The sequence below is a fragment of the Curcuma longa genome, chromosome 12 (assembly GCF_044706935.1).
Source record: "Curcuma longa cultivar G26 ecotype Majalengka, Jawa Barat chromosome 12, ITB_CL_G26_1.1, whole genome shotgun sequence".
Classification (NCBI taxonomy): Eukaryota; Viridiplantae; Streptophyta; class Magnoliopsida; order Zingiberales; family Zingiberaceae; genus Curcuma; species Curcuma longa.
Window position 1 is genome coordinate 6,394,727 of NC_133872.1, and position 72,089 is coordinate 6,466,815.

At 39.1% G+C, this 72,089-nt stretch overlaps 2 protein-coding genes, 1 long non-coding RNA gene and 1 pseudogene across 3 annotated transcripts; all 4 read right to left on the reverse strand.

The window, feature by feature from the left end:
* Positions 1–23,719: 23,719 nt before the first annotated feature.
* Positions 23,720–24,784, reverse strand: LOC141843697 (protein DEHYDRATION-INDUCED 19 homolog 2-like; annotated as a pseudogene).
* Positions 24,785–29,115: 4,331 nt separating this feature from the next.
* On the reverse strand, positions 29,116–34,745 carry LOC141843253 (uncharacterized). The gene is made up of 2 exons (XM_074731308.1): positions 34,330–34,745; positions 29,116–30,357 (listed from the first exon to the last, which is right to left on the reverse strand). The coding sequence occupies exons 1-2, from the start codon at positions 34,687–34,689 to the stop codon at positions 29,239–29,241; spliced, it is 1,479 nt and encodes a 492-aa protein (XP_074587409.1). The 5' UTR covers positions 34,690–34,745; the 3' UTR covers positions 29,116–29,238.
* An 883-nt stretch (positions 34,746–35,628) lies between these two features.
* Positions 35,629–37,194, reverse strand: LOC141842628 (1,4-alpha-glucan-branching enzyme 2-2, chloroplastic/amyloplastic-like). Its single transcript, XM_074730676.1, has 4 exons — positions 37,118–37,194; positions 36,278–36,433; positions 35,991–36,065; positions 35,629–35,913 (listed from the first exon to the last, which is right to left on the reverse strand). Exons 1-4 carry the CDS (start codon positions 37,163–37,165, stop codon positions 35,830–35,832), a joined length of 363 nt encoding a protein of 120 aa, XP_074586777.1. The 5' UTR covers positions 37,166–37,194; the 3' UTR covers positions 35,629–35,829.
* Positions 37,195–50,543: 13,349 nt separating this feature from the next.
* LOC141842745 (uncharacterized) lies at positions 50,544–51,186 on the reverse strand. The gene is made up of 3 exons (XR_012602983.1): positions 51,110–51,186; positions 50,712–50,887; positions 50,544–50,614 (listed from the first exon to the last, which is right to left on the reverse strand). It is a non-coding gene; the product is annotated as an uncharacterized LOC141842745 (long non-coding RNA).
* Positions 51,187–72,089: the final 20,903 nt, after the last annotated feature.

The following is a 72,089-nucleotide window of genomic DNA, read 5'->3' on the forward strand; positions in this document are numbered from 1 at the left end:
TATTTCTAGAAGTAATAAATATTATGTATATATGGACATTCAAGTTTCCTTGTTTTATCATCACCATACCATTTCAGAAAGTTGTCATAGGAAGGCGATGTGGTTGGATCTGGTGACAACTGTGAAGTGGAAGCTGAAGTAGCGACAGAACTCTGGACAATCTATGCAGCACGGGGAGGTCGACCATGTAGACTCCAACATTTATTAATTGTGTGTCCTGGTTGGTGGCAATGATCACACTAAAGACATCCTTTTCCATCCTTACGAGGTGGAGGTCTATTATTGTTTCGAGAGATCAAAGTTGATGAGACCAAACCTGTATGGGCCACCATCTTCACAGATCTTCTGCTCACAGATCTGTGATCTGTGACCTTTAAAATTGACGGATTTGTGAGGCCTTTCTCCTGGATGAGATATTTGAGCTTCCTTGTTGTAGAAAATCTGGAGGGTACTAAATTTTTGCCAACTAAGTTTGAATAAACAATAGCTTCTGATAGCAGAAATTCTTTCTTCAGAGAAAGATGTGCAGGAGGAAAAATCCCTTCTACGCAGCAGAACGCGTAACGATAGCACTGAGAGCGCCTTCAGCCAAGAGCGCCTTCGTGGACGACGATGAGGAGGAGTGGTAGCACTGAGAGCACCTTACGCTCAAAGCCCTATACGCTTCGAGCAAGCAACTTCGAGAGATCCCCTGGCAGTGGATCCCGACGACTGATGATGGGAAGGACAAATCGCCAATTCCTTCGGGTCTGGTCCCGACGCGCACGAGGTCTCCTCTCGCAGCAAGAGCCTTCTACCGGCAGATGGCGGAGAAGAGGTAGGTATCGCGAGGGAAGCAAAAGCTTCAGAAGTAAGCGGAAAGAGAGAGATACACCTGGAGTCGAAGGTGGCCCTGATCATGTCGCCAGAGACTGAACTAGAACTCAGGAACGGTCGTCGCACTCATGAGAAGAGAGGCTGCGTCGTGCCGTCGAAAGCTAGGGACGGCCAACGGCGGCCTGCTTGCTCTACTGCAGGGAGAAGATGGTCGCAAAGAAGGGATCTCTCGTGTCGAGAGGAAGAAGCAGCTTGCGGTCGAGGAAGGAGATGCGCGGAAGGTGCTTGGAGGTGGCAATTTGGAGTTTCGGTGACGGCGTTGCTGTTGGGAGAAGCCGCAATTTGTAGTTCACCGCGAGTAGCAAGAAGAGAGGAAAACTCTTCTGAATGGTGTGGAGCGGCGAACAGGGATGCACACGAGAATACGCGAGGAAGGCGCGTGGCGGCGGCGAACAAAGAGAAGGAAGAGGATTGGTTTGGGCGGATAACCCTAGACCTAACCTCGCTCTGATACCATGTAAAATAATATGGAATCTTATTTTATTACAAAAGATAAACCCCTATTTATACACGAATATAGGGACCTATTTTAGGAGAATTATTCTATAAAAAAGAAAAATAGAATATTCATCCCTAAATATTCTAACACCCTCCGTGACTCAATCCACCAAGGTATTTTTTTCACCATCCGCAGCCTACCGGAGCTTCAGCCACCATCATCCATCAAGGTAAAGGGATTTTCCTTCTTGTCTATCCGATGTCGCTTACCATCGGAGAAGTTTAGGAGATTCCCTACTTCGACAGCACGCCAACATAGAAGCTCCGCCGATCTCTTCTTCTACACTTCATCTACCGGTAACGCCATTAGTCTATCTCATCAGGGTTAAGGGGTTTTCCTTCTTTATCAATCAGCGACCATCTTCTACCATAGATCTAGCCATCTTCTTCCATGCATTTACCATCAATTCATTCCCATATCTGAGTTCGCCGCCGATCAAGTATCAATTATCACTGTCGGGGTTCAAGTCTTGGGAATTCTCATGCATCGACGAAACCCTAATTCACCTCTCCACAGCTTGGATCAATCCCAATTGGTTGTCAAAACATATTCATCCCCGATCAACTACCTCAGCTAAGCCTTCTTCTCCCATTCACAGTTGATCCAATTTAATGCAAGCTTTGGTTTGATTTGTGAGCTTTGTTTTGGTTGTTGAATCTCCTTTTTATCATGATGTGTAGATTATTTCCATGTGATTGAATTTGTGAAAGAATGTTTGGTTTAATTCCTTGCATCTGAATTTGATTAATTTGAGTGGTAGTTTAGTTGATTTGATTCTAAGTTTGATCTTAATGTCACTGTTCATCTTAATTTCATTTAATTCAGTAGATTATATTAGGTCAATTGCTTGCTTTTCCATGAGTTAAGTTGCATTCGTAGTTTAGTTTTTCTATTTTCTATTTGATGCAAGTAGGATAAATTCGGCTAGGTTCCATTAAATGTTTAAGTTTCATTAAATGTTTTGCGCTCTTGAATTTGTTGCAATTGTACTTTAAGTTAGATTAGGTTGTCTTTTATTACATCTTTGACATTTACAACTTAAAACTCAAAATCCCAATCCAATAATAATTTGATCATAAGATTCATTGTATATTGACTACATTCCTTGCGAGAGACGATCTGAGTCATCCCTATACTATATTAACGTAGAGGAGTTCGATAATATTATTTGATATTGTAGTGCAACAAAAAATGAGTTTATCAAATTTGGCATCATTAGCGGGGATTATTAGCGGTGTTTGATAATTTTAAGATTGTTTTTCTATTTATCATAAAAATTAAAAAAAATGTGTTGTCTAGTGCTTTAACGTTCATATATCCATGTGTTTGATCTTATATGTTTCCTGTCTCTTTTGATCTTGTTTGCTAGTGTTTCAGTGTGAGAATAGGAAATTTCTTTGATCATGGATCTATATACTCAGCATTTTAGAGGTAGAATAGAGAGAATATATCAACCTAAGCAACCTTAGTATTATCGAACCTCACTATTATCAGGCTCAATATTATCAGCTTGACCAACAATACTACCAACCCAATCAATAGCAAAATAGATACGAGTCATTTTCAAATACTTATAAGTCTAATTGGGTGGATCATTCCTGTTTCAGGTATAAGGATATACAAGATCAATTTATTGAGTCATATCTAGCATATCAAAACTCACAGGGATTTTAGGATAATCTTATGTCTACTTGGTTACATCCAGTCTAATAGATTAAGCTAGCTCCTTCGGGGATATTTCAAGAGTTCAGTGAAGAAGTTCCTGCCCCTAGTCAACTAGAATTATCAGTATAGAAACTTAAGGAGATTATTCAGCAAATGATAAACAGCAGCAACAATTCTCATTGCAATTGGCAGCTTATACTTTTCGGTCTGAACAAAAAGTTGCTAAGTCAAGTCAGAAATTGCAAATGAGGGTCAACTTAAGCAATTGACGCCCATTAACAAGCATAATACTTCAATAAGGAGATGCATCGTAGAGTTTGACAACCCTGATCCTGTTTCTAGTGCTCTATAGGACTCCTCTGATTTTGTGTGTTGTGATGATGTACTTGTAGTTGATTCTAAGTTTGATGATATTGTTGTCGCATACATTTATTTTTATAGTTTATTTTGACTTTAATACTTGATGTTTTGATCCTCTCGTTGTGTAACTATTGAGTATTAATACATGTTATGAGTAGAAATTTATTTTGGATTATGTTGATTATTTCTACAGATTTTTAGGTTGAATCTAATATTTTTAATGTGTCTTTATAGGATACCTAAAGGGTCATGAAATTAGGCCAAGTTCAAGATGGTCATGTGGACAGCTTGGGCTATTTTTGAGGAGAAAAGAGCTTGGCAACCGGAGGGGAGTATTCGCTCTAGGATCTGAGCTAGGAGCCACTACCCTCATCGACCTTCGTCCATCTCCATTTTTCACCACCATCTTCCACATCATCTATGGGGGATTGCCTTGCTTAGAGGAGAAGAGGGATTTCTTTTTCCACCCACATCATCTACAGGGGATTGCATCGAAGCTGGGGATTCCTTCGTTCGCTGCGCCTTCCATTGCACTTCGCTTCACTTCACATCCATCTCTGACCAAGGACAGAGGGAGATTCACTTTATCTTCCATTTCTGAGCATAAATTCAATTTTGCATATTAACTGTTTATTTAATTCCTTCTTATAGTATTTTGGATGTTGATTGTCATTAGTTTTCACTTGATTGGTTGTTGATGCCCTTGATTATTTTGTTGATGCAATTTGTTCATAATACTTTCGTATTTGAGACTTTGTTTTGATGTTTTGACGGTTGTTTTTGATTTTTGCCTTGGTGATATGGGATGTGGTCTTGATGTTTCTTTGTTTATGTGATGTTTTGTTTGGTGATTGGTTGATTGTTTGGCCAGCTTTGAAAGATGTAGATGTTGGAAATTGTGTAGGGCTGATTAGTATGATCCTAACCTCTTGCGTGGGGTGGTGAAGTGATTGGATGAGTATGTGATGTTATGGTGTGATGTTATAGTGTGATTAAGACCTTGTCCTCAATTATGAGGACAGGTCATGAGTCCTGTATTGTGATATGTGGATTAGGGTATTTTCCTCATGAAGCGCTTTTATACATATGTACCATTTTCCAAAAAAAATCTAAATCTCCAATTGCCTAATAACCCCTAGGATTACTGCATACCGATTACAATCATTGAGAGACGACTTGAGTACCCTATACTACTTTAATTTAGAGGATTCGATATTAACTAAATTGACGTGCTCATTTTAGACAACAAATCTGAGCAAATCAGATAGCCCCCGGGACACAATTGAGTTGTTTACTATGGGATAGACTTGTTGCAGTGGGCAAGAGTCAAATCTTGGTGAAGCCGAGGCAATGCCCTCCCCCATAGTGGCCAACTGCAACTTTCTGATTTACCTCCTTACAGATGGCCGTGGGACCGACCGTGCGGGGCTGCTGGTGTGGTGGATTCCACCTTTTGCTGCAATGATAACTATGAGATAGACCTATCACAATTATTGTCTCAATTAACAATCCTCTCTTTCATAAGAAAGATGAAGCCTTTTGGAGGGTGACATCCCTTCATGGAGTATGCAAGTCAAATGTCTAGGAAGAAATTAATTTGCTAAGGTTTGAATGGGTTAAGAATCCAAATGTCTATTAATCTAAACAAACATGTCTTACGTAAAAGGTATTGAACTTGTGATGGAGATATATACAATAACTCTAACCATGATTTGAAATTTTAGGTTATGCCAAGTGGCTTGACCAAAATTAAGGGCGCAAGGTAAACTCACTTGGACATTTGATCTAGAATAGTATTGCCCATGTTGAGTTTAGTGAAGTAGTACCAAAGGTATTTTGGTAAACCCTTCTTGCACATCCCTCTCTCTCACACAAACCACAAGCCATATTCAACAAACGACATATAGCCTTGGCAGCTCTGGTGCATCACATATGGAGAGCCCGTAACCACAACATGCATGACGGGAGGAGACTTGACGAAGAGGCACTAATTCGGCGAGTCCAGACACATGTCTACCGTACGATGGGGATTTATACAGACCGGGAGCTACGGCAGGACCAAGCCATGGAGATGCGGGATGTTTTGGGGTAGGATCCATGTCACAGTCATCATTATTTTGCATCATGGTTCTCATTCGCATCATATGGTTTTCACTCATTGCATACACACATACCATTAGCTACATTAGTGCATAGTCTAGCGCGTGGTGGCAGTGTACATTATTACTTGCATTCACACATGCATGCATACATCCTTATCGTGTAGGTAGACTAGCGGGCATATTAGAGCAGGATTGTCATTGTACAATTGCACATGTATTATTTCATTTCTGCATTTACATCCAAAAAAAAAATCACACGAGGCTACATTTGGGTGCATGGATCCACCCCACTAGATCCATCTAGTCCGCAGCAAACGGCTCGCGGTAAAGACATCCCAAATTCGTTGATGGCTGAGGCTTTGCCAAAAAGCCTATGAGGGTGAATAGGTCCACCGATATAGGCCTATCTAGTCCGTAGGAACGGCTACGGTAAAAACACGTCAAATCCGTTGATAGCTGGCCACTTGCTAAAAGTGTGCATTCCCCTTGGACCTGAGAGCTGGAGTGATGGTGCTTGGAGGATGTGATTGGATCTTCTGGTGGTTGGAGACGGCAGAGAGCTGACTCTTGGGGTCGATGCAGATGGTGAGTTGGAGGAGGAGGCCCTGAGCTGATGGGGTCCTGCGGCACTCACAGTTGGAGGTAGCGATCGTGGAGTCTTCAGGAGTGGTTGTGGATGATGGCATGGATGCTGACGGAGTTAGGACATGATTGATGGCGGCGCCGGCTGGAGGATGACACTTCACGATGATGGCTATTGCTTCTCTCGATGCTGGTAGTCGATCTGCATTCTTCATGAGCGGATGATGATGACACTTCACGATGAGGACTGCTGCTTCTCTAGATGCTGGCAGTCGATGTGCGCTCCTCACGAGTGGGAGATGACATGGATGATGACGGCGCTACGACATGCTGATGGTGGCGCTGGCTGGTGGATGGCAGTTCACGATGAGATGGGGGGAGGGCTACTCCCATCTTCTATCATGTGGCGCTGGTTGATGGATGATACTTCACGAGATACTACAGGCGGGGGAGGGCTACCCTCACCCTCATGAGGGTGGCCCGACTACCTGAGGAGGATATCAGAGATAGCTTTAGTTATCTCTACACATGAGTAGAGTCTGAGGCAGATGAGCATTGTATTCAGGAGAGCACATGTACAGCTTACCTGTGGCACCTGCTCAGATCTGACAGTTCGTCAGACATGATATAAGCCGACGCTACAGGAGCTCCTGTATGGTTGTGCAGTTCCTTTGATGATTTATATATTTACCTTTCATCAAAAAAAAAACAACCACCAAGATGTGTCCACTATTTCTATACCTCTACCATACCATACACCTACTATTCATCCAATAACCCTTACTCCTATTAGTAGCGCCCTTAGTCCTATTAGTAGCATTGTGGTATCATACAAAACCCTAGATGCTACCCTAAAGGGAAATCTACTTGCAACTCACCTACACAAACCATCCTCACAAGAGAGAAGGATTTGACCTTCTCAGTTAGCAGATAAGATCGACTTAAGTAAATCTTTGTCTTTATCTTTCAAATCTTCTTGCTTGCTTCTTGTGCACAATTCCTATATTGTTATCACAGTGCATTGTTGGCTCGTCTATACATTAGCTAAATGGCTTGCAACCCGATAAAAATGTCATCGACCATCTAGATCTAACAACCATCTCTTATAACACCATCACTAGATCAGAGGATGATGCAATCTTCTCATCAATCCCCTCTCTACTTGTAGTAAGACTAATCCACCACTATCTCTCACTAGTGCGTTTGCTCTTTCCCATGCAAAGTTGATTCGTGTGTTTTCTTTCTCTCCAATCACCAACCTTGTTGGTGACTTTAGAGTCAAGAACTTGTCAATCCCTTCCCCCTCACTCTAATTCCTATTCACAGTGGAGGTAACCCTTTTGTCTATTGTCCACCACAAAATTGGCACTTAACCTTGTCCACTAACATTTATCTACTTGGATGTTAAGTACCAGCCACCTTGATCACGAGGGAAGTGTCTTCAATCCTATCAAACTTAAGAGAGGAGTAAGCCTACTTGTAGATGGCCTAATATGTGTGTGATTCATATATAATTTTTTAAATATTATTTTGCATGCATTCACATCATATCATGAGCATATCTCATATACTTACGTATCCTTTGCATCGTTTTCATTCTTATAGTTCAAAGAACTGTTCTTTGTGCTTTCTGATTGACAAGATGTAAAACCAAAACATTATTGGAGTAAAAAGACCTTGGAATGAGAATCCACAGCAAGGAACATGCTCTGGCCATGCCCTATGATACGGGTTCCTCCAGTCGAAGTTAAACACGAAACGGAGCAGCAACAAAGTTTACAGAGCTTGACACGGTCTAGCCATGCCCACAAGGAGCCCGTGTGGCCCCTTTTGTCGGCAATCAACTTTGTTCAGCTTCCAACACACCTAGGTCGTGCCCCTAGGCACAACCATATCCATTGATCCAATGCCTGACATGCTCTGGTCGTGCCATCGAGCACGACCATGTCAGGTCCTCTCTTCTACCGTTAGGATTCAACACGGCCAAACTGTGCCATCTGTCACAGTAGTACTTTGGTGGTGGCACCTTGACATATTTAAAAGTTTCTAATGGATTTGATCAGTTTTGAAGGTTATAGAAAACCCTAAAAGTCTCATGATCATGAGAGAAGGTGTTTTTGTAACACCCCACAAAAGCCTTTCAATATTTTCTAAATATTGAACATAGTCAAGGATAATAGCTTGGTCATGAGGGAAATTTGGCAGAAATGCTAAATAGACCTTAAATTGAAGGGATAGGACCCTAAATAGACCAAATGTAGGGTATGTCCTAAATGGGTCTAAGGGTTAATGTTTTCATAATGGGCCTAATTTTTATGTGGGCTAAAGAGAATGAAAATGGGCTCTCCTGTGTGGGCTTTGCCAAAAGAAAAAGAAAGAAAAAGAAATGGAAGAACCAAGGTTTGAACCTTGGACCTCATGCAAAGTGGCAAGCCTTGATGCACATGAGTTAGCCACTAGTTCTAGCAAGCAATTGCTATGAAAAGGAAAAGGGGAATGCTAGTTAAACCTAAGGTTCCATGAAGAAGGGTTTAACAAGAAAAGAGACAATTGTTCTCTTTTACTAGTGAGTTAATGGGAGTTAAAGATGGAGTGGTCAATTTGTGTTTAAACACTTGCCTCACTAAACTCTATATAAGACTCCCTAGACCCCCCTTTCCCTCATTTCACTCCTCCCCTTGCCGTGAACCTCTCTTCCCCTCTCCTTTCCTCACTTTGGCCGGGAGCTTGCTCTCCTCTTTTGGTGAGTTTGTGGCCGAAAGGTTTGAGAAGCCTCCACCTTTTCTTCCATTGCTCCTTGGCCGAGAGCTTTGAGAGCTCTCCTCTTCTTCTTTTGTTGGCCGAGAGGTGTAAGGGAGCTTCCATCCTTCTTCAAGTTTCCAAAGGCAAGGGAGTAGGCAAGGATTAAGAGGCTAAAAGAAAGGTTAAAGTAGGGTAAAGGATTCTCTAAGGAAATCATTTGTAAGTTCCCTCACCTGCGATATAATTGCTACGTATGATTCCATGTTTTGGTTGCTTGAGTTTATGGCTTTGTTGTGCAAAAACCATATGGAATCCATGCTAGAGTTTAGGTTAAGAACAACTAGGTTTAAATAATAAAGATTGAACTTGATACATGTTTTTCATGCCATGTGATGTTATGTATAAAACCTAGTGTTCTTGTGGTTAAGATAAAGCCAACCATATGTGAACCCTAATGAGTTTTGGCTATGAATGGTTAAGGAACTTAAGTGATGTCTTTCAACCTCAACCCATGAATTGATATGCTCTAAAAAGGTGTTATTAACATGCTCTAGGGTTTTTATGGTTAGTTGTGAAGTTAACCAAGGGAAAAACCTCACCTTGAGGTTTCGGCCATGATGAGATTAGGGCTTAGGTGATGATTCTATACCCTAACAATGGCTTGATGCATGATTTAATGAACATGTAGGAGGTTTTAAAGGGTTTGATCTAATCTAAACCATGGGATGCTTCCCTTTAGGTTTCGGCCATGAAGGGAAGAAGGGCATCAAATGATGCTCTAGCTAAGGAAAAAGGGTGACCTAGGACAAGTGATGGTTTACCATGCTTTAGGGTTTAATGGAATAAGTTCTAACCCATGTTCCATCACCTTGAAGTTTCGGCCAACCCTAGACCTAGGGTTTAAACCATGCTTTAACCTAACTAAGGTTGTAGGAAAGGAACCATGATGGTTAGAAGTTATGTGGTTAAACCTTAACCTAGGCCTTGCCTATGGTAGGGTTCGGCCAAGTAAGGATAACCAAAGAAGAGTTGGGTTTATTCTCAACTATGATTATCAACCTTAGTTAGGGATGTATCATGATACGGTAATGTATGAAGGGCTAACCCTAAAGAGTGTGGGTTTAGCTATTAAGACTATGATGTGATGTGGCATGCCATATGAATGAAAGGAAAGGAATGCATGAATGTTCATATGCTATGTTAAAGAAAGAAAGGAACATTCATGATATGAAATGAAAAGAAAGCATGTAACATGCTAGGTTGAAGGATAGTAGACCTAGCTAGGTTGAAGGATAGTAGACCTAGTAACATGCTACATGAGAAAGAAACAAAAATGATACTTGAATGTTCACCATGCAATGATAAGGAAATGCAAAGGAATATTCATGATGAAAATGAAAGGAAAGCATGTACATCATTATTTTACTTTAATGCATGGCTTGTACCGGATCCTGGAAGGGATCCAAAGGGATGGGCACCTAATGTAATACCCGAAATTTCCTTCGATAATTTCTGGATATTTATGCATAAAATGTTAGATTGATTATGATAAAAAGAATGAATACTTATGTTTTAAGAATGACCTAAGATGTTAGGTTGAATCCATGGAGGCTTTGCAAAGGAAGGAAAAGAAAAAAAAATATGGAGGTGCCAGGGATTGACCCTTGGACCCCCAATATGTAGGGAGCCTCAAGTAACCATAGGAGATAGTGATTTGTTCTTGTAAAAGGTATAAGGGAAATGCTTGTTAAACTTAAGGGTTCATGAAATTTCATTAAACCTAACGGAGAGGCAGTAGTGGGGTTGCACCGTGGGATGATGGGTTCGTAACTGCCGACCCTTTTCCCTTTATAAACCCCTCTCCTCGAGCCTTTTTCCTTTTCGCTTCCCTAGTTCTTTCTCTCCTTTGCCTTCCCTGTTGCTTTCTAGCCGAGAGGTGTTCCCAGGAGATTGACAGCAAGAGCTTGGAGGAAGGGCTAGCGAAGAAGAATTGGGCTTTTGGTTGGGTAGAATCTTTAGGAACTTCGAAGCAAAGTAAGTTCCTTCTCACCTGCAATATAATCGCTAAGGTTTACGTGTTTGGTTGTAGGATAAACTATGTCTGGTTTTACATGCTTAAGGTTTACAGCAATACTGATAAACTATGCCTTGTTTTAGATGTTTAAATGAATAAATATTGATTCTGATAAACTAGGTTCTTTAAGCATGTTGTTCTAGGATTTCATATGTTCATGATAACCAAACCCTAAGGATCATTTGTTGGATTTAATCGTGTCGAACTATCTGTGTTAATTAGTCGGCGTAAGAACAGAAGGACTGGTAATCGACCAACCGATCGATTACCAGAGAGGGTAATCGATCGGTTGATCGATTACTCGGCTTAATGAGAAACCCATTTGCGACTCTTAATCGATCGGCTGATCGATTAAGAGCCCGTAATCGATCGGCTGATCGATTACGGAGCCCTCTGTGCGCGGGGAGCCGTAATCGATCGGCAGATCGATTACGAGGTTGTAATCGATCGGTTGATCGATTACAGAACCTACTGTGCACACTGTAACCAGGAAATCGATCGTTCGATCGATTACTGTGAACCTAACTTGATTACTGTGAACCTAACTTGACCAATGGACTGATTAAACCATCTAGGATGGTTGGGTCATGCTATAGGATTCGGCCACAGTTAAAAGCTGTTATAACGCAATCAAACCTAGAATAGGGCTTAATTGACCTGTTGTATGTGACGAAAGATATGTATTAGGATTTCAGAACCCAATGAATGTTGATCACTTAAAAAGAAAGATTAAGGTGGATCGAGTTGGGTTCGATGTCACTAGACATAGGATTATATGATATCTTATGTCAAATGTATTGAATATGTATGACGTGAATGTTCACTATGAATGAAAGAAAGATGTTATGGAACATTCATGTTATGATGGAAAAGGAAAAGTATAAAAAGTATTTTACTTTAAATGAATGGCTTGTACCGGAACCCGAAAGGGATCCAAGGGATGGGTACCTAAGAACGCCCCTAGGTTGAAGGACATTTGAGAAGACCTAGTATGCAGGTAGGTCGAGACTAGCTACCTCGTACCTACTTGAATGAATGCGCGCAAAAGAAATGAATGGGTACAAGCCAGGGATCCCCAAAATGATGATGATTATGTTTATCTATTAAGTTAAATATTTTCAAAAGGAAATGATTTTCATGTTTATGATACGATGTGAATAACCAATGATTGAATATGCATGTTTAGGAAATGTTGATATGCTTTTATGCTTTAATGTTATGACGTTATGTAACGATTGGATTTTGTGAGTAGGAAAGGAACTTACTAAGCTTTATGCTTATAGATGCTTTCCTTATATTGCAGATCCAGCCAACAGGTATTAAGAAATGGGAAGCAGCGGGACAGGACTGAGAAGATGTGTGTGGTGGTGACTTGACCAAGCCTCGGCCATGCAAATATTTATATGCATGAAAAAAAAATGTTTTAATTTCCATGTTTTATTAATGACTCGAAAAACTTTATAATCTAGAATTTGCCATGCAACCTAGGTTAGTTTTATTATTCTGTTATCATATATGAACTCTGTTTGTAAAAAGTAGTTATGTTTCCGCTGCAAAGTTTAGTTTTAAATTTCTCATATATGATAGAAGATGAAAAAGAAATGAATGGATAGTAGAACTGTAGCGTCCGTCAAGGGCCCACGTAAGGGCGGGCGTTACACCTAAGAACGCCCCTAGGCCGAAAGATAGTAGGTCTAGTAGGTCGAAGGATAGTAGACCTAACTAGGTTGAAATAGGTACAAGCCAGGGATCCCATGATGATATGTTTATCTATATGATAATATGTTTTCAAAAGCATCTGCATCATGTTTGTATGCATATGAATGAAATGTTAAGATAGAAGAATGTATGTGCTTTATGCAAATTCCATGTGCTTCTATGTTGATGCTTATGTCTGCTTATGCTATATGAATGTGATGTGACGAATGATTTTGTGAGTAGGAAAGGAACTTACTAAGCCTTGTGCTTATAGATTTCTTTCTTATATTGCAGATCCAAATAGTAGTCACTGAACAAAGGGAAACAGCAGAGAAGAGGCTGATAAAAGATGTGTGTGGTGGTGACATGGCATAGGTCCTGACAACTTATGGAAAATGACTTTTATATCTGCATGATTGAACGTCTAGACTTCTTTTATTTTGAATGTGTGGACTATATTTAATATTGATAACTAGACAATGCATGCACCTTTAGTTCCATTTGTAAATAACATATGAATTCCTTGCCATGATTGTATGTTTTATGTTCCGCTGCAAAGTTTTAAGGAGTTTCGTATGTGTACTTTTATGAATGGAAATAAGAATGAGTAACTGTAGCGTCCGTCATGGGCCCTATGTAAGGGCGGGCGTTACAGTTTTCCCATGACAAGAACCCTAAGAGGGTCATTCCAAGGAGTCGTCGAAATTTATATCCATTATCGAGCTTGGAGTTTTTTTGAATATGACGATACATAACTAAGCTTTCTCCTCTCCTTTTCTCTTTAATTTCGAGTTGTAGAATGCCTTCCTTCTCGTCTTTTGGTTACAATTTCATCTTTATGGAGTAGTACGTTAAATTCAAGAATGAGGTAGTAGCCTGCCCAATTGACTTGTTGACGTTACTTTTATATATATTCATCTTTCGTCTATCATGTGATGTGTTGATTCATGATCTGGTATTATTACACATACATGATTATGACACTAACCGTACATCTTCATATCTCACAAGATGCGGGGAAAGATCGAAAGATGAACCAAATTCTCTGACCCATAAAGACTGAAACGTGAAGAGTAATTCATGAAAGTAGTCCAAAACCTCATGATGACACCATTGACTATCACAGAGTTTAATGAATTTATCCCGATTCGACATCACGAAGTAGGGGATAGCACCCAGAGGACTTTGGAGCATTGTGACAGGAGCCTCTTTGAAAAAACAATCTCTTTGATAAGGTTACCTTGAAAATAGATGTTGTGTTTGGGTCTACACATACCAATATAATTCTAAAAGTCTATATCAGTTACCTCGAGATAATCCACCTACATGCATATCAACGTTAAGGTAGGAAAGTGAATAATATTTAGAGTGTTAACGATCATTGCGGCAAAATTAAAATTCTAAAATTACTCTTCAAAATTGATTTCTTCCTAAGACTCTTCTTACTTTCCCTCATGATTCTCGTGATTTCGATTGTTCTAGATAGTTTGTTTCGTGATCTGACTGGTACTGATTTATAATCCTTATAGGATAGATATTTTATTATTTAATAACAATCATGCACTTGCGGATTTTACACATCAAGTTTTTGACGTCGTTGCCAAAGATTGTGTGAAAATCAATTAGTTCGATTGCGATTTGACTAATATAGATTTCTTTCTTTTCTTGCTATTTCTCTTTTTCTTTCTTTTTCTTTCCTCCTTACTGCTTTTTCTGACCTTTCTTTTTTTTTCAAGTGATCTATTTCTTTTTATGCTAAGATCTGACAAATCGAGAGATCTTTTGCCTGTTGATTCTGAAATTGATAGGACCTTGCATAAAAGGCGAAACCTACAAAAACAACTAAAGGCGGAACAAACATAAACAACATCAGCCATGGTAGACAACGAATACAAACCGTTGAAGGACTACGCCACTCCTAATGCTAAAGGACGTAGGTCTAGCATCACAAGACCTTCGATCGATGCCAACAACTTTGATCTGAAGTCATCGTTGATACACATGGTCCAGCAGAATCAATTTGGAGGTTTTTTACACCCACAAAAGACTCTAATGTGCATTTGGAGGTATTTTTTAGAAATTTATACAACTTTAAAATATAACGGTATTTCTACAAATGTAATTAGGTTGCTCATATTCCCTTTCTCCTAAGGGATAAGGTGAAAACTTGATTCCATTCACTTCGATCAGGCAACACGTCCACATGGGATCAATGGGAACAGCGGTTTCTCGACAAGTATTTTCCTTTGAGCAACATAACACATTTAAGAAATCTCATCATGATGCAAAAAGATGGAGAATCCTTATTCGAGATGTGAGACTGATTCAAGGAACTTTTGCAACAATGTTCATATCATAAACTAGAGAAGTGGTTGATCATCCTTACATTTTATAACGGAATCTCTTATGCGAAAAAGGTATCCTTAGACTCCGTAGCTAGTGGAGCATTGATGAATAAGATATTGGATAAACCGAAGAGATTATAGAAAGCATAGCGCTCAACCACCACCAATAGACAACTGAATGTGGTAACCCCACGAAGGCTACGAGGTAAATATAACTTGAATACCCTCAATCTGATTGCAATGAAAATGGATGCATTCATCAAAAAGTTTAATTCTTTTAATGTGAATGCAGTGAACGTAACTAATGTATTTTAATAGGTTTGTGATTTGACAAGATATGTAGCGAATAGTTGTTAACTTGAAGCCATTTTTGTACAAGTGACTCAGATTGAATAAGTGGGCGCAATAACTTCAACCAAAGACAAAATAACCCCTATTCGAACATATACAATCCCGATTAGAGGAATTACCTAAACTTATCTTACAAGAGCAATTAAGATCAGAGAGGACAAGGCAAGTATAGGCATTCAACGGGAGTTCAACAAGGACCACCGAAGTCTAGATTGGAAAACATGATTGAAGGCTTCATTGCCTCATAAGCTTAGGCGAACGAAGAGTTTCAACAGTGACACACAACCACTAACGAGGGCATCAAATGATTGAAAAATACGGTTGACAATGTCACGACCCGAGAGACGGCCGTCTGAAAAATTTCGACAGCATCTCCCCAATCACAATTCAACTTTCCTTGAATATATAGTAAGACAGAGGCCCACACGGCCATTCTACAATACAACATATGTATAAAAATACTAAACTATAGGATAATGGGCCCACACGGCCACAAACCACATATACACACATGCATCAACTATAACAACCATCACTACATCCAATCCACATACATCGACAAAAATACCAAAGCACAACGATAGTGCTCACAATAGAAATCCAACGACAATTCCACCAACCACACATCAGAAACAATACAGAACCACACAACCAAATAAAATCTGAAAACCATACTAAGTACCCAACAATCCAAAAACGCACGAAGGAAAATTAACTTCTTCCTGCTGTCAGATGGGGGCAGCCCGGCAGAACTCTAAGCTTCAATATCCTTATCTACTACTTGAGGAGACAGAAAAACTCCAATGTCTGGGTGGTGAGTATAAAATACTCAGTGGATACTAGAATAAAAGTGCACAACATAACAAGGTATCAAAGGAAAATAAGCATGGATATCAAAGGTACAGTCTCAACAAATGATACATAATGAAAACAAAGTCAATATACAACGAACAACTAACAGGTAACAGGAATTATGCAAATATAAACAATGCATGTAATGTCACACCATGTAATAACCATATATCAAACAAGTGCAACAATCATAAATGTAGTAACTACCAACAAATACATGTACACATGCAACACGCGGCAATATGCATGGTCACTATCGACTCACCACCCCAGACACCCACACAATAAACGACGCGCGATAGGACAACTGCACACTCCAACAACAAACCACTACATGTGAGTGGGGAGCAGGGAAAATGTCACTCTCTGCACTCAACATCCCCAGACACCCACACAATGAACTAGGGCACACGACAGGAGTCATCCACTCCAACAGCAGACTGACTACACGCGAGGGGGAGGGGTAGTTAATCAATAGATTAACCTTAACATAGCCAATTAATCAATAGATTAAATGTTAATTAATCATATTAACTAACTTGTTAATTAAGTAACTAAATCAATTAATAACTTAGTCATTAATTCTTTACCTAAAACAACCCTAACCACAATTTAATTAAAACTATAATTCAATTGGATTATAAATCCAATTGTTACATCTATATCCCACCAACCTAATCCAATCCAACCCATCCAAACCCATGCTAATTAACAAGAGTTAATATCATTCTAATTGACTTTCAACCGAATCAAAACCAACTGATCACGTTAAATTGATACAAGATAGTTTAGACTCAAGCTATGGGTCAAATAAACCTAATCAAACTAATTGGGTTCATGTCAACACTTGCAACAATGTAAACTTTAGATCCATTAACCTTAATCGAATTTAAAGGGACAACAACCTCTAATCGGCAAAACCAATCCACCACAGCCCTAAACAAATCCTACTGCATTAAATACACTAATCACCAAGAACTTCACCGGCACTCGATCATCCAAAACCAATATAACAGTAACATTAATCCAATCAAAACCTAACTCCAACAATCAAAATACACTAAACAAAATTCATTACTGATCATAAACTAATCGAATCAAGAACCCTTACCTCAGAGAAAACCTTAGAGATTGAGCTCTGATTCGGTTCCTCCTCCTCTACTGAAACCAAAATTTTTTGATCAAATAGTAACCCTACAGTTTGCAAGAAATTCACACCCAATCGGACGAACTCAAGATAGGGAACTTACCTTAGATAGACGAGACCCCATTGCCCTAAAAATGAGCTTCGATTGGCGGTGGCAACAGCTAAGCGATAGGAAGGGAATCACGGTGAGCTTGACCTTCTTCTTCTTGTGCTTATTGGCGCTGCAGCGAAGGCGGAGCCGAGGTGGAGACTTGACTCCTTCTGGATAGCGTAATCGGTGAGGGCTCAACCATCCTCAAGCTTCTTCCCGGCGAAGATAAGGCGCTGCTTGGGTAGGGTAATTCAGTTTGGAGGTGGCGAAGCCGATGGCATGGGTGAGGGCGAGGGCGAGGAGACGTTGGAAACTAGAGTAGGCGGCGGTGTCGGACAGAGGATGGTCACGGAATGGGGGAGGCAAATCGCGGGCCCTTAGGGTTTCTCACTGCGGCCCCCTTTAAAGCCCCTCATCCCGTGTTCTCCACCGACGGAAGCAGGCTACGCGCGAGGGAAGGGAAGTCACGGGCGTTGCGGGTTGCGGGGGGAGGAGTCACGGTCGAGCGGAACAGAGAAAAAAAATAGGGTTGCAATTTTCAATTTTAACGAGGAGTAACAGTAATTCTCAAACTGGATTTTGGATTTGGGTTAAATTGGTCTTTAAAATTTAGGGTTACTATAACAATTAATTCGCTTAGTTCACTAACCAAACGACCTCCGATTTGATCCAAACTAGTTTTGTTCGTTTCGTCTTCTTAAGACGAAATTTCTAATCTATTCTGTTTTACCAAAACTCTCTTCCATCATGAACCAAACCAAGTTGATTTAATTTGGTTCAAAACTAATCCACTAAAATTTTTCAATAACCTAATGGGTTTTGGGCTTATTTTGGGTTTCAACCCATTTAATCTAGCTCAATTTTAATTCGTTAATTCTAACCCTAAAAGTTTTAGGATCTTATATTCTCCCCTACTAATAAAAATTTGGTCTCTAAATTTCCTATCTATGTACTATAGTGCAGACATACCATAGTAATTCAGATTATGACCAATCTCTCGGTTCGCTGTGCCTCCACTCTGGTCATAGCATCATCATGTCCAAATTTCACACTGGCTGGCTGGGTATCTCAAGGGGATATGGTTTGTCTCTGCTCTTAATGAAGCTAACATTGATATGCTGCTATCGACTGACGAACATACTGATGTACAGTTGCTATAATACTATTACCTAATAACATAACTACTAAAAACTTCTAGGAAATGAATAAGGTATACTAGTTATCTTACTTACAATGCTTGGAGAGATCATGCCGCTGTTTGTCTCATCTCACAATCTGGATTGAACAAACCAACATACAATGAAAAATTCAAAAGAAACGACGACAAAAATGCAACGACAAATCTAGAAAACTACATATGGACTGTAAAACTAAGCTCTGATATCATAAATTTGTCGCGACTCTAGAGATGGTCATCCAAAAAATTTCGGCAGCATCTTCCATATCACAATTCAACTTTCCCTGAATATATAATAAGACAGAGGTCCACACGGTCATTCTACAATATAACATATGTATAAAAGTACTAAACTACAGGATAATAGGCCCACACGGCCACAAACCACATATACACATGCAACTATAGCAACCACCACTACATCCAATCCACATACGTCGATGAAAATACCGAAGCACAACGATAGTGCGCACAATAGAAATCCAACGACCATTCCACCAACCACACATCGGAAACAATACAAAACCACACAACCAAATAAAATCTGAAAACCATACTAAGTACCCAACAATCCAAAAATGCACGAAGGAAAATTAACTTCTTCATGCTGTGAGATGGGGGCAGTCTGGTAGAACTCCAAGCTTCAATATCCTTATCTACTACCTGAGGAGACAGAAAAATCTTAGAGTCTGGGTGGTGAGTATAAAATACTCAGTGGGTACTAGAATAAAAATGCACAACATAATAAGGTATCAAAGGAATATAAACATGGATATCAAAGGTACAGTCTCAACAAATGATACATAATGAAAACAAAGTCAATATACAACGAACAACTAACAGGTAACAGAAATTATGTAAATATAAACAATGCATGTCATGTCACACCATACAATAACCATATATCAAACAAGTGCAACAATCATAAATCTAGTAACTACCAACAACTACATGCACACATGCAACACGCGGCAATATGCATGGTCACTATCGGTTCGCCACCCCCAGACCCCACACAATGAACTAGGGTGCACGACAGGACAACTGCACACACTCCAACAATAGACACTACACGTGAGTGGGGAGCGGGAAAAATATTACTGTCTGCACTCAACATCCCCAGACACCCACACAATGAATTGAGGCTCACGACAGGAGTCACCCACTCCAACGACAGACCGACTACACGTGAGGGGGAGGCGCAGTATCCTAGGAGAGCTATCTAGCTAGTCCTGGTTGCACCCACACAGTGGTATAATGCTCTCACTGTACCACTATCAACAATGGTCTAATGAGAGCCAACAACAATAACTTGTTATGATGCATGCTCAGTTCAATAGATAACTACTATATCAAAAAGATATATTCAACATTAATCATAATAAGTTATCATAGATTAACAATAATTAATGAGACTGTAATAATGATAAACAAATCATATCAAAGTCAATAGTATGTATTAAGCAACGAATGTAATGATGATAACAATATAATAATTAACAAAGGATAATAAATCATGCACTATGAATAAGACCTGTGTTGACCTAGCACAGGAGTACTCACCTGGTAAGACGCATGTCAAAAGTAGAACCTTTCCGTATAATACAGGATCCACAAATCACGGTCATGCAGATTATATAACACCCACTAAGTACAACAATATATAAATATCTATGCCAAAGTAAACCCCAACCAAATCTCACATCTCAACTGAATTTAACCTAACCAAGTCCAATTAACACAACTCGATTGGATTAACCCAACCAAGTCCAATTAACTCAAGTTAACCTTAACAGAGCCAATTAATCAATAGATTAAATGTAATTAATCATATTAACTAGCTTGTTAATTAAGTAACTAAATCAATTAATAACTTAGTCATTAATTCTTTACCTAAAACAACCCTAACCACAATTTAATTAAAACTATAATTCAATTGGATTTAAAATCCAATTGTTACATCCAAATCCCACCAACCTAATCCAATCCAACCCATCCAATTAACCCATGCTAATTAACAAGAGTTAATATCATTCTAATTGACTTTCAACCGAATCAAAACCAACTGATCACGTTAAATTGATACAAGATAGTTTAGACTCAAGCTACGGGTCAAATAAACTTAATCAAACTAATTGGGTTCATGTCAACACTTGCAACAAAGTAAACCTTAGATCCATTAACCTTAATTGAATTAGCTCTAGCTCTATCCCCGCTCCAAGTCTTATCTTTCTTTTGAAATGTGCGGGTAAAAGTCTTAATAAAAAGTGGCTCCTTCCCCATTTCCTTAGCCTAAAAATGCATTGTTAGAAATAATGTAATTGTTTAAATTTAATTAGTAACGTAGTGTTTGTTGGGACCGATACGTTTGCTAGAGGGGGTTCATAAGGAAAGAACTATAATAATAATAATAATGATCACAAATGGCATATCCAGAATAGAAGCACAGTCAGGAATACTAATCCAAGGTCAATGGAAATAAGGTCAAGCATGATATGAACATGATTAATAAAAGAAGTAGGCAAATAACAGCATAATTAGAGTCAAGGTATCAAAACTATAAGTACCAAAAATGGAATCATGCACTGAAAAGAGAGTAGATCTGTATTGACCAAATACAGAGATTACCCCCCTGATTTGAGAATTCGTTGCAATAATCCTTAATAAAATCCTCTGTGTCTCGCAGGATTGCTAGATCCAGGTCCTGCAATTAACAATAAACATCCTCTAAATATGATATTAACTTTTCATCCAAGTAAAACCTAATCGATTCTAAGATAAATTTAACCCCCATTTAACTCATCCTTTATTAATCCCTCTTTAATTGCATCTCAATCACATTAACTAACGTGGTAATTAACTGAATTACAATCAATCCAATTTAACCAATTAATAACTTAATCATGGATCATTTACCTAATTAAATTAATCTCTTTGTTAACTAGGCATAAATCCTAATTAATTAAATCTTATATCAATTAATTAAACCAGAACCATAATCTAATAAATTCCTAATCTTATGAAACCCTAATACATTTCCATCCTAAACTCAAGTTAGGTTTCATTCGATTAACCTATCCATAATTAAATTTCATTTAAATTCATACCAGTTACGATTACGCTAATTCCTTTCCATGACAACTTAACTAGAATCTAATTGAATTAGGGCTAACAACAATCTATTTGATCTTAATTACTAGCATTCAAAACACATCTACCACCCTTAAACGACTATGAACAAATCCAAAAATTCCCCTAAGATAGAAATCTCTACATAATAGGACTTACATTCAAGTAAATCAAATTCCCAATACTCACCGAAACCTAGTTCAAGCTCCGGCTCCATTTTTCTGACGAAACCAGCTTCAAGAAGGCTGGTCAGCAGGGGATGGCGGTGGCCGGCGGCGGCTGAGAGCAGCAGGGGCAGCGATGTCTGGCGACGAGGGGGTTTGCGAGAGGAAGGGCGGCATCGGCTCTGGTCGGCGTCGGCGGCGGCAGCAGGAGCGGCGTCGGGCTTCACTAGCGGCAGAGGGCGGCTGCAGCAAGGAGGAAGAGGAAGACCGACGTTCCGCGTGGCAGGGGAGAAGGAGAAGGAGAAGAGGTGTTTGCTTCGGGCGGTGGCGAAGGCGGCTTCCGGCAGAGAGGCGGCTGGCCGGGCGATGATGAAGAGGCGGAGGCAACGAAGAGGAAGAGAGGAGTTGCGGCGCAGAGGGAAAAGGCTGGGTTTCGGGATCAAACACGCGATTAGAAATTAGGTTAACCGGTTTAACCGATTAAATCTAACTAACACCATTAAATTAAGTTTTTTATTGGCTAAACCCAATTAAAAACCTAAGAATTATTAAAACTATTGAACCAGTTACTGTAGCGAACCAGGTTCAACTTTGGTTCGCTTGGTTCACCAACCGAACGACCTCCGATTCGACTCAAATAGTCTTGTTGGATTCATCTTCGCGAGACGAACCTTTTTATCCGGTTTATGTTGTCAAAACCTCTCCTAGCATGAACCAAACCAACTTGGTTCAATTTGGTTCAATCTCAGTTCATTTGGTTCACTAACCAAACGACCTCCGATTCGACTCAAACTAGTCTTGTTGGATTCGTCTTCGGGAGACGAACCTTCTCATCGCGTTTGTTTTTAACAGAACTCTCTTCCATCATGAATCCACTTAGCCAAACTCATTAAAGCTTACCCTTTTATTGTTTAATTCTAACCCTAAAATTTCTAGGATATTACACTTCTCTTGGTGGTGGAGGAGCACTACTAAAAAATCATGATTTTGCGGCGGTTATTTAGCGGCGGTTCTTAAAACCGCCGCTATTATCCGTTTTCCCGGCGATTTCAATTAACCGCCGCAAAAACAAATTTTTTAGCGGCGGTTTTAAAAACTGCCGCTATTACCTGTTTTCCCGGCGGTTTCAATTAACCGCCGCAAAAACAAATTTTTTAGTGTCGGTTTAAATTTGATTTGCGGCGGTTTAGTAATTCGCGGTGATTTAAAATTTAATTTACGGCGGTTTAAAATTTAACCGCCACTATATTCTATTTTTTTCGATGATTTAAAAATAATTTTTTATTTAATCAAAATAACACTAATTAGCATGGACGTGGATCTCTTAGATACCAAGGAAAGCCCCCTTAGATTTAATCGGACGACCCTCACTGCTGCCCTAACTCTCTCCTTCTACTCCCGCACTCTCTTCCGCATCCACTCGCCGCTCTCTTCCCCATCACCGTCTCCACGCATCGGCTCAGCTCCCGCTACCACCCCATTACCGTCACCCCTGTCCCACACCCCATCACCGTCACCCCTGTCCTACACACGTATCGGCTCAGCTCCGACGGCCACCGGACGCCAACTCCCGATCGCCTTCTTCCTCGCGCACTCCAAACCCTAGCCCACACCCGATCGCCCTCTTTCTCGCGCACGCCGACACCGCCACTCTCACTCCGCCGGCCACCGGACGACAACTCCCCTAGCACTCCGTTTCCCCCCTCTTTAGGGCCAGGAGAGGTATGCATTCTCCCACTTTTCCCTCTTGTTTTTGCAAGATCTCCTATCTTGATTTATACGAAAATTTGATTTGGATCTGTTATTTCCAAATGATCCACTTTTCCCTCTTGTTTTTGCAAGATCTCCTATCTTGATTTATAACAAGAATTTTCTGTCTCCTAACATGCTTGTCTATTTTTATCAAGCATTCTGAATACTGTCACCCGTGAAATTTATGCCTCACAATGTGTCGTCGAATATGGTAGACAGAACAAGCTCTTGCACAAAGTCGCACCTTCGAGCTCTCTCTTTCTGATCCTTGTCAGTTAGGGATGGTTCAACCCTGAGGTTTGAAGCACATCAATCAAACAAGTAAAAAAAACATTTAGAGAATAGAAACATAAAAGCATTTAGAGAACAACTTAATTCTGTTTCCTAATTTCATTGGTAGCATTTCACTATACATGGCTGACTCATTAATATCAACCCCCGAAGCAAGTTTTAGCTTCCCAAAGCACAACTTCTTCCAACTATAGATGACCTGACCGACTATAGTACATAAGAAATGATAACTTCCCGATCATATAGTATTTGAAACTACTTATCCATGTTAACTATATTGTACCAATAAAATTGTTAGAGCTTGTATCATATCTTCTGAATATTAATAAGAAAGAACAATTTGGTACCATTATTCCGCATTGTATATATGTATGTATTGTTAACTTACAAAGCTAAAATATTTCCAACACTAGGCATAATTTGCATGAACTTATAACCAAAGTATCTTACTTCAGACGGTCTCCCATCTCAAATGGTCTGAACTTCATATGGCTAAAAGGAAAAAAAAAATGATGACAAAACAAGCATGAACCACAAAAAAGTTGATAGCTTTCCAGGAATTGCACACACATCTATACCATGAAATAGAAATTTAATAATAGAAATACAAATACCTCTCAACCAATTTTTCATCTGAATTGTTGCCGGTAAGGCTCCCTTCATTAAAGGAGTTTGCATGTGCATCTTTTGGTGATTCATTCAATGGCAACGACGATTCATCCAAAGGCAAGGTGTACATGAGGGATGATATAAATGGATCAGGTACTGCTGCTGGAGGAGCCATATAGAAGATCATGTAAATTGCCTTCTCTCAGATCCTTTCGTAATAGGGAAAGCATGGTATGAGAAGCTGATGATCCTCTACGGTATCTTCTCCTACGCTGCATGTACTAGCAAATTAAGGAATTCTAATATGTCCATGTGTCGCTCTTAATTTTCACATTACTTCTTCTGATGTACTTAAAGAATTTAGCATGCTAGGGAACCTAAGAGGTTGCACACAAAAGTATGTGGCTTTAATATCTGCAACTTGTAGTTAACTTGCATGCTAGGGAACCTAATAAGTGCCTCATCTCTGGAACTTGTAGTTAACTTGCTATGCCCCCTTTTTTATGTCTTATTTAATGGTCTTTTTTAACAACTACTATAGCGTGCTTTTAATTTAATTATCTATTATTGAATTAGATATGGACAAAAGTTGGATTTTGAAGCCACGAGATACTCCCGAATATATAGATGGATTATTGAAATTTTTGGACTTTGCATTTGCTAATGCATCATCCGATAATAGGATAAAGTGTCCTTGTTCTCGTTGTGGATTCAGACTATTTCAGACTAGAGAAGAGGTGTACGATCACTTGTTGTTAAGGCCCTTTCCACCGGGTTATACAGTTTGGCTATTACATGGTGAGAGAGGTGAAGGGGAGACTTCTAGTTATGTGCATGAAACACAACATACTAAATATTCTGAAGATCCAATCCGTGATATGATTCAAGATGCTTTCATACTCCCTATACCAAATGTCAGTCAAGATTCAACAATGCATGATCCATTAAATGAATGTGAAGGAAGAATGCCACATTTACAAGAGGGTCCGAGTGGTAAAGCTAAAGAGTTTTATGATTTATAAGAGGGCATGGAAAAGATTTGACTCTAAATTTTTTGAATTTTCTTCGGATGCACGTAATGTTATTATGAAACGTATTGGGAAAGCATGGAAAGACACTAGGTCTATCTTGTTTCATGAATTCTATGATAGCACTTTGAGCAAGGAGGAAAATGTTGCAAACCGACCTCCTGGAATTGATGAAAACCATTGGAGATGGTTCATTGACTATCGGTTGAGTGAGAAAACCCAGGTGACATTTCCTAATTCACTCTTGCTCATGAGATCCATTTCAATTGAGATTCAAATTATGGTTAATTTCATTTATTGAACTTCTCTTAATGTTTGGATGTTACATGTTTTTTTTATCTATTCATAATAATTCACATGCATTTACTGTCATCTTCTAATAGGTGAAAATCGGAAGAAGCAATTATACACCCACACGGGTGGTTCAAAAACCAACCATAGCTTCTCAGGTCTTTGGTCAAACATCATGTTCAAATGCTCCTGTTGATTTTGGACTCCAAACATATATGACTGAGATAAAATCTGAATTAGAAGCTTCTCGAGTAAAAGTACAGAATTTGGAATCAATAATTGAAACAGAAAGATCAAGAAGACAAGCATTTGAGGGAGCTGTTAAATATATTCTGCAAATGCAAGGAAGCAATTTGCTACCTGAATTTGCCACTTTGATTGGTGTGATGGTATGTATGTTAACACCTTTAAAATTACTTTTAATTTTTTATATTCAATCAGTATTTTTAATTTTAGGCCCCAGATGAAGGGAGTGCACCTGCACTCTCACAAGGTGCAAGACCATCTTCCTCGGCTAGTCATGATGCTCAACAACTTGCTGATCATTCCAACCGTAGTCCAAATTAAATTAGTAGCTAGATTGCATCATAGCTTAGGTATGTTTTATTATTTACCTTTGCTTATGAGAAGTGTTTTATGTAGATACTGTTTTTTTTTAAAATATATAATCTATTGTTTATGTGCCTTTAGGTCTTGTCTACTGCATGGATTACTTGGAGAAGAACATTGATTGGTTAGAGTCCAAGCTGAAACCTTTTCTTGAGGGTGAGCACAAAAATTCCCAAATTTGTCTATGAAGTTATCAATTATTCTATCCATGCTCATTCCATATAATGAACTTCTATTGTTTATTTTTAAAGAGGGCACTATTTAATAAGAAATTTTAGAAACAAAGCTGTTTATTTTTAAAGGGGGGTGATTCCCAACTACTAGTGCACCTGCTGATTAGTGTGATTACTCCGTTTGTCTGCTAAGAAAAATTAGTATAGAAACAAAGCTGAATGTAAGATTATAAATCCTTTCTTTGCTTCTCACAACACTATTTAATATGTAATGTCTTGCTAAATAATATGATGTGGTTTATAATATGTAATGTCTTTCATTTCTTCATTGGGTAATGTCTTGCTTTATAATATGATGTGGTTTAAGAAATTTTGCTGGATCAGATTGGGTAATTAGGATCAATTAAGGAAAAACTGATTGTTTTTTCGTGGAATGATACTGTTGTTAAAAAATCGAAGTAGATTTACCTGCTAGTATGAAATTAATGTTGTTAAAAATTGAAGTAGATTTCCTTGAATGATACTGTTGAAATTTTTTTCCTTGAATGATACTGTTGAAAATTTTTTCCTTGAATGATACTGTTGTTAAAAATTCTTTAGGTTATAGTTTGTCTCTTCTAATCTTTTTTTTTTGTACTTGTGCAGGCATGACTACTTTACAAGTTGAAGAGCTCTCCAAGGATGACTACTTTTCAAAAAACAACGAATTTGCAACCTAGTTGAAGGAAAGCGAGGGATCTATTTCTAGGATTTTTGACATTTGAGAAAGAGATTTCTCAGTTTTTTTGTAACCAAGCAAACTTTCAGTTTTTTTGTAACCTAAATTCACTGTTTGTGATTTGACATCTGACAACTTTTGTAAGAAATTAATGCAAGTAAAATTTTCTATTTATTACAATTTTTGGTTTATTTTTCTATTTATTTGTAAAAATCATCGCATGCTGGAATTTTTGTAATTGCACACTCAAAGCTAAAACTGCCGGGAAATTATTTTGCGGCAGTTTTAGCAAACCGCCGTAAAGGAAACCATTTCGCGGCGGTTTGAACAAACTGCCGGTAAAGTATTTCGAACCGCCGGTAAAAGAACCGCCGGGAAATTATTTGGAACCGCCGCAAAAAACAACCGCCGGGAAATCATTTCTAACCGCCGTTAAAAGAACCGCCGGGAAATTATCTCAAACCGCCGCAAATACAACCGCCGGAAAATCATTTCTAACCGCCACTAAACAAACCGCCGGGAAATATTTCGAACCGCCGCAAAAACAACCGCCGGAAAATCTACTTTAGCGGCGGTTATTCCAGCGGTTCTCTAGAACCGCCGCTAAATGGTTTAACGACACCGGTATCAGCGGCGGTTTGGTAAACCGCCGGGAAATGATTTTGCGGCGGTTCCAAACCGCCGCTAAACGATTTTTAAACCGCCGCTGCCGAAATCCTTTTTTTCAAGTGTATGTATTTGGTGGTGATAGCTAACAGGTGGTTTTTTCACGAGGGATCGAAAGAAATCTCCCTCTAGCAACCCCTGAGTGAAAGCATTTGTCAAAACATCTGAGGGAGTGGATGGCACTTCTCATGCTTCTTGGTTGAAACGACGAAGATATTCTCGTAGAATTTCTCGGGGCTTCTGCTTCATTGTGAAGAGGTTCAATGGGGTCTTCTGGTGCTTCCAACTGTTGGCAAACTGATGCAAGAAGGCCTCTTTGAAGTCCTTGAAGGACCGTATGGTAGAGCCGTGTGCCCCGAGCTCTTTATGTACGTCATAGCTGAGGGAAATAGAGTCTGGACCAGGTCATGAGATCGGCATACGATGCCGGGGTCAGGTCATGAGGTCAGCCTGTGATGCCAAGACCAGGTCATGAGGTCGGCCTGTGATGCCGGGACCAGGTCATGAGATCAGCATATGATGTCGGGACCAGGTCATGAGGTTGGCAAGCGAGGCCTATGCTTTATTGAGCTCGTCGCAAAAGGACGGAGTGTATATGCTATTGTTCCAAGTATTATGGCCTACGATGACTTTATAATGAGGTCGGTCTACGATTGCATGAGATCGGATCCACTGAACATCGTGGTTAGGACGGGATCATTTTAAATCCTAATCCTGCGCCGACCTTTCGATGAGGTCGGTGATGAATTATTACGTAAGATCGGGCTTTGTAGGGGGAATGAGGAAGGTATCCGACCTGATAACGAGGTCGGGCGATAGGGTATGCATTCTATCATTATGGGGAATTGTGGCCTAAGCTGTGAGGAGCCCTTCTGGTATACCAAGATACACATCGACCTCATAATGAGGTCGGTACTTAGCTAGTTCGTTAGTTTGTTTGGGGCGAGAGTGTTGGAAGATTATACTGAAATTTTTTATTCTCCAATTTTAAATCGGCAAGCCAAACAATGATATCACAATCACTTCCAAACAAACATCAGCAAAATTGTAAAAGCAAGTCAAGAATCATCAATTCTCAACATTCAAATCACGTTCGGATCCGTCAGCAAATCTTTCTCCCTATATATATGATAAAGAATCAATCAATTACACAAAAAAATGGAGAAAAAATAATCACTTGTTTAATCAACAATGAAAATTACATGACCATCCGTCACCGTAATCATATAGTGAAACAATAAGGGTCATCAAAGTGCCGTATTCCTACGGCTCTCTATCTTTTCTGGATCATCTTCTGAAGCTGTAGGCGAGGCTAAACAGACAATGTTTCCCTCATAAAACACCTGATCTGAAATTTGTAAATCAAGATCCCAGGGTGCATCAAATCTCGCAGCTGCACCAAGAAAGTTGGAATCTCGAGCAGTGTCATACCACGTAACCGCTTTCCACACTTCTTCTTGGTCAAAACTGGCATCCAGCAATGCTTCATCTGCAGTCATTTTGTCCTCCAGAGGATCTTCCGAAGGAAATGATATCAGATAATCAGAAGCACCGGAGGCGGTATCGGAACTTGAACTGGTGACGCTCTTTCCCTTGAAGGCAAGGCATTTTGCATCTGGCATTCTACTCTCACTTGAAAGGCCTTGACTATCAGGATTCTTTTCCACCAATGATACTGTGTTGGCATCAAGAAAAAGTGGGGGCAATGCGTTGCTTTGGATTTGATCCAAGCCTTCAGTAAAAGTTTTTTCATTTACTTGAAGTCCAAGTTTCTCGATCAAATCAGACAAAATATTGTCGGGAATTTCTTTGTTCACCAGTTGCTCAGTACCTTCCAATGTATGAGATGATGAAGCATCGGCAGCGCTGTGTCTGTTGCTCACACCTGAATCCATTGATCCAATTGAATCGCCTGCGCTGGAATTGCTGCTGGAGAGAGTGTGCTTAAGGAACTTTCTTCTCACCCTTGAAGAAGTTATACTGCTCTGTTCCTTTTGCTGTCTGAGACGGTCCAAGAATTTTGGGTTTCGAAATACCTTTGCCAAGAAAGAAACCATCTGCTTCTGCTTCATCTCGGCGGACTGCATTCTCTGATTCAGTGAATCCATCAGTTGAAGTGTGGTTCGGTTTTCCTGCTGCAAACTCACAATCTCTTGCAGCAATTCTCTCTTATCACTCCTAAGCATGTCAATTTCACCGACCAATCCAGATTTCACCATTTCACTTGATGAACCTATCTGATTGCCTAATTGGTGTGCCTGATATGATGACCTACGCCTGTTTATGTTTCTTAATATATATTTGTTTCCTTTTAAGAAGGATTCATTTGCAAACTCCCATCTATCGGTGTCAATCTTGTGGAAACCCTGAAGAAAAACATTAAACAAAAAAAGCTATAGCCTTTTGGTTGCTTTCTGGAGTGAATAATAAATTGGATATAAAAGAATCAATTAACATCAGGTTCATGATACAAGCATTAACCCTCTTCGACTCGAGGAATGAGTCCTTCACAAAACAAAGGAGCCAAGTTGAGAAGCAGAATTGTGAGATGGGTGCGTACAGCAAATGCACCTTAATCACATGAGCGAACAAAACTTTTTGAGGAAACAACCAGGCCAGAAAACAGCCTTCCCTATAGTGGCATATTGGCCTTAGTAATTCAAACTCTTTCTATTATTCATCAAAATTAGGTTTTCCAATCCATTTCGATTTTTGATAGTAGTAGAGCTCTTTTTTTGAAATACTGGTTAGCAAAACCAATACTGTCAGGTATTTAGTAATATGTAAAGGAGTAGTTGGTTGACGAACACTCCAATTAAGAAAAGAAAATACAAAGCTTGGAATACTCAAAGATGAAGAACATGGAAACACTGTGCAAGTCGTCGCAGTTCACAAAAAAATTTGACTGATGTCATAGTGTAGGTTTATAGGAATAAGGAAGTTTTGTCAAACACTATATCTATAATACCTCTCCACTGTTCCACGTTGAACTTCAGATTGTAAGTGGTACTAATCTCAATAAAAGATCCATCACGCACCATTCTCCAAACATCAACAGCAAAATCCATCATTTACTTAATAATTCTGCCTCCCTTCTCACGAGACCAATGCTATTTACTTTCACAGGTTTATGGTTGGACGCATCAGTTAGACTTACGTTTTTAGTACAATCATATAGATTTTGATATTGGTGTCTTCATCTACCCCCTCCATGTCACACTGACATTAACACTGTGTACTAAGCCACACTCTCATTGATCACGTGTGAAAAAATTTCAAAGTGGTTGTATCAGACACTTAAATACATATACTCGTCAAAACTTTTGTCCCTAATCTAAGTTACATACCAATAGAATCTTAAACTTTATGTTTCCCATAACCAAAGATTAGGAATATACATATATGTAAGCATTGTTAGAGAACGTTGTCTTGTCACAAGACTATGAAGAGTTTACTCATAAATGTTCTAGAACTAATATAATATACTCTGTGCATGCACATTCATGTGGTTGTGTATGATAAAAGAGAGTGAAAATTGTTCAACGATGAAAAAGAGGAGCTTGCAGATACTGGACAGAAGAGTAGTCAAGATTTCAAGGTACAACAGGCCTTGACCATTAAGCAAATAATTCTCCGTACAAGTTCCAGAAGTATTAAATTCTAATTCATTAGAATCAAGTACTTCATACCAGAATCGTTAAAGTTGTGTTAGTATAATTTAAGAAACCTGCCTTTTCACTTTTTGGAACTTACACTTAGAACTAAGGACATCCCTTTTTCATTATTTATATCTACCGTTAATCATTAATTCTTGGAAACTGCATATGGTACTGCCGCAACAACTGATGAAATAAGAACTGGGACTTATGTAAAGATCTTGAAATCCCGTATTGCATACAGATCTTAATTTCAACCACCAACAGCAGTCCCATGCAATTACATCACATTGCCATCATGGACAACTTTTCCAATTGCTATATCAAAACACTATGCCTAGTGTCATTTTAGAGAATTAAATCTTCAGATTCTCACGACACATTTCTTTTATACTCTCATTCATGTTTGTAATCTCCTCCAACATAGAAAGCTAGATTATATGATTCCTGTGGCTATAGAAAATACTAAGAAATCTAAAAATCAATGTTCTCATATATGCCTTGCAGTGCTTTCTTAGGTATTTCCACTGCCAACCATTCCAAAAATATTTTAAATGTAGTTTGCTTAGTCTTCAACATTTCAAGGTACATTTGTAGGGGTGCCAATCAGACAGGGCCGCTTGCAAAAGAATACAACAACATAATATGGTAGTCGGTATGGCCTGATAAACAACAAGTTGCTATGCCAAGCTAAATCTTCGAGTATGGGCTTGGTGGTAGCCTCAAGTCAAGCCCGACATGGGCTTTTTCTTTTCTTTTTTCAAAATTTTATTTTATTTTTCTAATTTTTGTGTATTTTTTATTTTCCCTTTTTTCTGATTTCTTTTTTTTTTTTTTTATTTTAACTATTTTTTAATAAAAATTAATTAAAATATTAATACAACCCACAAGCTTTGGTCTGGGTTAGCATGGGCATGAATGATCTGGTCCCAAGTCAAGAGGGAAGGTAGTGCTCTCATGGGTCACACCTAACATGATGAGTTTGGAGTCATGCCTAACACAATACATATGTAGATGTGTTAATCAAGTTAATCAAGTAGGACCGCTTGCAAAAAAATACAACAACACAGTATGGATCATCAGTATGACCCAATAAACAGCAAGTTGCTATGCCCAACTAAATCTTCGAGTTTGGGCTAGGTGGTAGACTCGGGTCAAATCTGACATTGAGCTTTTTCTTTATTTTTTTCTATTTTTCTAATTTTTGTGTATTTTTATTTCCTCCCTTTTTCTGATTTTTTTCCTTTTACAAAATTTATAACTATTTTTTATAAAAATTAATTAAATATTAATACAACCCACAAGCTTTGGTCTAATCAACATGGGCATGAATGATCCGGTCCCAAGTCAAGCAGGCGGTAGAGCTCTCATGGGCCACGCCTAACATGATGTGTTTGGAGTCCTGCCTAACCCAGAACAACACAACAATCTTGCGGATCCAAGGGCCCATGCCATGTTGGTTCAAAGGATATATTAATCATATCTCTTCAAACTATTCCCAAGCCTAGATTGAAGAATATGGTAGAATTACTTTTCAAAGAGATCATCACCTCTCAGCACAATCATGACAAGTGATAGGTAATTTTTTCAGAAGAAAACCTATAACATCTATAAAAAAACCTCTATTTCTCTCGTGTTGTTCTATGATAAAGCACTTTGAAATGAACTACCGTCTGTTTCACCTCACAGTCACTGCCTAGATATATCTAGTAACTTGTTTACTTTCTCTCCGGACAAGTTTTCATACTATGGGACCGTCATAAATCCTATTACAGGATCACCTTAATTAAATCCTTCCTTTGTTTTTTTTTTTTTTTTTGCCTAATTCCATCCATACAAAAGATGAGCCGATAACAGCAACTTATACATGAAGACTAAATCAAAGAGACAATCTTTCACAGACTAGGCGACAAGAACCTGAAGAAGCTGAGTTCTAAATGCCTACCAAAGTAGCTAGAGAAGTGTTAGATTGATAATCTTGGTTTAAAAGAACCCACATTGAATGAAGAAAAATTTTGCAGAATCAGCCCCATGTCTGTAAGAAGAATGAACATTTTTTTCCTCGAAAAACATACAAGAATACTAGTAGATGATAGCACCAACTACCAATAAACAGTTCATCCAATCATCTATTGCAAATATTGAAGCTTACCTCATGAGAAGATAAGCCACACTCCAAAATTCATTGCATTTTGACCACATCTCTTCGGCACCATAACAGATGACATTTCTGATTGTTTGTCTTGTTAAGTACCAAATAGGACTTAAAGGAAGCGGAGAACACACTCTTTGTTTATTGACATTTTGCACAATATAATCTAATTCAAGATGTCACTAAAGTTCCCACCAACCGGGTGCTAAAAGAACCAAGTTTGTTGTGCTGATTCAACCAATCATTATTTAGAGAAAAAAAACTGCAAAGAATAATTGTTGTATGACACAATGAATCAGCAACGCATGCCAAAGCTAATGAAGGATACAATGTCATCTTATTAGCCCTCTATCAAATTATCCCTCTGCAATAAGCAATCTACATCGCAACAATCATCGTTCAAAACTCAGCACCAATAAACATCAAAAAGAATACAGAGGAACCACATTTTCGGGAGAATTACAACAATAAAGGAGGAGCAAAGGAGAAGAAAAGAATAACTCAAAAAGGAAAAAAAAAAAGATACGCACATAAGTGTTGAGCTGGCGAACGAAGCTAGAGAAGTTGTTGTGCTTGAAGTGCCGGGGGAGTACTGTGCGGGCGAACTCCAGGGGATCCCACACCACGAAGCTCCGGCCGGTAGGGGCCCAGGAAAGAATGGAATCGAGGTCGGGGTCATCGACAAGTTCATAAGTCTTGGATAGGAACGGAGGAATAGGGGCAACCCGAAGAGCCTCCAGTGGCTGAGGGTTTTTTTCCCCGTCGTCGCCACCTCCGCCCGATTGGAAGGAGGAAGCAGCCAAGGGCAAAGGGGAGAGCGGATCCTCTCCAGGAGGCTCCTTCTTTGGCAGAGGGCGGGGTGGCTGGGAAGAGGAGCTCCTGGAATCCATCGACCGAAGGGAGAAGTGGGCGATTGAATTGAAATGGGAAGTGGGAATGGAGTGAGCCCCGTGGTCGCCCCTTCTTCTATATGTACTCCTCGTCGGAAGAAAACATCGCGTATACCACTCAGCGCACGGCACGTCATAAGGACCAATGGAGAAAAGACACGTAGGCTATATTACAGTGGGATCCAGCGGATCATCCGATGTGGTCGGCAGATATTTTTTTTGTGTCTTGGCGACGAAGGAAGGGAGCGCTCGCCAGCCAACGATGGATGACGACGGGAGTGACGGTCGAGGGTGGACCGTTGAATACCGGTTATAACGGACGTTACGTGACGGCTTTATTGGCTAATTTCGGCACTGGTTGATCAATAACCGTAACCGTTATGACGGTGACTTTAACGTGGTATCTTTCTAGGCTGATCTCTATCGGGCAGTAATTCAATATGATATTTTCCGCAGTAATTCAATACAATTCAATTGCCATCGCTCTATATAACTGGAGTGTGCGATAACATAATATTGATAATTCTATCATTATTTCCTATTGCATTAAATACTATAAAAAAATAAAAAATATTTTCTATAGAATAAAAGGAGCCTGTATTGGTGTAACATGCCTCACTTAATTCATTCTTTATTTGTCAATTTTTTTTGTTGATAATTACGATTTCCAAATATTAAAAACAAAATTGGCATCGATAATCGAAATACGGTGACTTGTAAATATATTTGAAATAGAGTCCCACTGCCTGTGATTGTAAAAGCACTGGATTTTAAAAAAGGCCAAAGGGAGTGGAGTGGTATGTAGTTAAAGGGGATATGACTAGGTATTCATCCTAATGATAGTTGTGAAAATCTTGACCTCGTTTTAGTTTCGTGGCTATGTTCTTTTTTACATGCAAATATAAAGGAGAAAAAGTATCGAATGAATGCCAATACGAGCAACTAGCTATGATGACCATTGAGAACAAAGAGGATATGCATGGATATGGATGGATTCTATATTATCAAACGTAGCATGCCCTTTTAGCTGTAGAAGGAGATGCAACTACCGAAGGACTTTTCCCCATAGCCAGTATGGTCTTTATAACTGAAACAAATTTTAGTCTTAGGGAAGTAACAGCATTTCATGACACTCTTCAATCAGTCAGCAAGAGCATAAACAACTGCGGTTCTACTTGGGGCATACACTGAGAGCGAGCAATGCCTGTTGTCATAAGTACCTTCCTGCATGTTTACAAAGATAGTGAAGGTTATTTCTATGATATTAGAATCTAAAAGATATCAAATAAGTGAAGTCTTACATTAGTAAAGTATTCTGTTGTACGATCAATTCTGTTGAATCCACCAAATAGTTTATCATCAGAATCCAAAACTACCTGAAAAGAACGTTTATCAACACCCATCTCACATTGAATGGAAGGGAAGGAAGAACACTAGTGCCAGTCACTATATGAGTAAAAGTTCAAGACTTCCAACGGCTTATGCTACTGGGGCTTCAAGAGCGCATACAACATATGGTGTAACTAACAAAACCAATAATAATCTTGGAGTTAACAACTAGCCATTAATCTTGTGAAAGTATATTTACCTTGTATTTTCCAGGTTTTAAGCAACCAATGCGGTAGTCGAAATAGCTATTGGCCCAATGAAAATTGAAAACAAATACCAAGTCTCCTCGTTCAAAAACAAGCATCTTATTGCCCTCATTTTTTCGGGAAATATATTGGTGCTCTGATGTCATGAACTGCAAAATACATCCAAATCAAACAACATTCCCTTGTAAAAGGCCTTGCAACACAAGAAAGAGAAAGATCTTATGCGACAATTTGCTAGTTAAACAATGCTTACTCATGAAGCATTTGGTCCATGTAATTTTTCTATTTCAGTTTTTATTTTCCATAAAAAATCATTTACAAACTGAAAAGAAAAATATCAATCATAACTTTTTGACACCATTCATCTCTAATAAATTCAAAGGCGCCGACAAAACTAATGATAAATTTGTTTTTATTATTTCTTTTCAATTTTCAAATTTTATTTTCTTGAAAAAAAACAGTAAACAGAAACTTTTCAGAAAATTTGAGACAAGAAAGAAACACAATAATTGAGAATGCAGTCACTGCCAGCAGTACATAAATTTTTTATAATGTTTTTAGATTTTATATACCAAAGAAATATGTATCTAGAATTATTGATCCCTTATTTTGCCAATCACATTCTGGAAACATACACTGCTCTATCTTGATAAGATCTTAGTAGACTCTGAGTCCTTGTGCTATTTGCAACATTTTTGCATGTTAAGTAGCACAAACTTAAAAAAGTTGCATGCTCAATTATTTTTTAAAAAAATAAGTAGACATGATTTTATGTAATTGTTATCCAAACAATATCTAAAACTTGCTATGCTGCTAAGCAGAATAGTACGTACCTCATATTCCTCCTCGAGATGTTGCATTGCTTGATCAAATTCTTGCATTCCACGATACCTAAGATAATCTGCATCACCCTGATATCACAAAAAGATGGTTGCTAAGTATTTGTACAAAAATGACAAGATAACCTGAATGAGTAGTTTGACAGTAAAGTGAAATTAGATATAAGTAAGCACCATCTAGACATCCTTGACCACACACAAGAAACCAACCCTAAGAATCCATATCTATAAAATCTTCATTAATGGTAACAAGTTAAAATCTGTGTATACATAGATATTGTTAGAGATCTTAGATTTCATAGAGTTATTGGTGTACTCAATTTTGTTCCATATTAGTAGTTCTATATTTAGGGTATTATCATGCAATATTCTATTTTTCCCTAAACTCTTCATGATATCTAAAACCCCTTTTCTAAGGTCAGGGTTTTCCAAATGAGATTTTCCACTCAGGAGGAGGAAGAAGACTCCCCCTATGATTTTTTAAATTCTTCTTCTCCTCTGTCTTTCCTTTATGCACAGAAATTAATCTTTGCAGAAGTCCCTCTTCTGCATGCTGCTCTCCTGCACATCGGTATAAAAAAACTGTCCTCTAAGTCACACAAAGGCAACATCTAACAAGAAGTCACATAATGCCATCATTCATCGCATGAATCCTAGATGAGAAGTCACACAATAACCCTGATTTGATGAACACAAGGGATTGTCCATGTCAACACCCGTTGAGCACCCTATATGAGCTGCCTCTCTGTGGTTGCCAAGCTCTCCATTTAAGCTTCTTTGCTCAATCTCACCACCTTCGATCAAGGTGGCAACAACCGAAGCAAGTCTTACAAATCAAGAGGAGGCACTGCCCATCTTCCGCAATAAATAAACCACAACATTCAGCTACCATCTTCTTCAGCAGATCCACTCCTTCGCTCCCAGGTAATGAAACCTCTCTTCCAGAAGTCCTCTTCCATCATTTTTGTTCATGAATGTTTCTAGATCTTTGCTGATATGAGCTCAATGGGAAGGTTGGTTGCATGCTCCATTAACTCCTAAGTTATGTTAACCTGTATGTGAGTATTATGCTCTCCTTTGTTTATTGTCATGTCTAGTTTATCTTTTTCTTATGAGAGGTTCCCTAGTTATGTTGAACAAATATTATTTATATTCCTTGAGGGATATTAGAATATAAGGCTATTGATCTAATTAGTTTAGTCACAAATTGGTAGTCAGATTTTATCATGAGTCCATATATACTCATGTAATGACCATCTCACTATAAATAGCAATACAATAATGTCTCTTCCCCAACTTCCACAGGTATTAAGGTAAACTTCTTTACATCAAGGAGGAACATACATAGTTCACTGGGCATGTTTTTTTTATTTCCTTGAACATGCCAGATTATCATTAGCTTCTTGCATAAACTACAAAATTATCAGAAAAAGAAGAATTTGTCCTAGAAATGCAAAAGTTGACACTTCCAGCACACACTTGAACCTAATCAATGACAGTGGAAAGACAGAGTCAACAGATGTGGAAAGATGCCAATTTTTGTGTATGAATGAAATTTCATAGGGAAAAAAGTGAATGATTTAGCAAATGGAGCATTTCCAATTCTGAGCAAACCAACCTGATATTAATTATCCCTTTATGAAGATGAACTCTGCTTTTATTTTTTACTTCACTTTCTTTTTTTAGTCAATTTACGGTTTCAGGTGTCATCTTATAGTAAAATGCAATACTATCACACCATGTATATTTCAAGAAAGTACAATCAAGGTTCTCAACGTACTCAATCATTTTAAGTACATGAGTTCCTACGAGACTTTGTTCTTGCATCTTGCATTGAAATAGAGCTTTAAATATCTCAAATCTATCGTGTCTTGCCTGCCCCTGATATAGTTGTCTAAGATGTTCAACCATATCCTGAGCATCTATGCTCTCATGTTATTCTGAAGCTCAAAGTTCATGGTGGCAAGTGTAAGGCATGACACATCTAATGCATCATTTTGATGCAACTTATAAGCATCCTTATCAGCATGAGTAGCAGTAGTGGCGGGTGTTTTAAGAATAGGTTTATCTAGGACATACAATTTTCATTTTTACTTGAGAACAATTCTCAAGTTTCTGTACTAGTCTAGGAACTTAGCTCCATTGAGATTATCTTTATCATGGACAGATTGTAGAGAGAGAGTATTAGACGTATTTGATGACATGGTGACTACAATAAGAAATGCAGAAATGAGTATTATATTTAAATCATTTAATGAGGTCTTTAATTAAATGATTCTTCCACTGAATTGTAAAGCTTGGTAGGAGCAAGTCATGGATGTGACCAACCGGAGTTTATCCACACTACTAGCTCCAAACCTAATAGCACTGACGTTTAAGTAGGATAAGATCCATATTATACCTTATCTTGAGTTAGCTTTGGCTAATCACTTAAGACTCGTATAATTTAGGTAGGCAATGTGTACCAATTACATCGTATATAACTCTTGTATAGTTATGTGAATAAGACTATTTGTTCAATTGCCCAATGTAAGGGATAAGTTCTCAATCCAATTGAGGTAACTTCGTTAAGTCTCACCTAAAGTTCAATTTTTGGACATCATAATTGTTCTGTCATACTCTACCAAAAAAAATTGAGTCACTTTACTTTGACAAACATGCCTACAATTGATCAAGATAAAAATGAGTACCAAACTTTTGTAGGCATATAAAAATGACTTAATTATCATAATACTACTAATTAAACATGCATCACATACAAACATAGCACACATTAACATATATGCATAATTAGAAACGTGATATGGTTATGACCCGTCTACTACAATCTTCTCAAGCCAATGAGAAGATCGAAAGGTTAACCAAGGAAATTACATCTTCTCCAAGTGCTTCCTTGGTTGTCGCGTGTTGCTGGTTTCCTCCTTTTTCATTGTCATCTAATAAACTAGTACTATTCTTAATTGTATATTACAAATTTAAAGAAACCTCGAGTTACATTCAAGGAGAGTCTAATTTATAACTGGAATTATATAGGTAAAAGGCATGCCACGTAGGCCGTATTATGAATTACAACATGTACACACATACATAATCCAATCACATTAGGTAAAAGGGGCCATAACCTTATACCATGGTATACATAATTCATAATAGATCTTAACTATGCACTATAGCATACTTTTATTATGATTGTAAAAAACCATTTATGAGCCATAACTTTACAGTAGTCCTGCTCATAAGGTCATAAAAGATTTGTTGAACGAAATCGGACTATAACATGTTTTCATATTATGTATGAAGATGCTACAATCCTTTAGTTTGATCAACACAAACTGTTTGCTCGACAAAGCCACTCATACAATCATGCAAATTATAATAAACACATGCTCGTTATCTATGTTGGTGCAAGATGCAATAAGATCTTGCCTAGAGTTTCGATGTTTGACAATACACCTAAGTTTGGTCAGTTTGACCAAGGGTTGACCCAAACATTATCTGATATTTGGATGTGTGGAAGTGAGTGAAGTCTAGTCAGACGACTAGCGAAAAGTCCTAGTTGGTTAGACTAGGCAGTGGAAGTCCTGATCTGGAAGATTGGGCAAGGGAAGTCTTGGTGAGTAAAGATGGGCAAGGGAAAGTCCTAGTTGTAGGCTAGGCAAAGGGAAGTCCTGATTTGGAGGATCTGGCGGAAGTCTTGGCAGAGTCAAGTGCACCAGGTGAAGTCTGGGCTGGTCAGGAGGACCACGCCGCAGCAGAAGTCTGGGCTTGGTCAGGAGAACCAAGTTGCAGCAAAAGTCTAGGCTTGGTCAGGAGGACCAAGTTGCAGCAGAAGACTGGACTGATCAGGAGGATCAGTTGCAGCACAAATCCTGGGGGGCGAGGACAGAGCCGAGCACAAGTCCAACGAGTCAGGAGGACTCGGTTGGCAATCACATAAATTCTCCAGAATGGAGTGGGTTAGACTAACCCAAGATTTCAGTAGAAATCTAAAGTTAGACCCACAAATAAGGCTTTAGGTTGTTTTATTTGCTTGCTTGTATGCTGGTCTTGCAGGAACCAGGAGCTGGAAGCAAGAGGGAAAAGCAGAGGTGAAGCAAGCAAAGTCAACTCAAAGTCAAGCTGGGAGTCAACTCAAGTCAAACCTGAGTTGAGTCGACTCAACCAGAGACTTGAGTCGACTCAACAGTGGAGTCGACTCAGATAAGGTTTTGAGTCGACTCAGGCTGACTCAGAGTCAAGACTTATCGCAATTGACGCCATATCAATATTTTACTTGTCTTTACATTCTATTTTTTATTAGATTTATTCTTTACGAGGACTGATAAGCTCAGGACTTCCGGGGTTTCTACTTGACTATTTTTTTATTAGATTTATTCTTTACGGAACTGTAAGACGGGTGACTCTCCGAACGACGGAAAAGACCACTAGTGGACGGGCGCCTCCCGAATTAGGCCTTGGATGTACTAACTCTTGGGGGTTAGAAACCAAGTAAATCCCACGTGTCCCTTGCATTTTATTTTAATTTACTGCTTAGTTTTTGATAGTTAACGAAAGATTTCGAAAAGCCACACGCGCTATTCACCCCCCCTCTAGCGCATATAAGATCCTACAATCTATATCAAATATGAAACATAACTAAAATGATGTATACACTTTTACAAGTGGCTCTGATACCATTGTAGGGATCTTTTGTAAAAAATAATAAATAAACACAGTGGAACAAAATCAATCCCTCTAGAGATCCATGCGAATGTAGTATACATGTTTGATCGAGTTGTCACATTTATTGAGTGAACGAAATAATCCCGACAACAACTTGATTTGGTAGATCTTAGCACAATCAAAATGGCCACGCTTCTTTGGTATCCACATGAGCATGTCCTTCATTCGTCGCATGAACTTAGCCTTCGGAGAAGAACCACCTTCGTTGTGGTAGCAACTTGGATGATTTTGCCAAGAGTAAAAGAAGAGGAGACTAGAAGTGATCATTCACCAAATGTATAAAATTGGCCTTTTGTACTCATCAAATGAATACAAAGGTCACCCAATGAATACAAAGGGTCATCCAATGAATACCAATGAATACAAAGAGTCATCCAATGAATACAAAAAGTTTTTGCCTTTTGCTCTCATTTTCATCAATACTCTATTAATCTCTATTAATCCTCTTTAATAGTTGAGTCTAACTCAATGAGTCTAATTCGGATTAGACTCAAACCAATAATCCAATAGTTGAATTCATTTGAGTCTAACTCGGATTAGACTTAACCCTATAATCTTTAGGGTCCATTATATTTTAGTTAAACTAAAATATATCCATCTCCAAGCCAACATGTTCTTTGTGTGTGACCCAATAAGTTTTCATAACATTGATAATGTATCTAAAATAACATTTTAGATTCATAAGCAATGAGCGACATCTATCAATGCATCATTGCTACCCAAGTGATGAGAATGTCGAGATTCAACCTAACCTTTCTGTGTCTATTATCTTGTGTAACTTGGTCTTTCTATCCTTGATATCTAGATTGATCCATGAGATATAGACCATGTCATCCCCTTATCAATCTTTGTGTTTATTGATCTCTAAGTAGACTTACTTAACCAAATGAGTTTAATATCTTATATTGACTTACTTGAGCATGACCATTTATTTTAGTAGTCCTACTTAATCAAGGGGCCCACAGATATCACTTCCATCATATGGAAGGGATAGATCTCATCTACATCATTCATATCCATTCGCATAATTTATTACAGCGTAGTTAAGTTAATATTTAACTTAGAATATTTTTGTTAATTTTATTTCCATTGCATACTTTTATTGTTTTTTGTTTGAATAGCTAAACTATCAAGTCATAAGAAATTTGCATACGCTATTCACCCCCTCTCTAGTATAGATACCATTATATAAATTGATATTAAAGCAGGTTGAGTGTCTTTAATTGTGTATTATAGGGAATCCTATGTGATAATCAAAAAATTCACAGTGGAAAAAGGACCCCTTGAGCGATCCATGTCAAAGAAAATTCATACAAGTTAGATCTACAAAATCCTATCTACTAAGGTATACCTTTGTTGCATGCCCTTCGCTTATCCTGCTCGTCCAAAGTTTGTCGGATCTCTTGCATGTTCAAGTGTCCGTGCCTCTATGTGTATCCACACTAATGCTCACTTTTGGAGAAAATTTGAGTTGTGCTAGTAACCCCTTTAGTGAGTCTCTAACAAGAAGAAGAGAAAGGCAAGAGGATGAAAAAACTTATGAATTTTTGGATGAAAAACTCTTTTATACTCATGCCATGAATACTAAAGGTTTTTAGACTTTTGGTATTCTTTCATCAATTAATCCTATTAATCATGCATGATAACTTCCCCTTCTTCAATGCATGATTAATCCACATTAATCATGCATAATGAATCAACCTTCATTCATCAACTTGATTTAATTTTAGTCTAACTCAAATTCAACCAACTTGAGTCTAGCTCAAGTTTTGACCATCCAATGAGCTTCATTGTTCCATTAGTCAAACTAAAATGAACCCATCCCCAAAATAGAATGTTATTTGTGTGTGACCCAACAGGTTCTTGTAACATTGTTAATGTCTCTAAAACATATTTTAGAGACATAAAAAATAAGCAGTATCTAGCAATGCATCATTGCTACCCAAGTGACAAAAATGCCGAGATCCAACATAACCTTCGTGACTATGATAATGTATGACCATGTCCTTCTATCCTCGATATCTAGATTGATCAATGAGACATAGATTGTGTCATCCTTTTATCAATCCTTATATTTTTTGATCCCCAAGTAGACTCACTCAAGCAAATAAGTTCAATATCCTATATTGACTCATTTGAGCATGACTATACATTTCATGGTCCTACTCTATCAAAAGGCCTCAAGATATCACTCCTGTCATATGGGAGGGATACATCCCATCTACATCACTCACATCCCTCCGTATAATTTGTTACATACCTAGTGATCGCCTTTATAGTCCCCCTATTACGGGTGATGTTTGACGACATCAAAGTACATAACTCCTTATGTAGGCAACCGTAGTGATTTCAGGTTAAAGGACTATTCATACTAATAGTCACATGAGAAAGTTTATGACACTCATATTATTAGGATCGATGCGTTCGCTAGAGGGGGTGAATAGCGATTTCTAGAACATTCCTACGAAATCGTTAGCGGAAGCAAAAGAAAGATCAATCGCTAACCCGGTTTGTTTATTTGGTATCAACCTCTACGAGGTGACTAATCCAAGGATCCACACACACAGACGACCTTTTCACTATGAAAATCCTCCTTTTCGAAGCACGCTTCGAAGGTGGAAAAAACCCTCATAAACTAATCTCTTCCTTTCACAAGAATGAATAGTGAAGTATGGAGGAAGAGGAAAGCTATTACAAAGTCAGAGTCTTGCCAAAAAGATAAGAGAATGTATTATTATTTTCTTCGGTGTCATTTTCTACTTTTAGGTATTTTCATACATCAGTCGACTGCTCCAAGGGCCAGTCGACTGATGAGCTCCAATGGCTCTTTAATTTGCATTTAATCAGTTAGCTATCGCTCCAACGGTCATCTAGCAGTCGGTTGCACCATTACTAATTGACTGCTCCAGTCGACTGCTCCACTTCGATTGATTTCTCTGTAAACTCTGTGTGTGCTTCTGATCAACCACCAGTCGACTGCACCAATAGTGTCAGTTGACTGATTAAGCTGAAACTCCCTTTTCAGCTTCTTTTTCAGCCCTTAGCCTTAACGCAAACCTTCAAACATCTTCCACAAGCCTTGTTCCCTTCCTTGCACTAGCTTGAGACGTTTCCTTCAGCTTCGTCGTGCTAAGTCTTTCTTTGCCAAGAGGTCGCGCCTCTGGAACTTCATCCTTTGCCAAGAGGCCACACCTCCAGGACTTCATCATTTGCCAAATCTTCCAACCTAGACTTTCCTGTAGACTCAAACCACACAAGTTAGATCACCAACATTGCCTAACTTAAACTCATTTTAGCCAACATTAAAATCCAAATCACTTGGGGCAAGATTGCACCAACAATCTCCCCCTTTTTAATATTTGGCAAAAATTCAATTAAGTTAGGTCTTTAAAACAGCATGTATTAAAGAACAACAATTTATTCCAATGATAATGAATCAATAACCATTCATAAGCATAATGAAACAATAAGTATCAATAAGCATGTTCAGCATGAATAACATTAAATCCTAACTTTAACCAATTCATTCTCCCCCTTTTTGATAATTATCAAAAATATGGGAATTCAAGAAGGTAGAATTAAAAACATATAGAATAAAAATCCAAGAAGAGAGCATAACTTATCAAAATGACCAACTTTTGGCACAAACTCCCCCTAAAACCTTACTCTCCAATGCACCAACAATTTATTGTGGACATCGAAGTTGTAGATTGATGTGAATCGCAAGTATACGGTTGTCGTCAAGTAATAAAAAGATATCGAACCATAGAAACTGTGTATTAGCTATAATGATGTTACTAAGATAGTTATCTAGACTCCAAAGGAAACGGAATGGTTGAGGAATTTGGTTGTGTGTTTGTATGGTAGGAAGAGAGAGATTGACTTAGGGTTTATGGATGAGATGGATAAGTCTAGGATTTCAGATTCATATCAATGCTAGGTGAAGTTCCTAATTCATGTTTGTTCCCTTATTCTCAATGTCTACCACCTTGTAAAAATTCTAACCAAAATACCAATTCGACATCGTCAGGCTTTGTTGGCATTTGACCTTAAAGTCCTATGTGGTGGCCCTCTAGTAAAGGTGACGCCAGAAAGTCCAGTTAAAGGCATTCCTCCTGTCACGAGGCGCCCCGATCATACGATCCAATGTCATACCCTCTGTTACCAAGTACCCTGTTAAGGACCTTATCCTAGTAGCCATCAACCATTAGATATCCCTTATGAGGATTTACCACTATGTATGAATCACTTCGGAAAGTCCAGTTAAAGGCATTCCACCTGTCACAAGGCGCCCCGGTCATACGATCCTAGGATCTCCTTATACAGTAATCCACCGCTCATAATCATGTATATGCACTCACACAAACATTTCATTAAACATATTCAAGGCACACAATACATGAAACAAGTGTAAACACTTCATTGAAAAGGAAAAATGACATAAACTAGTTTATACATCACCATCATTACATAGATGTTCATCCTACATCCTATACTCAAGGATCTACTCAATTACAAGAAGATTATATGAAAATAGTCATCCACAAGGAAGGGGAAGACTTATCTTTGAAGCGTGGGCATCCTCTTGAAGTTCTTCTCGCTCTGGTGTAGGATGGATCGGTGGAGATGAACTGTTTAGAGCCTCCCCAAGAGTGGGGAGGCACCTTCCCCCTAGCCAACACTTAGGGTTTTGAAGAATGACCCAAGATAGCCTCCAAAAGGTGCATAAGGATGTATTTATAGGGTCCAAGCACACCTCAGCACGTCCCCGTCACACGGTCGTGCCTAGGAGGCACGACCATGTGAAGCCGCTTCACTGATAGGGAGGCATGGCCGTGTCTGGGAGACACGGCCATGTGCAGGTGTGATTCTGAGGAAGGGGCATGACCGTGTCTATGAGACACGGCCATGTCCTGGCGTGGCACTGGAAATGAGACACGGCCGTGTTTGGGAGACACGACCATGTGCTGTTGAAGCTTAGAATCTGGCACGACCGTGCCTGTGAGGCACAACCATGTGCAATTGTCTTGCTAGACAGAGGCATGCCCCTGCCTCGTAGACACGCCCCTGCCTTACTCCTGGCACGCCCCTTCCTCTTAGGCACGCCCCTGCCTGGACTGCTTTTGGAAGGTGGGCATATTCCTACGATTTAGCACATCCTAGAGTTGGAACCAATCAAAACACCTTGAATGAAAGTTGTAGATCTTTGCTCCCCCTTAATCCAACAACAAGCATAAACATATAAACATAAAAAAACATAAAAAAAAACATGACAACAAATAGAAAATAGTCATCATCCATACAAGGTATTCATAGTACTTAAACACCCACACCCAAGCATAAGTATCAAGCACAAAAAATCAATGTTTTGACACATTTAACCAACAAAGTCATCCAGCAAATCATCAAACTACATCTCATCATCATCAGGTGGTGGAGGAGGTGGAAGAGCCTGATAAGACATGTGCATCCTCTGCATCATGTCGTATATCTACTGCTGCTGCTGATACATCTGCTGCTACTATACATATGCTTTATTTTACCTTTGAGCAGCCGATGCCCAATCCTGACGAAGACCTCGAACCTCCTCAAAGTAACCCTGAAGTTCATGATGGTAAGTCTGAATTCCCTGGTAATAATCATGAACCTCCTGGTGGTAGGTCTGCACATGCTCATAGTATCCCTGCATGCGCTCGCCAAGATCATGAAAGCCCTGGTCCACCCTCCCCTCAAGATGCGTATACGCTCATCCAGGCCATGTGTGGAGGGTGCACCAGTCGCAGGAGGAGGGGGCAGTAGCAGGTGCATCCTCTTCCTCCTTTGACTCAGAAGACTCGTTCGTAGGTCCTCCCTCAATATCACGTCTCCAAACTATAGTGCCACGATGGTATGTGATTTTCGCCAACTTCAAATGGCGCAAGGCAATCTGGTCGTAATCCTTGGATAAATGATGAATTGTGCCTACAGAAACATCGATGCCTCTAGATGCAAGAAACTAGGTGATGATGTGGCAAAATGACATATATATCTTGCCATTTGTGGAACTCGAGTAATAAAGAATGGAAGAGTAGACATGTTGGGCAATGTCAATGTCAAGATGTTGCTCTAAAACATACATCATGATCATGTGGGGTATACGTATCAATGCCCGACCCCAAGTCACAATAGGAAGAACATAGTCTAGGATGATTCTGTACCAGACATAATTAATGGCAGACATCTCAGTGGCATGAAAAATATTTTTGAATGGATTTCTGCGGGTACCAAAATAATGTTCATGAATTTGATCCATGGTGATATGAGCAAAAGAACCAGTGATAGGACCAGTAAAATCAGAAAAATACATGAAAGGGTTCTATGAGGGACGGAGACCTAAAAAAGATCGAACAGTTTCAGTGTTGAACTGAATTGAAACACCTGCTACAGTTGACACGTATCGGTGTTCATTAATTCCAACCGGATGAAGATTTACATAAAATTCTTTACAAAGGTTAAGATTTATGTGATTAGTGCAGGTAAATAACTTCTCTAATTGGTGAAAGATGATGTGCTCATACAATTGAGGAGCTTTTGTTTGAAAGAATTGTAGGATCGAAAACACGCTAGAGGGGGGTGAATAGCGTGTTACATGTTTTTTGATTTCGTAAATCTCGAGTTCGTACGGAAGCGAAAATAATACTAAGTAAAATTATGGATAATTTTGTTTACTTGGTTCACAGCCCTAGACTGCTACTCCAAGACCCACGGTCCTTGACCATTTTCTTTGGGCAATTCCACTAAGGCACTTGCCCCCTTTTGGCAACAAGTGTATCAAAAATACAAATACGAATTCTTTACAAAAGCTCGGTACAATAGAAATAATGAAAATGAACTTTTACCAACTTTTGATCGCGCAGTAGCTCCCCAGAAGTTGATCTCAGCGTTGAGGTGTGATTCGAAGTGACTTGGATCACGTACAGCACCAACATCGAAGAATAAGAGCTTGGGAGTCGCAAGAACGGAGTTTCGAGATGGAAAGCAGTTATTTTCGGCTGCTGCTCGCGGGTCTCTTTTATACTGCACCTGAGTCGACTCAAATGTCTATTTGAGTCGACTCCAACTGACGTGGCAGATGAAGTTTTATCGCTTATGCCCGTTATCTTCTATGAGTCGACTCCAATTGCCTCCTGAGTCGACTCCAGTCGCTATGGCGTCAACTACGATAAGCTTGTAGGATCGGAAAACACGCTAGAGGGGGGGGGGGGGTGAATAGCGTGTTTGCACGCTTTTCGATTTTTTCGATAAAACTGTTCGAGTGCGGAAACGGAAGCGATTAATTAAATGCACAAAAGTAAATGACTCGGTTTGTTTTTACTTGGTTCACAGCGCAACGCTGCTACTCCAAGGCCCACGGTCCTTGACCGTTTACTTTGGGCAATCCACTAAGATACTTGCTCCTTACGGTAGCAAGTATATCGAAAAATAGTTACACAAAACTCGATTACAACGCAAATTATCGGAATGTAAATACAGTCTTTTGTTACCGACTTTTTGCGCTCCCCGGAGTGTGAATTCGGCGTCTCGGTGTTTGTTGAAGTAGCTTGAAGCAGGCTCGGCACCGACGTCGAAGTTTGGAAGCTTAACGGTCGCGGGGAAGGCGTTTGATTGCGAGAGAAAGTTGTGTCTCGGCTGCTGCTCGCGACTGCCTTATATAGTCGACCTGAGTCGACTCAGATCGCCATCTGGGTCGACTCCAGCCGACGTGGCAGATAAAACTTCATCCGCTTCGTCGCTTATCCCTCCTGAGTCGACTCTAGTCCGGTCCTGGGTCGACTCCAGTCGCGGTGGCGGCGATGGCAATAACTTTTTGACCTGGGTCGACTCAGAAGGCCGTCTGAGTCGACTCCAGTCCCGTTGGCGACGACTTTGACGCGCAGACTTTCGGATTTAGGCTGATTAGGCTGGAGTCGACTCCACACTACAACAAAAACAGTCATAGACATCGGTGGAAAACCGATGTCTATGAGAAAATCGACTGATGTCTATGAAGGTGTTGTAAAAGGTCTGACATTTTAGACATCGGTTTGTAACCGATGTAATACAACTCAACGACATCGGTTTGTAATCGATGTAAAACCGATGTAATATCACTCAACGACATCGGTTTCGCAACGGTGTAAAACCGATGTAATATCTGTTTAACATCAATTTTAACAACGGTTTTCGACCGATGTAATATCACAACGACATCGGTTTTGCAACGGTGTAAAACCGATGTAATATATGTTTAACATCAATTTTAACAACGGTTTTCGACCGATGTAATATCACTCAACGACATTAGTTCTGCAACGGTGTAAAACCGATGTAATATCTGTTTAACATCAATTTTAGCAACGATTTTCGACCGATGTAATATCACTTAACGACAACGCTTCCAAACCGATGTCATTGAATTTAAAACTGTTGTAATAACACTTATTTTTTTTATGTTGTTTGTAAATTATGATCGAGCAAGATGACAAAATTATCATAATATTATAAATTCACCAAACAAATCACAAATAGAAAAGCACCGATATATTTAATCACCTCAATATTTATAAATAACCAAAAGTAACTAACACAAATATTCTTCTTGCAACATATTACACATTCCCTCAACGTTTTCATCCTCAGAAGGATCACCTTCAGCCCCATCGTCCTCTTCCTAGTCTTTGCCATCTTGTTCATCATCATCCTCTTCGTCCTCATCTGAATCATCATCATCCTCTTCGTCCTCATCTGTTCCTAAAAGGCAAGAGACTTTTTCAGCAAACGGATGTAGATGCAAAAAAGTGAACTAACATAGTTTTGTACATATAAATACATATAAAAACTAAGATACCTGCAATTTTGCTTCTTTTGTTTCAGCATGAGCATTGAATTTCTAAAAAGAAGCTACCATGTTACTTATGTCGTTTTACCATTTGACCCTATCTTGAGTGTCATTATGATGGTGTCTTCGCAGTACATTGACCACCCATAGAAAAGCAGTTCCAAGATAACAACATATTCCAAAAGCTACACAGACAAGCAGAATATAGTATTATTTTCTTAAACGGCAGAAGCAAGACCATATATTTCATTCAAAACAAACCGTATATTTTTTTTTAACAAAACAGAGATAGCCTATAGGGGAAACTATATTTTAAAAGGCGATTTCAGGAGGCAAAGGGAAGTGATTCATTTTCCATGATCCATTGGGAATAAACAAAAGAAATCAGTAAGAATAATTGTGAATACCTTCTTGCTTCTTCATCTCTCAGTTTAGCATCCATCTCCTTGCTTGGTGGATACTTTGGGAGGCTTGATGGTTCACATGCGTATGGTGGAGTGTTAAAGAACTGCACAAATCAAAACAGGTAATGATTACAGTATAAAAATATATACTCCCTGTGATAGGCATAAAGAAAATAAACATTCCAGGGTTGTAGGCAAAACTAGAGCAAAGAAGATGATCGCAGCGAAAACTAAATTGAACTACTCAGAATTATTCCATGAGAAAATAAACATTGTAGCATCTCAGGTTCTTCCATTTGGGAGGGGATTAGTTCTTATTTTTCCCAACTGAAGGTAGGGATTGAACGCTTCATACAAGTAAGTATCCTCCAAAAGCTGATAGGAGAATAAGCTCATCAGGTGTGCTCTGGAACTTACTGCATGCAAAAGAAAATAAGATTAACTAACTCAGATAAGAGCAAACAAAGACATAAATGTATTATAATTGTGGATCTAAGGCCCAAAGTGTAAGGGGGCAAAAATTGTTTGACATAATTGTTCACGTAATACAAAACTTTTAACAATTCTGAAAATGATGTTGTTAATTAGATAATTTGAAGTGCATTGTACTAGCATTCTTTATTTTCTTTTTTATTGCAGAAGAAACAGGTGGTTGGACTTTAGAATAGCAGCACTGCATACTAGTAATATGATAAGCAAATTAAGATATAGCTGTCCATATCGAGTAGCAAATCAAGATATAGCTGAATACTCATTTATGAGCTAAGTTATCATAGATACAACTAAATCTTCAATTGATAAGGGTCATGCAAAACCTAAAGAGAAGTGGCAATAATCAGATTCCCTTTTTTCTTTAAAGAGAACTCAAAGCAGTCTCGGCCATTTGCAGCTACTGAAGAATATAGTGAGACTCACAGCTAGAGGGAGGAAGTCAACTCGATAAAAGAACTTAATTCACATGGTAAAAGGATGGCTGCAGTATGAAATTAATGCTAGGTTAATACGATATTATGTATTTATTTGATATATTAATGATGCATTAGTGAGTTTCTTTGGGATCAGAAGGAAGTCTTCTAGTAGAAGGGATGTTTAAAAACCATTGATAGTACAGGCACAGATGCATATTAGATTCCAAAAATTCAACCCAGTGAACCCTCAACTCAGATATAACAACAACAACAACCAAGCCTTTGTCCCACTTAGTGATACATTTCAATTCAGATATACGAATAAAATTTCAAGGATTAGCAAGTACTCCAATAAACTTTGTTTTACAGCAATATACTTCCTCACTATATTAAATTTTGAATAGTAGCAAGCAGATCAACACTGGCAGTATCTAAGGTCTAAGGATATCAATACCTATCATACTCTATCATACATAAAATTAAACAAGCATAGTGTTCAATCAATAGCCATAGCATGATCTCACCCTGCAAACAATGAAAAAAAGACGGTTCAAAAGCTGCCAACAATTGTAAAGCAAGAAATCAGTAATTGATGTAAAATATGAGCACCATGTATCAGCAATACAGCAAATTCATACCGCAGAGGACGATGCAGCAGAGTCAATTAACCCCATATTAGTCCTTGCTAAAGAACTGCAAAATCAGAAACTGGACACACTAAATTGATTCACTGAAGCAGATATATATGCTATGGTCTTCATGGATCTTAGTGCTGCAGCAGGCTGCATTCTTAACAGAGCCGAGAGAATCAATAATATGTTACTTAGGTAGAATAGTAACAGTAGAAATTACAATAGCTCACTTGGACCAAGTTGATAATAACAATTACAAACCAAATTGACTGATAAAAACAAGCAATAACCACTGGTAGATTCAGAGAGAAATCGTCTGATCGGAGAAGAAGGGAAGAAAGGGGGTTGGCTTCGGGCGGTGACTCAGCTCCAGGGAGAACGGCGACGGCGGTGGCGAAGGGCGAGCAACCGGCGAAGGAAAGCGGCTAACGACGAATGGCGAAGGGCGAAGGGCAGAGGCGAATCGCGAGGGATTAGCGGCGGAGGCGGTAAGGAGGTTTTAGAGAATCGGCACGAATAGGTTGGGGGACGGGATAGGGTATAAGGAAATAATGAAAAATTTATCATTATTATAAACAGATTAATATAATATTTTAATTAAAAATTTAATCTTTTTTTAATAATATACCCGTTCTATACAAAACGATGAATAGATTTTGATATTAATAAATATCATTAAACATTATTTATAATTATATTTTAAATTAAATATCATTAAAAAATATGATAAATCATATTTCTAATATCAAAATAAATTGATAAAAGTAAAAGATACAAAAGGGATTTTATATAAATATCAAAATAAAATTTAAATATATCAATAATTAAAATAGATTGCACTTAATATTTTTATATTATGATTTAATTTTTCATTAATATAATTCATTATCATAAATAATTTAATATGCTATTTTAATATTTAAAAGGGCAAGCGCGCAGTGGTTAAGTCGGCCGGGTGTAGGGAATTGGAAGCGCGGGTCTAGGGGTTTTAGAAGCGCGTAGTGGAAGAAATATTTGGAGGGAGCTTCCAAAACCGTTGTTATAGCTTCCAAAACCGTTGTTGAAAGCGCAAATAGACAACGATTTTAAATTGTTGTTATAGCTTCCAAAATCGTTGTTGAAAGCGCACATAGACAACGGTTTTCAAACCGTTGTCGTAGTCTTCAAAAACCGTTGTTAAAAGCGCACATAGACAACGGTTTTAAAACCGTTGTTGTATCCTCCAAAAACTGTTGTCGTAGTCTCCAATCAACCTCTCAAAGACAACGAAAATATACAACGGTTTTAAATTGTTGTTATAGCTTCCAAAACCGTTGTTGAAAGCGCAAATAGACATCGGTTTTAAAATGTTGTTATAGCTTCCAAAACCGTTGTTGAAAGCGCAAATAGACAACGGTTTTCAAACCGTTGTCGTAGTCTTCAAAAACCGTTGTTGAAAGCGCACATAGACATCGGTTTTAAAACCGTTGTTGTAGCCTCCAAAAATCGTTGTCGTAGGCTCCAACCGATGTCTCAAAGACATCGGTTTTTGTTAAAACCGTTGTTAAAAAGTAAAAGACATCGGTTTTAACATAAAACCGATGACCAGAACACTTACCTCAGATCCAATCCAAATCAAACCCTAGACCCAAGCTTAGGTCACTTGATTTACTCTACCGCCCAGGCGATCCTAATAAAAAATCTGTGAGTTCAATCAAACCAAAAATCAACACCCAAAACCTGATAAACCATAAATCTAGGCTCAAGAATCAAGCTCAAAACAAAGAACCTAACCAATCGATACTTACTGATCTTCCTCCACTCGATCGCCGTCACAGCTTCAATCGGGTTTGGCAAATCAAGCTGTGAAGAGCTAAGCTTCAGGATTCGAAGAGATCTAAAAGAAACCTTAAAAGAAAGCCAACAAATCCTCGGAAATCCACTCGAAATCATCCACTTGCCCGATTCACTGCCGATTTCTCTCTCTTCCACCACGTCGCCGCTCGCCGTTGAAACACGCTTCTCCCGGCAACGAACCGAGCCCACGGTGGAAGATCCAACCCTCCGGTCGTTCCCTTGTCATTGGCTAGGGCAGTGGCTTCTCCGTTAGGCGCGATCGGGATGAAGAAGGGGAAGAACAGAGGCGTCTCGGTTGAGAACAGGGGAAAGAATTGCACGATTTGGGAATGAGATCGCGGTTAAAGCCTTGAAATCAGGTTTTCTTATCGGGCGGTGAAGTTTAACAGGTTTGGATCCATCAAGCCTAAAAACCTTTAACCCATTAACCCATGATTAGCTAAGTGGGCCTTCTAATTGGGCTGGTTAACTTGGGCTATTGGGCTTCTAAATTGGGTTCTAATTTAGCTTTATTTAATTAGCTTAATTTAGTTTCATTTAACCGGTTTAAGACTTAATTATAATTAGGGTAAATTTTACAAATTACCCCTAAAGGTTCGGTATTTTACATTTATTTTCTGTCGCTAAGGTCGCGATTTTTAGGGTTTTCACCCCGATTCTTTCTCCTCACGCAATCCTAAATCATGAATTTTCCACTCTCAATCAACCTTCCGGCTCTAACTCACTCCGGCATTCCCTCCGGCATTCCCGACTCTAGCAAGTCTCTCCAGCATTTAAGGTTTTAGGGTTTGGCGGCCTCGGGACAAGCAGCTGACCTCGCCGGTGTCGACCCCAACCTTGGCGAGCTCGCCAGCGTCAGGCGTGACCTTGGCGAGCTCGCCGACGTTGGGCCCGGCCTAGCTGAGCTCGACAGGTTCGGGCCCGGCCAGCTGAGGTCGACCTTGACCTGGCTGAGTTCGTTAACGTCTATTCAGGCCTGACTGAGATTGCTGATGTCGAGCTAAGCTTGGTCGAGCTCACTAGCATCTGTGCAGGCCTAGTTGAGCTCAGCGACGTCAGGCTAGGCTTGGGCGAGCTCGCCATGGTCGGACCTAGCTTGAATATGTCATTTGTGCTTGTTGAATAGGATTGTAAGGTTTAGAGTTTTTAAGACGTGATCTATTTGTGTTTGTTTCAATATGCAATTCCTCTGTTCACAGTTGTCCGAGAGATGCCATTCCAGATACTCTGACCTTATTCTTCTATTAGTATTGTAAGTGATATTTTTTCTGTCATTTATATTATATATTTCTTTTTTGTTTGTATTGATATTTAAGATTATTATATCAACACCAGATGTTTTTTCCTGCTTTTTTATTGACACTAGAATAATGATGTTATAGAGTTTATTTTTAATTTTGAATTATATGATTGATGTATGATTCTGAGTGCACGATACTAAAATAGAATATATGTTTAAAATAACTTGTCGACCACGAGGTCGTCCTCCCCATACAACCTAATCAATCCTTTCACCATTAAATTTTATAGAATAATAGAATCCTTTCATTATTATAATGCAACCAACATTATAATAAGTATTATTATAAATTTATTTGATATACAAATTTATTGGACTTATAAATTTAGAGGACTTACAAATTTAAAAATGTTAATATTAGCTATTATTTGGTAGATTTACAACATTAACACAACTAGAATAATATGAACCTTGTCGACAATAAAAATACATCATGTATGTTCTAGTTATATAATTAAACTTAATATAACTTGACCACATAGTAGCAAGTGGCTGTGATATCGTACTTTATTGATAGTAATAAGTCTAAGTGCTTTAAAAGTTGTTTAAACTACCTATACATTTATTTTAACATATTATTTATATTCAATGAAAATTTATTTTTGCAGTCTTTACAATGTATGTGAATAAAGCATGGATGTACAATAGATTAGACAATAAATTTATCCGAGCTGAATTTTATGTTGGAGTTGAAAAGTTTGTGAACTTTGCTAAGAGCCATCCAGAATGCATGAATGGTGCAGAATTACGTTGCCCGTGTAATCATTGCAAATATAGAAATAAAGTTTTCCGTGATGAGGATACTGTGAAAGTATATATATGTAGAAATGGTTTTGTTCCAAACTTCTATAATTGGTACTATCACGGGGAGCCTTATGTGTCTGATTGAATTGGAACTTCGGATGCTTCTTCATCTGGCACAACTGCTTTAGGGGAATCAACATCTAATGAAAATGTGATGTAATCAATGGTTTATGACTCAATGAATGCAGTTGATCCATCCAATATAGATGAAATATCAACACCTACAGTTCAGCAATTATTTGGCATGTTAAAGGCTAGTGAAAGAGAAGTGTGGGAAGGTATTCCATCTGGTCATTCTCAACTATCAGCTATTGTAAAATTATTGAACATCAAAACAGAACAACATTTCTGAGAACGATGTTACGATGACATTTGTCAATTGATGTCAGAATTGCTCCCTGCTGATCACCAAATGATTGATAGTTTCTACACTATAAAGAAATTGGTAAGGGGTTTAGGTTTACTCGTAGAGAAAATTGATTGTTGTATAAACGATTGCATGATATATTGGAATGAAAATAGTGAACTGATTGAATGCAAAATTTGTATACCCTCATTACAAGCATCATAGTAGCATTCCAGGAAAGAAAAAGAAAAATATTACATGGAAGGTTATATATTATTTTCCATTAATTGCTAGACTTCAACGCTTGTATGCATCTGCCGCCACAGCTTGCCACATAAAGTGACATCATCAGCATGTGTATGAAGGAGGTATAATGTGTCATCCTTGTGACTCTCCTTATCACGTCTTGGGAGATGACCGTCTGAAAAATTTTGGCAACATCTCCCTTGTAACAATTCAACTTTCCCTAAGGCTTATACGACCGATCAATAATACAATACATGAATTTTAACTACTAACTATATGAAATGTGACCCACACGACCACTCACCAATCCAAACACATGCATAACCACTTAACAACAAGTATAAATCGAAAAACATCACAACAAAACAACGTTAAACTCTACAAGTCTACGAAATCAGAGACAACACAGTGGAATCACAACAAGATCCAAATCTATACAACTCGAACATAAGTGCAAACTACAGATACATACATAAATCCGAAACCAACAATCCAATACAGTCCAACAAAAACATACAACATAAATTGATGTGAACCCATAGAGAAAAATCTCAAGAACCCATAAGGAATTGAAGAAAGAACGAAGGAAAGACTAAATCGATAAGAAAGATGAATAGAACCTTGACCCGATATTCAATGAAGAACCAACAAATGAGAGCCTCACCATGCTTTAGATTGAAAATATGCCAAAGATACATGTGTGGCCGTCACCCCCTATATTTATAGCTATAGGGTGACCTAAAAACCCTAAAAGTCCAAAAGGAAGTCCATTTAGTAAAGACCTATATAGACTACTTAGCCATTTTAAGCTTATGACATCATTACAACCCAAATAAAGTTAGAAATTGAGCCTACATATCTCTACTACATAAACATGAGACTAAGTGGCTACTTAAGCCCATCCAAGGCTTGAATTAAGTGGACTAAGCCGCATGACTTGCTCTTGGTCAAACTTTCTTCAATTGTAACTTTGGCCTTCACATCATCAATTAACACATTAAGTGCTTCCTTCGTCTTCTTAGCCTTAACTCTTGTAATTGGGCCTCCATTGATGCATAATGAATCATCAACAACATCTAGAGTGGGTTGAGTATGATCCATATTAGCTTGTTGGGCAACTTGTTCATTTGGTTTGACTCCATCATAAATCAACAGAATACTCCTGCTGTGAGATAGGGACAGTCTGGCAGACCTCCAAGCTTCAAACAACGTTCTTATTTGTTACCTAGGGAAAAAGAAAGGAAAACCCCAGGATCTGGGTGGTGAGTATATAATACTCAGTGGATACTAGAATGGAAGTGCACAACATATATATATAATAGGATATCATATGATACATAATGAACAAGGTCAACATACTACGTACAAACAACAGGTATCATGCAATACGAGAGTAATGTATGTCATGTCACACAATACAACAATCATATAACAACAAGTGCAACAACTACAATCATATAATAACAAGTGCAACAACCACAATCATATAATAACAAGTGCAACAACCACAATTATATAACAACAAGTTCAACAACTATAAATGTAGAAAGCGACTACCAACAAATGCATGCACATGTGATATTTATGGTCACTATCTGCACTCGCCATCCCCAGACACCCTGTCACGACCCGGGAGACGACCGTCCCTGTATCTATGACAATTCCCTGGATACATACACATATATAAGGCCCACACGACCAATCCATTACAGGCTATGGATTTATACAAGTAAAATAAAAGTAAATGTGACCCACACGACCACTCAACACATTCTACTATATATGAAATGCATCCATAAAAGTATTAACGGATAAAACTCGTTAATTCTTCGCAAAAGAGATAGGAAGCAGCAGAAAGCACAATATACTAAAATTTCGAACGGAGAATAAAATCCGTAAACACATATACGATGAAAGCAGTGTAATAAAGTCCGAAGTAACAATACGATGTATAAACTCGAACTACAAAAGAAAAGTAATACTCCAACATATACGCAGATACAAATCCACAATACAGAGTATCCATAAAACTGCTGTGAGATGGTAAAACTGGCAGGATCTCCTCGACATCAGCTGTAGTCTCCTACCTGATATCTGGGAAGACAGAAAAATCCCAGGGTCCAAAAGATGTGAGTACAAATACTCAGTGGGTAATATAGAAAGACAGTGCATGAATAAAAGAAATGACAAAAGGATAGGTACATACCAAAGGTCAACAAGGTATCAAGAATATCTCTGCAAATAATAACTAACATGGATCTCATGTAATGCACCATATGAATGACATGTCAAGCATAGTGCAACAGTCAAGAATCAAACAAGTAGGCAATCAAAATGCAGTATCAGTACGGTCCAATACATATATATCATGCACATGATATGCATATGCATGATGCAACTGCCCCACTCACTACAGCACTCGTGCAAGCATCTGAGGCTGGGATGGCCGGCATCTGGAGATCAGTACTCCGCGCCCTACAACAAAGTAGTCCGGTGATCCAAATCGAGGGATCAGTGCTCCGCGTCCGGTGATCCCGTAGCTGTGATGAGCTACATATCCTATGGCCGATATCTGTCCTCTAATACTCATCACCGAAGTACCAAATGTACTCTTCGAGTACCACCCCTATCCGGTGTCGAGGTCAAATCATCGACACGGCTGCGTACACTGCCATACAGCCGTCGACTGCGTACACTGCCATACAGTCGCCATCATCATGATGGAAATAGGGTATAATAACCACCTATGTAGATATACAACTAAGTCATCTACCATCACGATAGACCCACAACAATGGGATTTATAATTGTTATCATGCATCATGATGAGATGCTAAAATCATAGTAATCATCACCTACTATACTAATCAATAAGAGTAGGTACAAGTCATCATGATCGCAAGTATCATAAGAAAGAATCATATCAATAATGATCATACATGCCATATCAAGGATAGAAACAGTAATCAGGAGTGTTAATCCAAGATCAACGGCATAAGGACAAGCATGGTATAACATGAGTAATGAAAAAGGTATACAAATAACAGGAAGAGTAACATCAAGGTATCAAACCACAATGACTACAACATAATCATGCACTGGGAAAAGAAAGAATTGTATTGACCAAATACAGTAAATTACCCACCTGATGTATCGAAGATAAAACTAGAACCCCCAGAACCCTCGTATATATCCAACTCCAAGTATCACTCAGGGTCCTGCAAATACAATGACAATATCCTAAATATCGTACTGTATCAAAGAAACCCAAATGGAATCTAAGTTAGTTTAATTCCATTTAATTAACCCAACTTGAGTTAGACTAATCTAACTCTTAGGTTGACACTAAATAGGGATTTAACTAATTAATCAATTAATTTTGTTAATCCATTAATATAGTTAATTCTCTATTTAATCAACCCTAAATTAATCCACGTTAGATTTAATAGGTATTAACCCAACCAAACCAATCATGGTTAATTAATTCCAAATTTATGTTATCCATAACCTAATCTAAGGAATAAGCTCAACCTTAGTTAACCAATCAAATTCATTTGGGTTCAACTGAATCAAATTCAAGATCAATCATAGCAAGTCCCACCAACTGATTTGACTTAATTCCAATTGAAACCAACCAATCCAATAGGCTATTTCAAATACCATATTTAGTAAACAGTTCACAAATAGCACCAATAAACCAATCTAACAGTAACCTTTAACCACTCCTAATCATAAATTTTCAGTCGAATAGATTAACCTTACAACAACAATCCATAATACTTACCTCAACAGCTCAACAATTCTTGCTCCAGTATAGCCCGATCAAAATTCAATTGATCTGCCAATCAATCCAAGCTCAAGATCAATTCAAGAAGGAATCCCTACACCAAGATCTAAACCCTAGAATTACAAGTGATCCAATGCAATTTACCTTTCTGATCGAACCGATCCCTCTTCTTCCTCTTCTCTGATTGATCAAGACTCGATCGAAACCTCACGGCTCCGATTCCAATCAAGGATCTGAAACCAGGGAAGAAGATAGATCTAACCTCAAGAAGCCCTAAAAATGAGAATCTCAACTCAACTTACCGAAATCCGACTCCTCCTCCTTCTTCTTCACTTGCAGCCGAAACAAAGAAGGCTCACCGAATCCAGATCAAACTCAAGAAACCTAGGGAAATCGGCAGAAATCATAGATCTAAACTTTAGAAAACCCTAGGCATCGAAGATTGAATGAATCATTACCTCTTCTTTGATTTACCGCCGCCGACCTTCACCGCTACGAGCAGGATCGCGCCTCCCCGGACACGATCCACAGCTCCACACCCAAGCTTCGATCCTTGGCGTTCCTCCTTCGTCTTGACACCGACGGTGGAAAGCTCCCCACCCGGCGTTGGCAGCGACGAAACGAAGCAGAGGACGCGCGATCGGGAGGAATAAGGAAGAAGAGGATCGCGAGATGAAGGTCACTGTAGCTTTCTTATAGGGTGGTTTTTTTTTAACGGGTGGAGTAGGATCCAATAAGCATTAACCCTATAACCCCAATCCCATCTCAAATGGGCAAGGTTTCAACTTGGGCTCATGAGTTAGTGGGTTGTCAAATTAGGTTTCATTAATTAACTTAATGATTAATGGTATTTAGGGTTAATTTACTTACGAATAAACCCCTAAATTTTTCTCTTGATCTTCTGTTGTATTCTTCTCCTCTTCTGGACGTCGTGTGGGCGACGATCTCCCAAGAGAATAACCACCCTCTTCTCCCCCTAGCCGCCAGCCAGACAAGAAGAGCTTGGGTTGGTTGGCGCCGACCACTTCTCTTCTCTTCCAAGCCACCGACCACCAAGGTAAGGATCTAGGGCCGCCTCCTCTTGCTTCCAAGCCGCCGGCCACCAAGGTAAGGATCTAGGGTTGGCGCTGACTTAGGGTTGTTAGGGGGCGTCGCCTCCTCTACTTGGTTCTAAGCCGCCGTCCACTTCAAGATAAGAAATAGAATAGGGTTTGTGTTGGGCGGATGCGAGGCTTTATATAGAGGCTACAACAGAGACCTAGAGGAGGAATTGGTTTAGGCCTCCTAATAGGCTTAGGCTTCACGTGTTCAACCCGAACACCCAACTTAAGTCCATTAATAATAACCAATTCTACTAAATATTGGTGCAAGGTGCACTAAGATCTTGCCTAGAGTTTCGATGTTTGACAATGCACCTAAGTCTGATCTGTTTGACCAAGGGTTGACCCAAACAGGATCTGATGTTTGGATGTGTGGAAGTGAGTGAAGTCTAGTCAAATGACTAGCAAGAAGCCCTAGTCGGTTAGACTAGGCAGTGGAAGTCCTGATCTGGACGATCGGGCAAGGGAAGTCCTGGTGAGTGAAGCTGGGCAAGGGAAAGTCCTAGTTGTAGGCTAGGCAAAGGGAAGTCCTGGTTTTGAGGATCAGGCGGAAGTCTTGGCAGAGTCGAAGCACTAGGTGAAGTCTGGGCTGGTCTGGAGGACCGAGTCACAGCAAGATGGAGAAAACATAAGTGAAGCAAACAATGTAAAGCCAAACCAACCAGTCCAGAGGATCCAATCGACTGGGACTGGAACTGGAACCCAGTCGACTGAAGGGCCAGTCGACTGAAAAGTGGATAAACGAGAGGAAAGAAGTTCTATCTGCCACGTCGGCTGGAGTCGACTCAGATAGGGAGTAGAGTCGACTAAGGACCAGTATAAAAGAAGGTAAACGTGCACAATCATTCCGACGATTCCAAAAAGTTCCCCTCTCCACCAAGTGATATTCTTGAACGCGAACGGGGCCAAGTTCTTGCAACCAGGGAAGATACAGGAGGAGTGCGCGACACTCAGGACTTCCAGATCGGCGACCAAGAAAAATGAACGATTTTGAAAAAGCGACGACGCGCTATTCACCCCCCCTCTAGCGCGTACACGATCCTACACTAAAGGGTTATTATTGAACTACCGTACCAATCCCATATTATAATATGAGCTCCTTCTTATTATGAGCACGTCAATCTCCCTGTGTTTAAGATATTATATGCCCGTTAATTAAATGAGTTACTGACAACTCAATTAATTAACATCTAATGCCAAGAGTAGTACCACTCAACTTTATTATCATGTCGGACTAAATTTACCTGCAGGGTTTACATGATAATCCTTATGAGCTCCTTAAGAGGACATCATCAGCCTAAATAATTAGAACACAGATTCCTTCTACAATCAACAACACATCATATAAATAGCACTATCTCCCAACTCATCAGGCCTATTGATTTAACGAATAAATCTCACCTATTGACAAGTTAAAGAAATAAATACTAAGTATATGTGCTTCCTATTATATTGGGATTGAACTATTATATTGGGATTAAGAGGATGCACATCCATAATAACAGAGATCTTGTTCTTTTATATAGTCAGTAAAAATCAAACAGCCTCAAATGGTCCTGCTCAATACAAACATAGTGTACTAGCGTAATTTTATAGTCAAGATAGGCTAATACCAATTATACTACAACCATCCCAATGGTTTGTCCCAATCCATCTTGTTTGTGAGCTACTATTTATAATTTATAAGGAACTAATAACATGATCTTCTGTGTGACACCACACACTATTTTATCTACAATATAAATTAATTGGACAACTACATTAACATATTCAAGAATATAAAATACAAATATTGACTAAAGTTATTCTTATTTCAAAATAGATATTCATACAAAAGCTAGGCTTTATAGTATACATCCTAACAGCCCTTTCAGAGACCTTTATTCGGTACCAGATAAAACCCATACTAGCTCACTTTCAGTCCAATCGGACATCGTTTAGTACTCCGTCCTCATCTCCGAACTTATTTTTTACTATTTACTGAAGTAGGGGCAACACATGAGGAGTCGAACTTCAACAGGTCATAACTTTTGACTTAGAAATCAGAACGAGGCACGGTCGGATGCGTTTCGAAGCTCTTTCAGATACCTTTATTTGGAACTGGATAAAACCCGTACCGACCTACTTTTGGCTCCATCCGATATCGTTTAATGCTTCGTCTGCATCTCCAAACTTATTTTTTTACTATTTACTGATGTAGAGAAACACATGAGGAGTCGAACTTCAATGGGTTGTAACTTTTGATTCGAAAATCAGAACGAGTCACGGTCGGATGTGTTTCAAAGCTCTTTCAGAGACCTTTATTCAGTATAGGGTAAAACTCATACCGGCCCACTGTCGGCCCCATCCGACATCGTTTAGTGCTCCGTCAGTATCACTAAACTTATTTTTTACTATTTACTGATGCAGGGGTAACACATGAGGAGTCGAACTTCAACGGATCATAACTATTGACTCGGGAATCAGAACAAAGCACGGTAGGATGCGTTTCAAAGCACTTTCAGAGACCTTTATTTGGTACCAGGTAAACCTATACCGGCTAACTTTCGATCCCATCTGAAATCGTTTAGTGCTCCGTCCGCATCTCTGAACTTATTTTATACTATTTACTGATGTAGGGGCAACACATGAGGAGTCGAACTTCAACGGGTCATAACTTTTGACTCAGGAATCACAATGAGGCACGGTCAGATGCGTTTCGAAGCTCTTTCAGAGACCTTTCTTCGGTACCGAGTAAAACCCATACCGACCCACTTTCGGCTCCATCCGACATCGTTTAGTGCTCCATCCTTATCTCTGAACTTATTTTTTACAATTTATTGATGCAGGAGCAACACATGAGGAGTCAAACTTCAACGGGTCATAACTTTTGACTCCGGAATCAGAACGAGGCACGGTCGGATGCGTTTCAATGCTCTTTCAAAGACCTTTACTCGGTATCAAATAAAAACCATACCAGCTTACTCTCAGCCACATCCGACATCGTTTAGTGCATCATCCGTATCTTTGAAATTATTTTTTACTATTTATTGATACAGGGGCAACACATGAGGACTCGAACTTTAACGGGTTATAACTTTTGACACGTGAATCAGAACGAGGCACGGTCAGATGCATTTCGAAGCTCTTTCGGAGACCTTTATTTGTTACTAGGAAAAACCCATATCGTCTAACTTTCAGCCCTATCCAACATTGTTTAGTGCTCCGTCTGCATTTTTGAACTTATTTTTTACTATTTACTGATGCAGGGGCAGCACATGAGGAGTCGAACTTCAACGGATCATTACTTTTGACTCGAGAATCAGAACGAGGCACGGTCGGATGCGTTTCGAAGCTCTTTCAGAGACCTTTATTCGGCTCCAAGTAAAACCCGTACCAGCCTACTTTGGACCCCATCCAACATCGTTTAATGCTCCGCCTGTATCTCTGAATTTATTTTTTACATTTACTGATGCAAGAGCAACACATGAGGATTCGAACTTCAACGGATCAAACTTTTGACTCAAAAATCAGAACGAGGTACGGTCGTGTAAAATATCAGAACTTCTAGGGATTTAACTGTAAATATCCCTAGTAGTAGGGTTTAGTTGTAAATAAACCTAATTTTGGGTTAATTAAAATCAATTAAACCTAATAGAGGTTAACCAATTTAATGGAGTTTGGTTAAACAATTAATTGGGTTTAATCAAGGGTAATAGGCTTGCCCAAATAAAGCCCAATTAGAGCCCAATTAAAGCTTATAGGTTAATGGGTTATTGGATAGGTTTTAAACCCGTTAACACCGATCCGCCCGTTAAGAAACCCATAAGAGCATCGTAGCCGCGATCCTCACGAGGTCTTCCTCTGTTCCATCGCCCTTTCCTCTGTTCTCCACCTTCTTCTCCGATCGCACGACAACCGGATCAGATCCGCCGGTGCCGAGGTCAAAGGAGCAACTAGATATCAATAATACGGTGGTAGGGGGTTGTGTCTCGTTGGGGTGTGGCTGGAAAGTGGCTGTGGTGATCGACGAGTGGCGGTGATTTGGGCGCCAACGACTGGAAGAGGCGGCGGTTTGATAGGTAAGTTAAGATCCCGGATCTTTAAGGTTTCTTGTAAGGATTTTTCTACGAGTTTTCCTTGAGGGATTGTAGAGTTCACTCGAGCTCACAGCTTGATAGGGGATCGGATTCCCGATTTGGGTTGCGGCCGACGACGAGCTTGATCAAGGGCAAAGCTGAGCTAGGGCAAGAAGAAGCAATCGGTAAGGATCCTTGATGTTAGATCTTGAGTCATATGATTTGGATTTCGATTTGGTTTTAGATCTGTGATCGGATTTCAGAATTTGATTGGTTCCCCTGTTTCGACCGTGAGTGAAGAAGAAGAAGAAGAAGAAGAAGGAGAAGCCGGATCTGTAAGGTAAGGATCGGTTTGGTCTCTAGGGTTCTTGTTAGGATTGTGATGTTGTTGATCAGTTGTTTATCTCTGTAGCTTGTTAGTGAGATTTGATCGGATCTTGCTTTTGTGGATCTGGCCGTGAGTTGGAATAGCCGAAGCTGTGGAGGAGAAAGGAAGAGATTAGTAAAATCAATTGAATTCTGGATCTGATCGGACTGTGGTTCTTGGAATCGGCAGTGAGCTAGAATTGAGGTAGGTTCTATGATCTAATGTGATAATTATTGGATCTTTGGTTGCTTAGTTCATATTGGTTAGATGGTGAGATTAAATTCTTGTGTATATAGATCTGTTGAGGATTTATTCGGTGAATGAAAACCTTGTATTAATCTGTTAGTGGGTTAATCTGATCTGATGTTGAATTGGCTAGAGTTTAATTTAAATGCATGGAATTTGGTTGGGTTCATGTTATTGTTCGATCGAGCTCTATAGATTAGGTTGCTACGATCTGTTCCCTACCTATTCATTGCATCTTTGTTCAGTTGGAACTAAACCTATTACAATGGGATTAGGTTTGATTAAACATGAGGTTAGTTGTATTGATCGATTCGATTAATACAACTAATTGATTGATTAGTTAAACCATGTTAATATCAACTTAAAGGTTTGATTAATTTAACCCGAGTTAGGTTAACGAGATTGAGTTAAACTAACCCTTAAAATATAACTTAGGGTTTGTCTGATATATTCTGGTATTTAGGATGTTGATACTGTATTTGCAGGTCCTTGATTGATTTTGGGACTTCGATATTATACGGGAATATATTTTCTGGAGGTTCTTATTCGACATACGATTATTAGGTGGATAGTCTACTGTATTTAGTCAATACAGTTCTCTTCCTATTTACAATGCATGCTTCCTTTCATTTCTAGTGATTAGATTACTTATCATGCTCTTATACTTGTTATAGATTAGATGCTTTCGATACTCATGTTTATCACATGCTTGATCGTATTTCTTTGACCTTATTATCAGTTCTGTTTATACCTCTGATGCTTGAGATCATTGTTATCCATGTTTATGATTACTATCTCTATTTCAGTTATGTTATCATCATGTTGATACCTGTGATCAGTTGGACTTTTCATTAGTATCTACACATGTTAATTAACACGGTGTTAATTAACATGGTAGAGAATGATTATTCTGACTTGATCATGTCATCATTACGCATGAGCTTGATTGTAAATCCCAAAGATGTGGGTGTATCTTGCCGGTAGTTGGCCTGTAGTGATATAGGTGGTTGTTACCCTTCCATCACGGTGATGGGGACTGTATGGCCTATACGCAGTCCGGCTGTATGACCTATACGCAGCCGAGTCAGTGGCTTGATCTCGACACCGCGATGGGGTGGTACTCAGTCTGGCTATATGGCCTGTACGTAGCCCGGCTGTATGGCCTGTACGCAGCCGAGAGTGATTCTCTGGACGAGTATTGAGGACAGCACTGGCCATAGGATGTACGTAGCTCTTGATGGGGCTACCTACTGAGGGTGCTACCAGACTACTTTATTGTAGTGCTGGATTCATAGCCACCCGCTATTGTCGTACACCTCTGACTCATTATACATGAGGCGCTGGAGCCAGTGTAGGCTGATGCATTACATACACACATTTGCATGATGAGATTTATATACATGCATTGGACCGTTTATGTGTGGGTTACATTATGAAGTGATTGTGCACTTGTATTGATACTTGATTGACACATTGCATAACATGATCATGCATATGGATTACTATGTGTATCTGAGATATGACATTGCTTATATGATACCTGTAGGAGTTACGATACCTTACATTGTTCTCCTGTTACTTATTACTATGTTTCTTCCATACCTACTCTGTTATATTTTACCTTATTGAGCATGTACTTCTTTCTGATTATCCATTGAGTATATTCGTACTCACCCCTTTGGACTCTGGGATTTTTCTGTCTTCCCAGATATCAGGTAGGAGACTACAGCTGATGCAGAGGAGATCCTACCAGTTTTACCATCTCACATCAGTTTATGGATACTCCATGTTTGTGGATTTGGATCTGCGTATATGTTGGAGTACTACTTTTCTATTGTAGTTCGAGTTTTATGCATAGTATTGCTCGCTTTTATTCGTATTTGTGATTACGGATTTTGTTCTATGTTCGAGACTTTGGTATATTGTGTTTCCGCTGCTTATTATCTCTTTTGCGAAGAATTGACGAGTTTTATTCGTTAATAATGTTACGGATGCATTTCATATATAGTAGGATGTGTTGAGTGGTCGTGTGGGTCACATTTACTTATATTTACTTGTATAAATCCATAGCCTGTTATGGATTGGCCGTGTGGGCCTTATATATGTGTATGTATCCAGGGGATTCTACAACAGAAGCCGAGTACATTGCTGCATCAGAGGCAGCAAAGGAGGCAGTTTGGATCCGCAAGTTCATTACTGAGCTTGGGGTGGTTCCTAGCATAGCAGACCCAGTCCAGCTCTATTGTGACAACAATGGAGCGATTGCGCAGGCTAAGGAACCTCGTTCACACCAGCGGACCAAACACATACTGCGGCGCTTCCATCTCATTCGAGAGATCATCGATAGAGGAGATGTGAAGATTTGCAGAGTACCTACAGATGCTAACATTGCAGATCCCTTGACCAAGGCTTTGGCACAGAGAAAGCATGATGGTCACACTAGGTCATTAGGGCTTAGACCCTATAGTGATTGGCACTAGTGCTAGTGGGAGATTGTTAGTGAGAGCCCTAGAGCCAATCATTTGATGATTGATGTATGGACTCCATGTATCATATTTCTATATTTTATAAAGGCATTACTTTTGTGGTTATTATACTTACTTGTATTAGTGCCAAATAAACTAAGTATAATAGCGTCCTTGTGTAGTAGGTTCGTATCTATATCAATCGATTGGTTGAATCGATAGTGAGATGATATAGAGAACACTACACTAAACTATTCCTAGTCAAGTATTAACATTCAAGGACAATGTTAATGCATAGAGACTAGCATGTAGGTCAACATGATGACTTGATCTCACAAGTCATGGATATGAGATATCAAGTTGACACATGGGTATGCATTGGAGAATGTATACTGAATGACCCGCCATGAGAAAGTATCATGGATCGTTATATGAGTGTCATATACTTTCTCATGTGGCTATTAGTATGACTATTAGTCCTTAGACCTGAAGTCACCATGGTTCCCAACATAAGGAGTTACATACTTTGGCTTCGTCAAACGTCACCCGTAACTGGGTGGACTATAAAGGCGATTACTGGGTGTATAACGAATTATGTAGTGGGATGTGAGTGATGTAGATGGGATCTATCCCTCCTATATGACGGGAGCGATATCTTAGTTCTTGATAGAGTTAGACCACTATAGTGCATGGCCATGCCCAAATGAGTCAACATGAGATGTTGAGCTCGTTTGATTGGAGTGAGTCTACTTGGAGTTCAAGACATAGATTGATTAGAGGATGACACGGTCTGTGCCTCGGTTTAATCAATCTTGATATCATGGATAGAAGGACATGGTCACATATTGTGAGAGTCACAATTAGTAGTCACAAGGTGATGTTGGATCTCAACATTCTTGTAACTTGGGTAGTAGTGATGTGTTGCTAGATACCGCTCACTACTTATGCACCTAAATGAGTTTAGGGCATTGCCAACGTTACAAGAACCTATAGGGTCACACTCAAAGGGCAATTAGGTGGAAATTAGGTTCATGTGATGAACCAAGAGGATTAGATTCATGTGATGAATCAAGTTGGGTTAGGTGTAATCCAAACTAGACTAGTGGAGTTGATTTGATCAACTTTGGGAGATTAGAAGTCAAGTTTGACTTGACTTAAGAAGGAGAAATTTTGGGAGTCAAGTTTGACTTGACTTAGTGCCATGTCATCATAAATGTTGACTTGACTTTTTGCTATGTCATCATTTATGTTGACTTGACTCATGCCACCTCATGGTCAATTATTGACTTGACCATTTGACCTTTAGGTGAGGTGGCATGAGTGATGGCCAATGGTGAGCCTCCACATCATCATGCCACCTCATGGGAGGTTACAAGAGGATTTTGTAACTCATGTGTGTTAATGTTTTTTAATAGTGATTAATTAGCATGAATGCATGGTGGTGGGGGCCACTTAAAGGTGAGAAAAACTTATTTTTCTCCATTTCTTCTCTTCATTCACGTTGAGAACATTTTTCTCTCTTCTTCTTTGGTTTTTCCTTTCTCCCTCTCCCTCTTCTTCTCCTCTTGCTGGCCGAACCTAGCAAAGGTGCTAGCACACCTTTTGTTTGGGTTTTTCCACATAGATTGTCCGAGTGGATACCGTTAGAGAGGAGTACACTTGACTCCTTTGAGATCCGGCGAACCAAAGGAGCGAGCGGGATACGCGAAGGGCTTCGCATCAAGGGTAAACTCTAAACATGTAGATCTAGAGTAGATGCAGGTGCAACAGTAGAAAACAAATTTTTATGCTTCGCACGGATCCGGTGGCAAGAGAAACGGGGTTTTCATCGCAACGCAAAAAGCGGTTTTTGCGGCCCGATTTCCTTACAAGTGCTCCATCCGTATCTCCAAACTTATTTTATACTATTTACTAATGCAGGAGCAACACATGAGGAGTCGAACTTTAACGGGTCATAACTTTTGACTCAGGAATCAAAACGAGGCACGGTCGGATGCGTTGCGAAGCTCTTTCAGTGACCTTTATTCGATTCCAACTAAAACCTGTACCGACCCACTTTGGGCCCCATACGATTTCGTTTAGTGCTCCATCCATATCTCCGATTTTATTTTTTACTTTTTCTGATGCACGGGCAACACATGAGGAGTCGAAATTCAACGGGTTATTACTTTTGACTCGAGAATCAGAACGAGACACGGTCGGATGCGTTTCGAAGCTGTTTCAGAGACCTTTATTCGGTAGCGTGTAAAACCTATACCGACCCACTTTTGGCCCTATCCGATATTGTTTAGTGCCCCGTCCGCATCTCTAAACTTATTTTTTACTATTTACAGATGCAGGGGCAACACATGAGGAGTCGAACTTCAACGAGTCATAACTTTTGACTCAGGAATCAGAATGAGGCACGGTCGGTTGCGTTTTAAATTTATTTTAGAGACCTTTATTTGGTTTTGGGTAAACCCGTATCATCTAACTTTAGGCACCATCCGACATTGTTTAGTGCTCTGTCCGCATTTCCAAACTTATTCTTTACTATTTACTGATGCAGGGGCAACACATGAGGAGTCGAACTTCAACGAGTCATAACTTTTGACTTAGAAATTAGAACGAGGAACGGTCAGATGCGTTTCAAAGCTCTTTCAGAGACCTTTATAAGATATTGAGTAAAACCCGTATCGGCCCACTTTCGACACCATCCAACATCATTTAGTACTTCGTTCGCATCTTTGAACTTATTTTTTTACTATCTACTAATGCAGATGCAACACATGAGGAGTCAAACTTCAACGGATCGTAACTTTTGACTCTGGAATCAGAACGAGGCACGGTCAGATGCGTTTCGAAGCTCTTTCAGAGACCTTTATTCTGTACCTGGTAAAACCTGTACC

Excerpts from the sequence above, each read along its gene's own strand:
- LOC141843253 (XM_074731308.1), bottom strand. The coding sequence starts at position 34,689 with ATGGATTCCAGGAGCTCCTCTTCCCAGCCACCCCGCCCTCTGCCAAAG. Across the intron at positions 30,358-34,329 it reads TTCGCCAGCTCAACACTTAT|GGTTTCCACAAGATTGACAC; the intron begins GTGCGTATCTTT and ends GTTTTTCTTCAG.
- LOC141842628 (XM_074730676.1), bottom strand. The coding sequence starts at position 37,165 with ATGCAAGAATTTGATCAAGCAATGCAACATCTCGAGGAGGAATATGAG. Across the intron at positions 36,434-37,117 it reads ATCTCGAGGAGGAATATGAG|TTCATGACATCAGAGCACCA; the intron begins GTACGTACTATT and ends TGTATTTTGCAG. Across the intron at positions 35,914-35,990 it reads CAACAGAATACTTTACTAAT|GAAGGTACTTATGACAACAG; the intron begins GTAAGACTTCAC and ends GTAAACATGCAG.